The sequence below is a fragment of the Ixodes scapularis genome, unplaced genomic scaffold (assembly GCF_016920785.2).
Source record: "Ixodes scapularis isolate PalLabHiFi unplaced genomic scaffold, ASM1692078v2 PGA_scaffold12__126_contigs__length_90152505, whole genome shotgun sequence".
NCBI classification, from domain to species: domain Eukaryota; kingdom Metazoa; phylum Arthropoda; class Arachnida; order Ixodida; family Ixodidae; genus Ixodes; species Ixodes scapularis.
This window is the reverse complement of record NW_024609838.1, coordinates 15,421,082-15,493,170: the sequence shown is the minus strand read 5'-3', so window position 1 is coordinate 15,493,170 and position 72,089 is coordinate 15,421,082. Positions and strand designations below refer to the sequence as shown.

The 72,089-nt window shown below is 45.8% G+C and overlaps 2 protein-coding genes across 2 annotated transcripts in view; both read left to right on the top strand.

Annotated features, from left to right (window-relative positions):
- The window catches only part of LOC121835305 (nucleoredoxin-like protein 2), a 7,028-nt gene extending 3,042 nt beyond the window's left edge, over positions 1-3,986 (top strand). The window contains exon 3 of the mRNA XM_042289328.1: positions 3,787-3,986. Within this exon, the coding sequence (XP_042145262.1) occupies positions 3,787-3,931 (145 nt within the window). The 3' untranslated portion in view covers positions 3,932-3,986. The remainder of the gene's footprint in view (positions 1-3,786) is intronic.
- A 39,263-nt stretch (positions 3,987-43,249) lies between these two features.
- LOC8035005 (nucleoredoxin-like protein 2) lies at positions 43,250-55,199 on the top strand. The gene is made up of 3 exons (XM_042289440.1): positions 43,250-43,427; positions 50,998-51,293; positions 53,976-55,199. Exons 2-3 carry the CDS (start codon positions 51,001-51,003, stop codon positions 54,118-54,120), a joined length of 438 nt encoding a protein of 145 aa, XP_042145374.1. The 5' UTR covers positions 43,250-43,427; positions 50,998-51,000; the 3' UTR covers positions 54,121-55,199.
- The last annotated feature ends 16,890 nt before the right edge of the window (positions 55,200-72,089 follow it).

The following is a 72,089-nucleotide window of genomic DNA, read 5'->3' as shown; positions in this document are numbered from 1 at the left end:
ACACCTTCCTGGCATTTAAAAAACATTGCGGTGGCTTAGCTCGGCTATGCCAGGATATACGTAGCGTGAGCTTGTGTGCACAAAATGAGAGGCGCTATCAAGCGGCTCCCGTGCAGCGTCAGACTTGGCTACGGCGCAACGGAGGCGCACAGCTGGGCACGCGGCGGCGCCAGTGCGTCTGCCGCGGCTGTGACGTCACTCCTCTGGAATGCGCAGACCGGCGAGGTGCGCGCGGCGGCGGCGGCGGCTCCGGCGTCCCGGCTGTTGGCAGTGTGACGTCACTGCTCCTCGCGCATGCGCAGCACGGCTCTTTGGGAGCCACGCGAAACTGCTCAACCTCGGCCAGTGTAGCTTACGCTACAAAAAGTAAGGCTTTAATGTTGCTCGTATAAAGCAAGACTAGAATTCCTTACGCGTCGCAGACCCCGCCTCGTACTGCTGTTCTACGACGATCATCCAGATGACAGCCATTTTGATAGGAACCAGTGCGCCCCCTATGGGTCGTGATAGTTGCGAATATACGGACCTTAGTACTAAGTACCTAGATCGAATCTACCCTAATGTAGCGCGTACCCAATTGAATATTTTAGGCGTAGCTTGGCGTTTGAGGATTGTTCTGGACAAGAAGCCGGTCAATACAATTTACAAATAAGCATCGCCCCTGATAATAGGGGATTTTTTGTTAAATAGAGCAAAGTAGCATTTTAGGCTCTACTCGACACTCCAGCTATTTAGTTGGACACTTTTAGACGGTCTGCGTGCGCAATCGTCATAGTTCCGCCAAGCATTCCTGTGTACTTTCTTTTTGTCCAACCCACAGACACATAAAATTGGTGTTCATCTCATAAAAGAGGTAATAACAGTCATTTACTTGTTTGAGAAGTTAAATATGTTTGAGAAGTTAAATATGTGTCAGAAACACAGAAACACTTAGTTACTAAAATCGGCTTCAAAATCATAAATTTGCTTAATGCTCGCCCAAAATCACTTACACACATCTATAGAGGATAAAAACTTGGTCCTTTATAAGTTTGAGAAGTTAGACATGTGTCCAGAAAGACATAGTTACTTAAATCAGCTTCAAAATCATAAATTTGCTTAATGAAGATTTGCAGAGCATATTTGATATAATTTTGGGTGCACCTACTTATGATGTATGTATTTAAGGTGGTCGGCCCTTTATTTTATGCTTACAAACCTTCGGTCATTAATTAAATATGTTTTTATTATCATATATAAATTTGACTATATGGAGGACGACACTCGAAAATACGCCAGCAGTAACATGGATTTTTTCCCCCGCTGTTTCGCCGTGTGAACGCCGGGTCGCGAAGTGTGCCAAAAAGAACCGTGTGCTCACATAACAGATCTGAAGGCAAATAAACGAAATATGCAGAAAGCGAAATAATAAATGGTATTCTTTAAAATAATCCCATACACAACTTCTCAGTGCAGATATGAAATACATAGAGTTGAATGCAATGATATTCCTGATTACACATAAATAACGCGAAGGACAGACAACATATTTATAGTATTATCCCATTTAGACATCGGCTTGCAGAAGCTCGAAGCTTCGCAAAATACTGTCTCGGGAGGCTAATGTTATATTCGGTTTTACGTGCACTTGTTTAGGGCCCTCACTTTACAAGTCTGATTTAAGAGTCATACGCGCTATAACATTTCATTAGGCTGCCGCATATCATCGCGACACTGCTGCATGCTGCAGAACTTTACAATTGGGACATCCACTTTTGCTAGTGTTAAGAACAACGCGTTTCACCAGAAGACTGAACTATTTAACATGGTTTGCACGTAACGTCACTGCACTATATGCTGGCGGTCAATGCGATTTGTTCTTGCTGAGAAAATCAAATCTGGTGGTGCGAAATGCAAGCTGCTGAAGGTTCACGCTCAGTGCATCAATGCATTTGAAAGAAACAAATTATTCTTGCTTGGTGCGGCGTCGTGATGAACGGCGCGAGCAACTGGCACCCCGAAAATGCTCTTTCTGGCAGCAGTGTTTCTGCCAACAAAGTAGTGTCCGGGACCACGCTTCCTTGTTTGTGCCGAAGATGCGGAGCAGAGGAACTTTTACAACAAAGCATGTTTTAACTCCCCCCCCCCCCCCCCCTTTTCCCTGTTTTTTTTTTTTTTTTTTTTTTTTTTTTTCTCTTTTTTTTATGCTCCTCCAGAGAATGCTTTTTTATAACTGAAGGACTCGCCCCTTCGTTTGGGGGTGTTAATTTGACAATTATATTTGTCTCATCTGTTAACACTGTTAACAGATGACACAAATATAATTGTCAATATAATTCAATATTGTCACTATAATAATTCAATAATATAATAATTCAATAATTGTCAATATAATTCCAAGTGTTTATCGCGGCGGGTTACCCCATTGAGTGTGCTTCTTACCAAGCACCGGTGCGCTGCGGAGAAGCAACACCCGCGGAGCTCGCTTCCGCGGGTATTGCTTCTCCACAGCGCACTGGTGCTTGGTGAGAAGCGCACTCAACGGGGCTAACCCGCCGCAAACAACACTTTGAAAAACGCGAATAGTGCAGTTCTTCTCGAAGCGAATATCGAATAGTGTATTATTCGGAACTACTATTCGAAATTTCGAATATTCGCACGACCCTAGTTAACAGTAATCCTCCCTCTTTTTTTTTTTTTTTTTTTTTTTTGCACTTAAAAATTGTGAAGTTTTAACAAAATATGGAAATGGTAAAAGCTTGGGGAAGAAGTTGAGAGCGACACTTCCGTGAGATTTAGAGCGGCTACACTGTTCGGTGCAAGCAGCGTCTATGAGCAGTTCCGTAACTGAGCTAATCTGATAACTTTTTGCTACATTACTATGTGACGTAATTTTTGCACCTTTGTTAGTTCTGAATGGTGGAGGAGAAGGATTGCGTGCAGTCTGTCTGCGGCTGAGTATGCAGCGGCTGTGCGGTCGCCTCGGTTCATTTGTAGGATAAAAAAAAAGCCGGCATTATCTTTATGCTAGAGTCGATCCAAAGAAATGTCGACACAATACTCTGGACAGCTGCCGCCATCTATGAGCGACGCCGGGAAGCCAAGTATCTGGTTGCCGCCGTCGCTCATAGATGGCGGCAGCCTTTCCACTCTGGCAGAGCCGTATATGGGGAGAGTTTGGTCAGTCTATGATCTCGCCGCCGTAACGCTCTCCTACCAAGTGAGCCAATCAGCACGCGGCGCAGAGCGAGAGGCATGAGCGCATGCGCGTGAACTCCCGGCTGCTCCCATCTGAGTGGGGAGGGCCGCCATCTTCGATCATTCTCCCGGCGGAATGCGTGGGATCGGCGTCTAAATCTTGATTATTGCCTTTTATATCGCTGGCTCTGGCAAGAAAATGACATTCTGTTACTCCTCAGTGGGTTAAGAAGCTAATAAATGAAGATTTTTCGGCGTATGGCCAAAAACTTTTATTCAAGCGAAAAAGAAGTCGGCCCGTAGCAGACGACGCGTAGCCTCAGCAGTGCTCTTCTCCGACAGCGTTGCTCAAAAATGGCGGTCGTCTCCTCTCTGCTTCCTTCTTTCTCTCTCGCTCCTTCGGCGCTCTCCTCCCTTTCATTTACTTTTCTCCTCTCCGGCGCCTTCGTCGCCACACCCACTGGCCAAACTCTCCCAATATACGGCTCTGCACTCTGGCTTGCCGACTTCCGGCCGGCCATTACTTCCCATTGTACAGCTCCGCTGGTCTTCCTTCACCAGAGTGAAAAGGCTGAAAGTATTTTTTTTCCGTCTTTCTTTTTCGGTCAGGTTGCTCAAAGATCGCTTCAAAGTTGCCGGCATTCCATCGTTGGTCGTGTGCAAGGCGGACGCCACGGTGATTTCCGCGAACGGCAGACCGGATATCCAGTCCAAGGGCCCCCAAGCCTTTCGCGACTGGCTGTCAGCACTTTAGCCCCTCAACCGACTGTACGATCCCTAAATGGGATAGAAACGTATCTATGAATAAAGCGGTGCTCGACCCCTGTTCTTTCTGCCTGTCGTCAGCCGATGCCGACTAGAAACCAGACTTTTGCCTATGTTAAATACTCTACTCAAGATACTGTACTTCAAATACTTTGGGTAGCATTTCGGTATCATGCAGATACATTTCGTCTAGAGTATTTGCTACTTTGTCATAATTACATTTCTCACTATCTTGAACTAAGTATCTCGAATACATTTTTCAACCTTCGAAAATATTTGTCGCCGGAACAATCTACGGAACCAGGCATTGTCAGATTCAAGTACAAAGCTGAACCGATTGCAGGCATGGAGGCAACCGACCAAACACAGGATAGGGAACAAGGCACGAGCAAAACGCAGTCTCCGAATACCAACAAAAGACCAAATGGATTGCCCCAAGTACGACCGCCTTTATGTGTCGTCTTGCCCAGTTTTTTTTAGGTTGTTTTTTAATGGCACGTTGCGCTTGGAGCAAGCTGTGTTATTCGTCGTTCCTAACTCAGAGCTCCCGGCAGCTTCTTTTCAGAACGCCATGTTTATTTACAAAGCTTCGGCTTCCTCCTCTACCATCAAGGCCCAACAGCACATCTCCGCCTTTTAAAAGTGTGGTTCTCCTTTGGGCCACTGCCTTTGGGAGTACCACGTACGTTCGCGGCGAGACGCTCTACCGCGAAGCGGGTTCGCACTCGCGTGGCGTGCTGCTCGTTGAGCGCAAACAGACACTGCAGTCACGTTGTTAACGGGGATAAACTCTGTTTATTTACAAAGAAACAAATAACAACAAAACAGCGGCTATAAGCTGGTGAACGCCGTCGGTGTGGAGATCGCCCACGGCCGAACGGTTGTTCACAAAGGTACAAAGGACGGAGTAAACGCTCGCCGGTGCGCCGGACGGTTCCCCGTTGTCGCCGCCGCCGAATCCCAGGAAGAAGAGACCAGCAATACTGCTGTCCGCTGGTTTTAAGATAACGGCGGGGGCGAAGTGGCCAATCAAGGAGCGAGACGTCGATCTCCTTTGTGCGGGGGTTCGTTACGGAAATCGCCCCAAAGGAGGAGAGGAGGAAGCCACTCACAGTGGTAAGCAGCGCCACCTCTCGCTACGCCAGCGCGGCCGCCACGGCGCGCCAAAACGCTGACGCGACAGAATGTTGAGGGATCACAATCCCCACAAAAGTTAAGTCTATGTACAGGTGTACGCAGCTGATCCGATGTCAGGTACCGAAGTTTCTTTCATGACTTCAGTCTGTGGCATAGGCGTGAGATGGAAGCTGTTTCCTTGAAGTGCAGTTGTGTCGGTGTCCACTAAGTACGATCTCGAACTCTCAGTTAAGCGCCTCTTTTTCGTTGATCGGTAACCCAGACAACGTCACCTCTTCTCAGTGGTTTGCGCTGTCCTACACCACGTCGTCTGTCATAGTTGGCCTTCTGTCCCATCTATTCTTCTCTTCTTTCATTTTTCCAGCCGTTGGGTATCCGCAAATCTCGGTTCCAAACTAGAAGAAACCGTTGGCAGTGACGTTCTCAACTTGCGGCCCATAAGCAACTCGGCGGGACTACATCCATTGCCTTATGGTGTTGCACGATAAGACTGCAACGCGATGTAGTTGCAGTCTTGGACTGCAACTACATCGCGAAACCAAATCCGTTTCTCTGCAGATACCTTGGACTGGACGTTTTATGTTCGAAACCCCATTTTTGGGAAAACTGGTAAAACTCACTTCCGACAATTCTCTGAAATTGTGGTCCGTTGTCGCTGAAGAAAACTTCAGGAGTTCCATGTCGTGCAAAAATGGACTTTAGGTGTGTTATGACACACATCGCAGTCATGCTGGTGAGAAGTGCAATTTCTGGATATCTCGAGTAATAATCCGTCACCAGAAGGTAATTTTTTCCTGATCGGTAGAACAGATCCATTGCAACTTTCTGCCACGGACGCTCCGGGAACTTTGATGGCATCAAAGGTTAATGACGGTTGGATGTTTCCTTGATGCATTCAGGACACCTGCGTACCATGCTCTCGATGGCCACTGAAATTCCTGGCCGTGCTCAAGCTCTGCATTTGGTTATTCCTTGGTGTCCTTGGATCCTTTGTGGGATATCGGAGCGCATGAAACTTAGGATAACTAACCTTGATCCTCTCATGAGTAGTCCATCTTGAACTGCAATCTCTGACCGGTGTTGGCAGTACCCTTTACAGTTCGTAAGGGCTCCTTTCCGATTGGGCCAGCCCTCTTTGCTGTACCATACCAACTGGTTACATGTGGTGTCCTCGGCCTGTTTTTCTCTGATCTCTTGTATAATCTCTTTTCAGTCGCTGGAAGATCAGCAGTCACCCTCTTGACGTATGCAGCCACTTCTTGTTCTAGGTCTTCGTCTCATGTTTCTTTCAGTGGCTGTCGAGACAATGTGTCAGCTGCGATCATCGCCTTTCCTGGGATGTGTTCCATCACATAGGAGAAGTGCATCATTCTCACCTTCATTTTTTAAAGTTTAGGAGTGATGCCGGCCAGGTTCTTCGACGCGAAGATTCGGACTTCTGGTTCCATTATGGAACCAGAGTGCCTCTGGTTCCATAATAAAATAAAATAAAGTGTTCAATTTATGAAAGTTCATGTGACTATACTTCGTTTCAGTTTCGGTCCGAGCGCGGCCGATGTTATGAGCCGAAGGGCCAATCAAACAGCGCAAAAAGCGCAGCGTCATGGCGTGCTCCATGCGCGTGATAAGGCTAGCCGGCGGAGGAGCACGCACAGAGAGACGGCAAATACCGGCTGGTCCTATCAACTGCAGAGAGCACGCCATGACGTTGTGCCTCCTTCGGCTGATAACATCGGCTGCGCTCGGACCGAAGCTGAAACGAAGTATAGGTGGCGCAAGTCACCGCCAAATTTACAAGGAACAGCCGCCACGCATTTATATATTCAAGCATCAAGACTAGCCAAAGACATCCAAATCCGATGGTCACTCGTTTTTTGACCGGCGACTAGAGAGAACTTCGGCGCGCACTTTATTGGATGAAATTTGGTGACGTCACGACCAATAGGAGCACGGAAACAGACGCGGTCTCCTCCACTAGAGTTCCTGTATATGCTACCTTCGGTAGCAGAGTTGCGCATTCAGCCTCGGCGCGTGGCCGTAGCGCCGGCTTTCCCGCACGAGCTGGATGCTTTGCTCCTCACGTGACTAAATTTGGCGAATAGCGGCGCCGCGCATGGAAAACAGGAGAGGAGGAAAAGGAGGCGGAAAGCAGGGAAACATACGCTGGGGCAAGAGAAACGTCGGCGGAGCGACCGTAAAGGTGGCTTTCTTGCACGCCACCGGATGCTTTGCTCCTCACGTGATGGATCTCGGCGAATAGCTGCGTGGCGGCGCGGGGAAAACAAATGCGCAACTCTGGCTCCCGTAGGGAGCCTATACAGGAACTCTATCCTCCACGTCTCCTCAACGCCCGGAGAAACATCGGAAACATCGTGCCGATCGTGCCTTACGAACCGTCGTCGAACGAAAGGTGAGTGGTTTGAGTTTTCGTGTGATCTGATCTCTATGTGTGTTCGTTCCACGCGTCCGAGCTGTTTCTTCGTTTCAGATCTATTTGGCGCCGCTGCCTACATTGTTTGAGCCTGCGTTCACGATTAAAACAACCATCGCAGAAAGCTGAAAGCCCGCCGAAGAACGGCTGACTTGCGAGCTAAACCTAAATTCAACAAAACCATTTGATCCGACAGAATAATGTGCTTGATCTTACATTTCATGTCAACAAAGAACTGCGTTGTCTGTCTCCGTCCCTACATGTTTTATTCTTTCGTGTTTTTCAAATCTTTACCTACCCGCGTCCAATCGAATGCCCCGATCACAACAAATAGTTGGTCGTGCTCCGATGGCCCTTATCATCAGCCGGTAAGGCAGTTACGTTTTTCGTTTCTATATTTTGACCCAAGTAACGTCATATTCCCAAACTGTGAAATTCTATCACCACCTCTAGTTTCACATTCTGGTGCACCGTGCACTTGCAGCTTCCTGCACCCCTGCGAGGTTTCCTGCGATCGTACCCTGTATATATATTATGGATTTCTCTAACCGAGCCGTTCTCGTTTTCGTTTTGCATATTACTGTGAAAGAAGTGTCATTGTTGTTTTCTTCTCAAACAAAACTCGCACGGTAGACAAAAGCAAACAGATAGGAGTCTGCACATTCACACCCTTTTCTCCCTTGTGCGACAGGTTATTGCTGGTCGCGATTCAACACCGTTTCTTTTGAAGCTGATGGGCACCACAAGGCGTGAAAGAGGTGACTTGCAGCTTTGCCAAGGCAGCAGCAAGACACTACAAGCCTTCGCATTAACTGGCTAGCCAGTGCCGCTCTGTTCTGAACAGCACTGCGTGCCATGCAGAGGGTTTGTGCAAGCTCGCTGGGTGGCGACGCTAGCCACGGTAAGTGCATCCTATGCAGCTTTCTTTTAGGGATATATGCGGCTTGCAGGCCATGTCGTGCATGTGCCACCCGAGGGACAGCAGTGCCAGTGCCAAGGCTGTGCTGATGGTAATCACCACTGCACTGTGTTTTCATTTAATAACTACTGAAAAGGAACCAAGTACTTCTGAGAGATTCTCGGTTGTGCTTTGATGAACTCCGGCTCGATTATGAACTGGCGGATGGCACAGCTGGCCTTTCCTAATGGACTTGATGTCTGTGTTAACAATACAACGAGACTTCTTTTGAGTTTGGGGCGTTGTTTCTGCTGCGGATGACTAGCGTTGCAGTAGAGAAATATGCAAAATAGTGTAATGCTTGCATTAGTTACCTAAATCAATGGCGGGAATAACTGACCTACATTTCCACCGACTGCATTTCTCAGAGGAATAGCCTGGACTAGATAGCTCGCTGCACTATGTCCTTCCTCCTTAGCCTGTACAACTCGGAGTCTTTTCCTGATTGTCTTATGTGGCTGCTTCTGTGTTCGCCTAGGCACTCGGTTGAAATAGTGAAAGCTGTCTGCACCGCACATAACTGCCATGAAAGCCAGTGTGGACGTAGCTGGGGTAGCCCCCAATATGGCTTCTCTAGCTCGACACAAGTAATGTTCCTACCACTGTCGTGTATGATGCCAATCCAAGATTGAAATATACTTGTGCTTTTCATTGCCGTGACGTCACGCAGGCACATAGCCAGGATTTTGTTTTGGGGGGCGGCAGCGGCGGGGCGGGCCGGGCCGGACTCCATGAACCCCCTCTAGTTACGTGCTTGCGTCACAGGATGACAGGCTCACGGTTCGAGCGGCTGTGTAGAAATGAACTATGCCGAGCATTTGTTTCGTGCTGCTGGGTGGGATTTGTGGCAACCTTCCAAAGCATTCTTTTGACACCATGAAACTGTTTGTGATCAATTGTGAACAAAGTCTACAGCCCTAAGAGTGAACCTTTGCCTTCCCATGACGTCTCAATTTCAATGTTGCCAGTACAGCTTTTCACTTTGAAAAACACAATGATGACCAAAATTGTAAATTCTGTAACTTTGCAAAAAAAATCTATTTCCGTTACTATTTCAGCGATGTTTGTTGATGTGTTTAGCAAGTTTTTAGGCAAATCGGGGACAATGAAGAAAATGCCGGAGTACCCCTTTAAAACATGGAGCGCACGTAGTACACAATGGAGAAGTTGCTCGCCAATCATTCACTTAGAAGTGTGAGTTGAGCCCCTTCGAAGCAGTTTACTGCCGCAGCGTGCACTTGAATCCGCCCGAGAAGAGGAAACGAGATGAATGACGAGTAGGATATCTTTGTTCCAAGGCTTCTTGAGACAGGAAAGGCTAGGGAACCAGTATTGTTGCTTCTTACTACCCGGTACGAGACTCAAACCCGACATGCAAGGAAGTCGAAAGGCCTCTTCATGTGCCCTCTTTCTGCTTCCTTGTGCCTTGAGTTTTAGCTGTGTCTACAATTCACGCTCGCCTGCATGCCTACTCTTTTGGTCTCTTTTTTGTTCACTGTGTTACTGAAGTTTTCTGTCGTTGCTGTCCCAGAAATGCTTTGTGGATGCACAGAAATACAAGGTGCTCGACGCCTGCGGCTCATTGGTATTGCTTTTCCCGGTACCACGACATGAAGGAGCTGGCCTCTCTCCCTTTCAAGCAGCTGCGATATACTACAAGCACTGGGTTACAACTGCAGCTAGCCCATGGGTACCGTTCTGCATCCTGCACTGCATGTAGTTCCGAGAGCCATGTGAAAAGGCAGGTGTGACCTTTTTAGGCACTGTCACTTTGTTTTGTGCATTTTCTGCCGCTTTTTCGGGGCAACTTCTTTTTAAGATTCAAATATTAGAAAACGGACTCAAGTGAGAGAGGGGGTTTTCCGAAAAGACTGGCTTCTTTGCTAAACCATTGGGACTGGTATTATATCTATAGAGTTCATGTACACCTTACGTTGTGTACTTTTTCTTTAGTTTTATTTTACTTGGTACTTATACTTCGATGTTACACGACAGCCACTAAAAATTAAGAAAAAACAAAAAAATGTTGACTTGTCGGTTTTTTTGTTTTGTTTTTTTGCACTATGTTGGAAGAGTCAATGATGTGGTCGGTCATTCATGTTATTTTTCCTACACGCACTCTTGACCTCTCCGGTTTCACCTTACGAAGTCGTGACGGTGTCTGCTTTTGTTTGCGGTATTTCCCATGTGTCGACGTGAGAAGGCAGCGGTTCTATCGCCAAGGAAGTAGCAATCAATCTGTGCATTTGCTCCAGCGGCACAGTGTTACAAACAGGACTCTTTCACCAAGGGCAAAGTCTAATGACTGGCCCTACAGTTGCCAGCATCGTGCAGCCGTGAATGCGTAACTTGTCCGAACGCTTTTATGCTTTCGTCTGTGTACAGTGACAAAATGACTCGCTGAATGCAAAATGCTGTACAGCAAACTACAGTGGAGTCTCATTAATTCAAACTCCAGGAAGTCACAGATTTTAGTTTGAATTATCAGAAATTCATCTAAATATGATACTGGACAGCATTATGATTTGTTACATGGATAGCTACTCATACAAAGCAGATTTTTGCCAGTTTCCTCTACATAGGCCTAATTATAAGCAAGTACAGGCATAACACATTAGTGAAAGAGCTGTGACATTGAGTTTATTCATCCGGCAAAAAATTTGTCGATTGTGGACTGTTTAGTCAGCACATACAATCTCAAAATAAAATTTTCAATACCAGCCAACGCAAGTAGCTCTTTACAAGGCTGTTCCTTTGCAAACAGAAACTTCCGGAGCTGAGCGATGTGCTCAAAGCTATGGCTGTGACAGTTGGTAGCAAGTCATCCCTTTCTTCATCGTCATCTTCACTCTCACTGCTGCACTGTGCTGGCATTACTTCCTGTACTATGTCCTCTAATGAGTCATCACGACAAACACACACATCATCCTCAAGACTAGCATATTCCGCCTGCTCGACGTTCACATTATGTGCTTCAAGGCCAGAAAGCATGATGCCAGTGAGCTGGTCCTCATCCTCAATGTCGTCTTGGTCATCATTGCTAGTCTTGAAGCACATAATGTGAACGCTGTTTTCCGCTAATGTGTGCCCGCTTGAGCCCCGTTGAGTGTGCTTCTTTATGAGCACCGGTGCACTGCGGAGAAACAACTCGTGAAAGCACGCTCCGCAGGTATTGCTTCTCTGCGGAGCACCGGTGCTCGGAAAGAAGCGCACTCAACGGGGCCGCGAGAACAAAAAAAAGATATGAATTGAGCGTAAACGCCATTCGCCTATTGTATCAATCACTTTCTGTAGCAACTTTGCGCTTAAAATCGCAATAAAGTGATTTTTACGCTAAATTCATTTTTTCGGACTGCTCGATTATTTCGAGTTTTGCGCTATCCCCATCGAGTCCGAAATATTGATCGGTGACTATCAAACTTAAACACAATGGTTACACACCACAGGTCCCGAGGACCATGACATCAATGAGCTGGCTTTCACCTTGTTCAAGGCAGCAGCGGAACACTAGGGGCGGGACCCTGGGTCGACGCACCGGCCGGCTCATGGATGCCGTCCTGTACCTTGCACGGCACTGCGTGTGGCTTAACTGGCCAAGCAGAGGGTCATCGCATGACTTTTATGAGGCGTCGCTAGCCATTGTAAGTATATTTTTTGACACTCATGTCTGGTGATGTACTTTGGTGCTGTACAACAGAACACATTTGGTGGCAGTTCAGTCTTGCCAATTGGGCCATTTTGAAACGGAACACATTTAGTGGTGGCTGGGTTAGGTTTCCTGGCGCGGCAATCTTGCAGCAGTGTCTAGACTCGGCACAAACCTTTTTTTACTTCACTCTCAGCGCTAGTGTAATCTCTGCAATGCTGTCAAAGCAACTTCTGCACGCGAACAAGATGCAAGACGAAGCCACATGCTCGTGCTCAGTGTACGACTACATGTATACATGGGCACTCGTGCCCATGCGTACCTACTCGCAATGTGGAGCGAGTTTGTTTTGGCTGACACTCCATGCGTTGATATTTGCGTAGTATATATATATTTTTTTTGTTATAAATGGCAGGTCTTGGCTGTTGATGCCATGGAGCACGTTGCCACTTGAAGCAATAGACCCTTTGCAAAACTCCCAAAAGGCTGCGCACACCGCGCGATGAATAATGGGAGCCCTCGGTACACTCCTCCCGCTACCACGTGATTACATGGCATACGCGAGCAGGTGCAGGTTACCACGGCAACAACTTTTGAACAGCCGGGTCGGGCGAGCGACAAGCCAACGGCTGCCCCTTTCTCATTTCTCTCCTTTGTACCAACGCTTCGTCGAAACCTGCCACAGTTGCGGCGCTCCATCACTCAATTTTTGCGGACTATATTACGTTATGGACAGCACAAGGAAACCCCGGACAAATCGAAGAAACTCTTCAACGGGGCTGTGATGCGGTCGAAGTCTACACCTCCACAATAGGACTCACCTTATCTCCCTCCAAAACTCAAGTACTGGTCACATCCTCCAAAAGAGGACCTGACCCCGACCGAAAACTCCGACCGAAAACTCATCAAAATCAAGCTACAGGACAAGGGAATTCAACAAGTTGATCAAATCAAAATTCTAGTAGTAGTATTCCAATTCAACGGTTAACCAGAAGGATCACTCAACCGCCTTCACGCCCAAATCAATCAGATCGCACACCTGATACAACGGACCACAAATCACAGAACCGGACTCAAAGAGCATAATCTACTCCATATCATCGACGCCTTCGTCATATCTCGTCTCCTATACACACTACCGTACCTCACGACAACATGTACCCAAATCAGAAAGCTCGAAGCCAGTCTCCGTAAACTGTATCGACTCGCCTTGGGAGTGCCGCGCTACACGTCCAGCGAACGCCTTCTCAACACGGGAACTTTCAACACCATTACAGAGCGCATACAAATACACAAAGACGGGTAGATATTACGACTCTACCTCAAACCAAGGGCAAACAATTTTGCAGACACTAGATATCAGCACAGACTCACTTCCCCCAGTCCCCATACCTCTCCCTCCGTGGAAAAGCGCCAACCCAAATGTTACAGTGGAACCACTACCGAAAAACATGAACCCCCACAACAACTCTGAGACACGAAAACTCCGCACCAATGCCCACGAAAAGCGAATACGCTACCTACATGAGACGGATTACGATATGTATTTTGCTGATGCCAGTCACCAGGTCACGCATGGCAAAATAGCTTTCGTTAAAGGGCAACTCCGCTCAATTTTGAAAAATTTAGGCTTACATGTGATTCCATTTCACAAAGCACTACTAAACAGCTCTACGTCTTCGGATTCACAAAATGTGGAATATTATTTGTGTAATCCTAATTTAAACAACAGCTGATACCGAAACCGAAGCTTCAGTTGCATCGGGCAACATTGGTCTCACGTCGTCAGAGTCATGGCCACGTCACGTCGAATCACGTGGTCTTGTGACGTTTGGGGTGGCGAGGGACAGGACACGCGACGCGGGCAGGTTGCTTCGCATGGCGTGGACGGTGATGGCCCGGGGGAGAGGGGGAAGGGGAGAAGACGAAAGAGAAGGGGAGCGGAGAAACAGACCGATGAGCACGCAGGGCAACGCAAACTAGCGCATCCACGTTACGGTAATCACGTGGACGCCGTTCAGCCAACACCGGGAGGAGAAACTCATGACGTCATCGTTCAATTTTGCTCTGAGAAGTAAAAACAAACGAAACGTGAGAATGATGTAGTCATGCCTCTGACATAGTGGCTCATTGTCAGCTACTCGAACTCCGTGGCATTGACTGCGCTGATGATTGCGCCTCCCGCCGCATGCTAGAGTTGGCAGATTTCGGCCACTTGGCTCACTTGAAGGTTTGCTGGCCAGTTTAATAAATATATAGACTGAATTAGATCGTAATATTTGACATGGGGTCTTCCTATATGATACTGAAGAGGGCTACATAGTTTTCTAAATATCGAAAATGAAGCGGAGTTGCCCCTTAACACATGCACTAATACACATTACTCCGAAACCTTCACAGAACCCCCAACGATCGACGATTTGGAAGAATACGAAACTACACCGACAACACCTTACACTTAAAACGGATAACCTAGTCTGGGAAATACATGTCCGCTACCCGGACAAAAAGTTCCGCCTCGTATGGACGCCTGGCCACCAAGACGTGGAGGGTAATGAGACAGCCCATCGTCTCACCCTCAAAAACTCCCCGGGTCCCGTCTCGTCATGGCCCTGCGGAAGTCGAGGTTAAAAGAACAATCTGAAGAGCGGACCATTTACCCTCACCCTCCAAAGACCATGTCTAGGCAACAATGCTCCCTCGTCAGGCAAGCCCAGACCAACTCTCTTCCATCGCACTACATCTTCCACCACATCTACAAACGACCCGACTCCCCCACCTGCCCAAAATGCGGAGAATACCCTTTCATCCCTCATACCTACTGGTCTCGTAACCCACCCACCCTTCCCCCAACCCTCTCACACATCATTTCTTGGGAGGAATGGCTGGCTCTACCCATGGGCACCGACATACCCACCGCACTACAAGCACTAATTAATCACTCCAGTCCCCTTGCGGAATCCATCCGCAAGACGTGCGCCGGACAGACCGTCCGGACCAGGACGTAGGCCCTTACACAAAGTAAAGTTTTGCTTGCTTGCTTGCGGTGCAAAATAAGTGGATTCGGTGACACTTCAATTACGACGAATAATGTATTCAAATAAGCTCACCCATCACGATGCCTTTATGCTGTTACAAATACAGTACACCGCCAATGACAAACGACTTGGCGGATGGGCGGGATGGCTGCAACGGCTGCTGGCGGTAGCTGCCAGGACACGTGGGCAGTCGCAAAGGTGCAACGAGAAAGCGCGTGATCTGTACCGAGGGTTCCCGAAATTCCCTGCCGTCGTGGCGCTGTACGTTTTGCAAGGGGTCTATTCTTCCGCTCTTGGCCTCTCCGGTTTTACCTTGCAAAGTCGTGACAGTGTCTGCTTTATTTTTTTGCGGTATTTCCCGTGTGTCGACGTGTGCGGTATTTCCCGTGTGCCGAAATATTTTTTAAACTGACGTTCGCTCAAGTGAGAGTTTACTGTATACTCGACTACTGTGCGTTGCCCCAGAGGCGTAAATGTAAAGAGTTTGGCCGTTCGTTGGAAAGTATAGGAGACAAATGAGGAGGCGCCATTGGCCGAAAGCAGACTGGGCGTGTTCCAGGGCGTCTTCAGAAATTTGAATGTGACCAACCAGAAGCCGGAAATAATACCCTGGCGGTGGTCGCGAGAAACAAACCTGATAACTGCATTGGAGTAACTCTCAATGGCTGAAAATATGGTACATGTGATGTTTCAATCACGTTAATCCAAAATGATGGTGGAAGAGTGCGACTAGCGGAACGATCGACATAATCCTTACGCCAAGCACCCAGGGCCGGGAATCTGCCGTCCGAACGGTCACACTCTGTCCGCGCAAAACAGAGTTGCGCGGCGCATTCGTTTCTTACATCTTTCTGCATGATCATGATCAAAACAACATGTGCACCCTATTTTCAACCTCGTAGAGTTACTACATTTCACTCTTACGCGCTTATTAAAACCATATACGAACATAGACTTTTGATCAGAACTGTTTGCCGCTACCACCGCTAGGGGATTCTTTTCGGCTTCTGGTTGGTCAAGAGAGCATGCCAAACCCTCTTTCCGACTCTGCCGCACGCCCTGACTCTGCCAGCGCCTCCCATTGACCAAACTCTCTACATATACGGCTCTGCGTTGCCCTACATGTTCGGATAACATACTGTTTCTGTTCACCTGGTAGGCAGTTTCATTCTCTACATACACCGTGGGTTGAAAATGCCCTGAATCATAGATCAAGCCTTGCAAGATGGAACTTCTCTTTAGGCCCAGTGCCTGGATCAAGTCTTGTCCCCCATCCCCTCAGGTCTTTCTGTCGTATAAATTGTTGGTATTTCTTAAGACAGTGCGCATCGCCTGCCGACCACATCTTACAGTCGAATCTTGTTAGTTTGAACCCGAGGGGGACCAAAACATTGCACGAGTTTAAATTACCGGAAGTTTCCTTTAGAGAAACATATAGGATGGGACCTGCATGTTAGCTTGAATTATTTGCGAGTTTGAATTAAGAGGGCTTGAACTAATGAGATTCCACTGTACAAAGAGTGTGGTTAATCCAAGGTTCAGATTACTCTGAAATATGTCGGGCGATTACTGAAAGGTTAAGATACAAAAATTTTGGTGGAAAGGAAATGAGTCTCCTCAGTTTTTAATTTTTCTCGCCACTTTAACTGCTAGGCACGCTATGTCTGAAGTTTTTCAGAAGATCATGGCATCGGTCTCCGCCCGTTTACACTTGGAAAGAAATGCTACCAGCAATAAGGGCTACGAAGTTTTCTTTGTGTTTGAAGTTATGTACGCTAGTGTGTATCACTTGTTTCTCTTGTGCTAACTTTGCGCAAGCTTGCCGGCGTGCTTGCCCGGCGAGTGAGGAAGAGCTAAACTCAACTGGACGTGGTGTGCTATCTTTTAGGTGGACACGGGGCATTGACACACATGGTGCCATAGAATGGCTTTAGTTTGGTTGGTTTTTGGTTTCAGCGGGCTCGCAACTGTGTTATGTGCGATAAGAGACAAACCCACCAATCGAAGTCTTGTCTTCTAGTATGTAATTTGTGAAATAAAATTAAATCGTGCAAGAGAATTGGCCTCCAGCAAGCTTGGCTCAGTCAAATGCCAGGTACCCCTTCATGGATTTGTGTAGACAGATGTTATTTGTTTGTAACATGTACTAGTGATTCAAAACTATCAATAAATTGACTATCAATACTATTGATAGTTTTGCACCACTAGAGCAAACACAGATGCCGCACCGCCGCTCACCTCCCTTCCACCTCTTTGCCCAAACTCCCGTCTTCATCATCACTGAAAGTTGAACCAAGTCGGGATGGTAAGTGCTCGGGCTAGTTGGTGTCCCATTTGAAAAAATAAAGTGAGAAAAAGAAGAGAGCGACGCAAACTACTAGTGTCGCAAGACTATCGATAGTAAACCGTTGACAGTACTATCGATAGGTTTATCATGATAGTCGACTATCGATAGTACTATCCATAGCTTTTCGACAGTCGGCTATTGATAGTAGTGTCTAGTTTTTCGATAGTCGACTATCGATAGTTTTTTTGCTGTCATGTCAGATTTCTAGCTACTTTCGCTACTATTGATAGTTTTGCATCACTAACAGGTACGCTCTTTCAGCGGCGTCGAGGGTAAATCCGGCATCGACATCGCTGCTCCCGAGCGATTTCCATGATGATGGTCTCTTTTCAGCGTCGTGCATTATGTGCCTCGGGCACTTTTGCCAGGCACTCAAGTTTTCTTCGACACATTTTTCACCCCGGGAAGCAACCCTGTGTGTCTAAATAAATTATTTGTAGTTTATCTAAATTCATAAATAGATCAAACAAATGTTTCTACTACAATCATGATTCCCCCATATAATCAAAAGTAACTTTTGGATTCGTTATGAAGGCAGAGCACGATGCTTTCAAGAAACAGTGACTACTTGCATTGTCTATATTTGCAGTCTTCTTCAAGATCGTAAATGTGTAAATATACCTTGTGCTTCTTATTGCACAACTAACACAAATTTCCAGTGTCATAAATAATTGGCCTCTCAACCCTTGTCTGACTTGGGGACCTCTCCATACTCTATGTGCGCCAGTGCTAACGCCGATTTTTTTCCCAGACGGTGCATATATAAAATAATGTGCAGAAGTTGCACGCATAATGATGGCATGCAGTTAGGTAGTAAATATAAGTATCAGACAACACTTCACAAAGCAAGACAAAATAAAAAAAATTGGGGCTCCTATTTACTCTGTAAAGACAGCAGTTGGCCAGCGAAGCTGTGGTATCACCTGCAACAATTGCCCACTGCACTATACCAAAACGTTTTTTGTAAAGACCCTTTTCTTTGCAAATGCCACCAGGCGGTGCTCCAGTTTGACGTCCCAGCGAACTTCCGATTCACAGAAAGAATGAACAAAACCCACCTTGACATAGCTGCCTGAAATGTCGATGAAATGTTTAACCACCAATTCTTCAGGTGAACACAAAAAAAAACGAAGAAATGGGAGATGCTGTAAACAACTTATTTTTTGCGGGCTCAATATTTCGCAATTCACGTTAAAACTGAAGTTTTGGAATAATTCGCGGGTTCTAATTTTCGCGATGCGGTGGAATCTCAATATAGATTCCAATATATTTACGTTTTACCAGAATCGTTCACGTGACCTATTTTTTTATAAATGTAGGCGGTTTGCAAAATTTAAGTCCTTTACAGTATGTTAATAAGTTTCGAATATTTTGTAAACAAACTTTCCTCCTCCAAGACATTAAATTGTACAGCCGAATGCCCTCATTAAATCTCCAACCTTGTTGTCCGTGTAGCATTTATCCTTTCTAGCAAGGGTGACATAAGCAAGCTCGACAGACTTGCAAAGACTGTGCAATCAGAAGTCGCTTGGGACGCAAGCAGCAATTCATGTTCGTGAACAGCGAAAGGGCCTATGTGAAAGATTGTATGGTGCCGTTACCAGGGCTGTAAAGTACCTAGGTACAAGTAACTGGAAATCGGTATCTAGGTACTTTTGTTGTACCTGAGGTACAGACCTAGGTACTTCAATTTCTTGGTATCTGTATTTGTATCTTGGGTACATTTTCAAGTAACTTGTAACTAAGTGAAGCTACTTTTTACAGGTACTTTTCTATTCACTTCGTCAAAATGGTAGAAACTATAAATCTTGAAGTATTAACACACGACCATGTGCCGTGATTCACGTTGAGTTCGGTACGGCATTGGACGCACTGACTTGATTGAACGACGTTTTAGCGAACGATGCCCCGCCTATGATGTTTCATCGAACGAGACACTTTAGTGAATGTAGGTGTTCATTTGAGCGAACGGTGAATCAGCGATGCCGTTCTTGCGACACCAATTTATTTAATCGCTTCGGAACTCCGTTTAGGAAAAATAGCGACCTGCTTCCTTCATCTCAAACCAAAATCGACTTCATTGCGTGCTTGAAGCTCCTCTGACTACCATACAGGGGAGAAGATAACGATGTGCGCAGTTTCTGTTGCCCGTATTTTGTCCTGGTGGTGGCACTGCTCTGCCATAAATACAATATAAAATATGATTACAAATAAATGATAATTACAATCGTAAAGCAATGTAACATTGCATATATAATACAGTTTCCACTCAATAAATCGGACTTAAAATTTTGCAGTTATCAAAACTAAGAGAGTTCCGAAAGAAAAAGAAAACCTCAATTTTTCTACTGACTGACGAAAGAAAAAATAAAACGAGGAAGCTTGAAGCCTTTCGCTTGTCGTCGCGAAGGTTAGGGGCATATGCACTCGACTCATGCGTCTCTTCATGCGGCCGACGTCTTCTGGACCCGTCGGCGTCAGCACCGGCTCCGAGGGCAAGAACGTCAATAAGCGAGTTTCTACAGTTTTGGTGTGACATGGTAAACAGTGGAAGCTGTGGCCTCGGTGAACCAATTGAAGCGTGGGGACAAGGCACGTGAGGACTCAACACCGACGTGGACATCGCATCGACACCAATAAAGCACATTTATCGAACTCTTTTTTTGAGTGTATGCTTGGTATAAAAAGCTCTGCTTCCAATATATTTTTACAAATTCGGGGAAGATAAATAAAGACAGTATCTTTAAAGTAACTGTGCCTAGGTACATCTTTAAGCAAGTACCTAGGTGGGTACCCAAGTACCTTCTCGTAGGAGTAACTGTAACTGTATCTTAGGTACATTTTTAAAGTAACTTTTACAACCCTGGCCGTTAACACGGCAACTTATGAAACCGCAATTTTTACCGAGAGACGCATGCGGGGAGCACTATGTGTTTCGCATTGTGCACGCCTAATCTATCATGTGGTTCCGACACTTGTGGTTTTCTTATTGAAAACTACAAGTGTCAAAACTACACGATAGAAGACAAGGAGCGCACAATGCTTTTCTGTCCACTACTGTTTTGTTGACAGACACAAAAGAAAACTTACCAACGAGTCAGATACAGCTTCGCTGTAAAATTGCGGTAAAACTCAACAAAAAAACGAATGCAACGTGTTCGCGAAGGGGAGGGAGGAGCGACGATTTGAAGCCACCTTATGGCGGCTATGTGACGTGATTTCAAGATTGCAGCACCCATGTGACGGGGTGAAAAAAATATAGAATTTTAGAAATAAATTGAAGGAATGCCATAAAACCACTTGCAGGGGGGATTGAATAGCTTGGGAGCCCAAGCTACTGTTGCATTGGTAGGAGACTACATTTGGAAGATGGAGTGGCGGTAGCTGGCTTCAATCGCAGTGTTGGCATGTGCATCTGTTGACATTTGGTGACCATAGCAAGCAGAATTTATTGTCCAGGAGGAGACTGGTGTGGTGAGATCAGGTGCATGCTTGCGCTCTTTTGCAGTGCTTTTCAATAAGGCCGCAGGACATGAACATAGAGTAGAGTTCTCAATAAGGACAATGTGGATGGCTGATATTTTCCAGCACCTAATATTTTGACAAGCCTTGCATGAAAAACATTTTTTTTTTTCTTACCTGGAACATGGTGCTGAAGTATCAAACTGCCTCTGATGTTGTGTATGAAAAAAGATGCCACCAGAACATCTCTGTGCTAATAGTCGCCGACAAGATGAGAAACGCAGGGCATCTCTTAGCTACCAGCCTCCAGCAAGCACTTGTCGCCTTTTCTCATGCTCTGTCTGCGTGTGTGTTCTGGAGGCTCGCAAGATGCCAAAGCATTGCCGAATGTAGGAGGCTCCTCCCTGCAATTCTTGTTGTCCTACATTTAGTCCTCCAGGTCAATACAAAAATATACAAGTCTATTCAACGCCAGAACACGATTTGGGCGATATGTTAGATATAGTCCCTAACGGAATGAGAACGTCTGGGCGTGTCTTACAAATGCCCCGGCTTGAAGCATTGCCAAAAGTAGGAAGCTTCTCCCTACCGTCCTCATCTTGCGAGTTGCTAGAGTTATTAAACCATTTTAAATGTGGCAATGCCATACAATAACGATTTTTACAAAAGCAATTTCTGGTTGATCTTATCAAAAGCTTGCTATAAATCAAAATAAATATCGACTTGCTTCCAAGAAAGAAATGGCACCGTGTATTCAAGTGTGCAGAAACTAATTTCTAAATCTGGGGATATGCATGCTTCAATGATGGGGCAAACAAAATCAGTGCTGTTCTTAACAATAAAAGAAGATAAATCTGGACCCAAAAACAGCCTAGCTATAATTTCTTTATTGCTTTCAACATTTCGGTGTCAACTTCCTTAATTGCTAAAATGTTAGTCAATATTACTGAAAAAAAAAAAAAAAAAAAAGATGTGCCTTTATTGATTAACGTGTGAACGTTGTAAAAACATTTTTAGCAAACAGCAGATCTCCAACAATATCTGGACCCGCTTGGCAATGGTAGCAATGTGTGTACATATGTTCTTAGATCTAGGTCAGTTGACAAGCTTCGGAAAACGCCCGACGCCTTTTTGCGGTGCATCCGCTTAATGGCACCTGCTACACGATTGGCCCGTCATATGGACAGATCCGGTGAAACGTTGGATGCACATTACCTGCGGCGGAAAGTGACTTTATTACAATAACACAATACCTTACAATAAACATAAGGTCTTCACAATACTTAATGCAAAAAGAGTGTCGTTCAAAAAAGGTTCTCTGTTGACCATGGAGGCATTGACGCTGTGGCGCTAGGAATGTTATCTAACTATACCTGCTTGCGTGCCAGCAACAGACAACTGTTTTCGAACGCTGCTTTTCTGTGGAGCTTGTCAACTGATAGATCCAAGAATGTTGGCATGTAGGGCCTGAGTGGAGGCACCTATTTTCTCAAGCACCAGTTTAGAAACCCCCATTTTATTGAATCCTTTCAAAAAGACACACAGTTTAGAGAAAATGGCAACAAACTTGCCTTTCGCGAATTCAGGAAAACGCAATTCACCGAACTCGACTGTTTGCTCTGCCTTGGCCGACGGTAAGGCCGAGCCAGTCAGCGAATCGCTCGCTTGGGCGGCCAGCACATTCAGAATATGATAGACATGTTTTGTGCATGTCACAACCCTGCCGTTTTTGCAATTACATTCTGCCTGGTTTACAGCCCAAGAGAGAAGAGCGAGTGCTCGAAGCATAGGCAAACACGCCTCAGTGAATCGCGCTAGCATTTAGGGGCTTCCAGATTTGCTTATGCCAATTGAATAGATTCACTAAATGGCCATCCTTTTTCAATAACTGATGTTGCTGTAAACTGAGCTTCGATAAAATGGTCCCGTTCTCGAAAACATGCTTCTATGGAATTGTGTTCGGTCAACTATCGTAGACCTCAGTGATCTGCTAGGTATCACCTCAGTGATGCCTAGCAGACCACCAAGCAAATAAATATTTAACACGGGGTACTATTCTGTTTCATATCTCCAACATTACCGTCCCGCTTCGGCTCGTCACTATACTTCGTTTCAGCTTCGGTCCAAACGCAGCCAAAGCTACAAGCGCGAGCTCCGGGCTTTCAGCATCCCTGCCAAGCACGCGCGCTCGTGCAGTGCAAGCACTGTTCTGGGCCACATGCTCGCGCTTGTAGCATCGGCTGCGTCTGGATCGAAGCTGAAACGAAGTATAGATTGTTGACAGCTGCCCCGCAAGGGTGCTTTCCGGACATGCGAAAACATCTCAACACAAGCGCTATCCACCCCTGCTTAACCAAATGTTCTTTACGAACATAACTCGGCTTCCTAGCGATATTCTAGAACGCCATAAGTTAAAGCCTATCTTGCAATTGCGCAACATAAACAGAACAGTGCAGGTAGAGCTGCATGGGCACTTTCTACTTGTCCGGATTCATACAAAATATGATTGTCGTTAGCAAACTTTTAGGTAATGAAAAGAGGAAAATGAACAAGAGTGTGTGATGGGTTTGTAAGGGACAGAAACGTGGACAAAAGGCAAACACAAGCAATTTAGAACAGACGAGACGACCCACCGTGCTAATGCTGGAGATGAAACGACCCACCGAGCTAATGCTCTGTACGAACAATCTCAACCTTAAATACTACTTTCTGTACAAATACAAGATACCCACGATATTGCGCGATAAACAGCCACCAAAATTAACGTACCGATTGGGCAGTGCTGCTCGTAAATCAAGTAAATCGCCGAAATCACAGAACGTTCACGAAACAAAACGGCCATCTTGGAAAAATAAAAATAGTGATGGTGATAGCGATGTGTGTTCTGTAAAAACTCCGAGGATAAATGTAGTCAATGTTTTTTCTTTAAATTTATGTATGGCACCTGCAAATGCTCTGGAAAACATACTTTACCTAGCAAAACTTCATTAAAATCATGGTGAGAAAATAGTCTAAAGTTTAGGCATTTAGACGTGTTGAAATACACTTGGCAATGTCTATGTGGAGTGCAAGTTCATCCGTTTCTTTTGCAGGGGTTGTGGCGATGTCAGAATGCAGAGCTCTGATTGAAGGATAGCGGGTAGACCTGAAGGCAGCTAACATTGTGTACCCACCATCCTTCAATCAGAGCTTGGCATTTCAACGTCACTACAACCCCTGCAAAAAAAAGCAGAGAAGAACCTGCACTCCGCATAAACCTTTTCTCAGTAATTAAATGCAAACAGAACAGACCTGAGAACCCTTCTTGCTGATAGCCTTTCCTTGAAAGTGTGAATGGTCAAAAGTCAATGGCATGATAAGCTGAAATACTTCGGACATAGCATGCTAAGGTGGCAAGAAAAATTAAACGGGGATAGCTATCTTCTTTTCATCAAACTTGTCGGAGCTTCATCTTTTGTATAATTACTGTCGCATAAAGAAGACAAAGTCTGGCGGCATGTGAGACGGTGAGCTGGCTGGGCCACGCGTGAGGGTCCGAGATGCGCATGACTGGCAGATATGCTTAAGGTTCGATAAAGGACTCACGGGTATTGGTTTGTGGCCCCGGGCTTTGACCTTTCTCTCGCCTCGGAACACGACATGGTGGCAGCAGTGGGATACTGAATAATCCTCCATCGTTTCTCGGGACCTGAGAAGCCGCACCAAACTCTGCAGTTCGACCGAACGGCCAGCAAAGAAGATTCGAGCCGCTGCTAGATCTACGCCATGACTAGCAACGCAGGCGGTTCGGGGGCTTCAATCTCCCAGGCCAGCAGAGGACCTTCCTTCTTCAACCCCTTTGCGGTCGAGCTACCGGAGAAGCTGGATTTCAGGAATCCGAGCGACTGGAAGCGATGGATCATTCAGTGGGACCGCTACCGGATCATCTCGGGGCTTCATCTCTGTGACGCTTCAACTCAGGTGAAAACCTTCATCTAAGCGATGGGCAGAGGATGTCCTTTCTTCGCTCGAGATGACACAAGAGGAGCTGAACGACTACGACATAGTCAAAGCTAAGTTCGACACACACTTCATTCCGCGGGTGGACGTCATCTTTGAGAGAGCGAAGTTTAATTCTAGAAAGCAAGAGCTGGACGAGCCTGTGGAGGTCTTTATCACGGCATTGCACAGATTGGCGGATACCTGTGACTACGGCCCTTTACGGGACGAGCTCATATAGGGCCGCATTGTCGTCGGACTCCTGGACAGAAAACTAAGCGAGAAACTCCAGCTCGATGCTAAGCTTACACTGCAGCGCGCGACTACGGCAGCTTGATCATCAAACAATAAAGCGCCAACAGACTGAGCTACGCAGCACAAAAACAGACGGCGACGTTCTTGAAGAACTCAGAAGACAGCCGAAAACAAAAAGCGAGAACAAGGACTTTCGACGTCCGAACATGTTGCCTCTTTAAGCCCTGTCTAATAATTCGCCATGGACGTGCCGATGGTGTGGCAGTTCACGGAAACACGCCAAGTCTCAATGTGCCGCAAAAGACAAGAAGTGCAACGCCTGCAAAAAGCTAGGCCACTTTGAGAGAGTCTGTTTTTCCAAACACACTCGAGAAAATTTCAGTATACAAGAGCACAGACAAGGACTGAATGAAGTCTTCCTCGGCGAGTTGGTAGACTCAAGCAACGGGCAATGTACCAGGGGAAGTCTGGTACATTACAGCCAAAGTAAACAACCAAGACATCACATTCAAGGTGGACACGGGGGCGGACGTCACAGCTATCCCTCCCAATATGTGCGACGCGACAACGTTTGCAACTTTGCAGACAACAGGGACGGATCTTTATGGAGCAGGCCACACTCCGCTGAACATGCTAGGCAAGTTCACGGCGACGGTAACGTGGAATGGGCGCACTACTAGAGAAATCATCTATGTGTCCGACCAGCTAAAACACCCACTGCTGGGGTGGCCTGCAACTGAAGCCCTTCAGGTGCTACCTAGCTTGAACGAAGTCAAAGCCGAAAGCAAGCAGGAGTATGACCACCTCCGTAAAAAATACCCCTTGTTTTTCCAAGGACTGGGGAAAATGAATGTGGAGTACAAGACCGGGCTTCAACCTGATGCGAGACCATTCGCAATCACATACCCGAGACGGGTACCTCTACCTCTGCTACCCAGCACTCAACAGGAATTGCAACGGATGCAAGACATGGACGTTATTGAGAGTCGACCATGCCGCAGCACGGTGCGCACCCATGGTGGTGGCTAAAAAGCAAGACAGTTCTCTTCGTATCTGGGTGGACTATACACAGCTAAACCCGCAACTGGTGCCGGAGCGGACCATCATGCCAACCGTAGAGGAGAGCTTGGCAAGACTCGCCGGGGCGACGGTATTCAGCAAACTAGATGCCAATGCCGACTACTGGCAAGCACCACTAGCTCCAGAGTCAAAGGGACTGACAACTTTTATCACACCAGTGGGACGGTTTCAATTCAAAAGACTCCCGTTTGGCATTGCGACAGCGCCCGAAGCCTTTCAGCGGGAGATGCTAAGGATCCTAGAGGGAATCCCAGGACAAGTATGTCATATGGATGACATCTTAGTTCTCAGTCGTGACAAAAGGGAACACAACAAAAATCTTGAGCTGGTACTCCGCCGCCTCCACGACTCCGGAGTGACCCTGAACACCTCAAAGTGTGAGTTCTCCAGGAAGAGCATCAGGTTTCTGGGCCACCTTCTGGACAGCAGGGGCATTGCGGCAGACCCCAAGAAAACTGAAGCGATCGTCCAGATGTCGGCACCTGGAAGCTTGGCAGACCTGCGATCATTCTTGGGGATGGTCAACCACCTTGGGAAATTTCTTCCCGATATAGCCGAGAAAACTAAGCCACTTTGAGATCTGCTACACGAGGATGCTAGCTGGCTCTGGAGCGAGCCTCAGGAAGAAGCATTCCTTAACATCAAAGATCTCCTATGCAAGACTCCTGTGCTCACACTCTATAAACCGGATGCACAACTTACATTGTCGGCGGATGCGTCTTCGTTTGCACCGGGGGCGGTTCTGCTCCAAGAGGAAAACGGCTAAAGACGCCCAGTGGTATACGCATCGAGAGCCACGACACAAATGAAGCAGAGATACGCCCAAGTTGAAAAGGAGGCTTTGGCCATCGTATGGGCCTGTGAATATTTCCGGACCTACTTGGTAGGAAAGGGATTCCACATCGAAACAGACCACAAGCCTCTGGTGCCACTGTTCACAACGAAACGTCTTGACGAAATGACACCAAGGCTACAGCGTCTGAGGATGCGCATCTTTGAGTATGACTTTGCGATATCCCACGTACCGGGCAAAGAGATGTTCACTGCGGATGTCTTCTCCAGGAAACCCCTACCGACCACACGCCAGTCTACAGACTCAAGGCACACCGTGGAGATCAGTGAAACGTTGGTTCACGAGCATGAAATGCTAACAGTGGAGCTCCTTCCAGCCTCTACCTCATTTTTGTCCAGACTGAAGGCAGAGCTTTCCAAAGACCCAACCACATCAAGGGTTATGGAATACTGCGAAAAACAATGGCCGGCAAGGAACAAACTTCCTCCGAACTTAAGCAAATTCGCGAGTCTCGCCGCAGACCTTTCGGTTGTGCAGGGATTACTAATGCGTAACGACCGGCTGGTGATCCCGCCTAGTCTGCAAGGAGAAGTCTTGGAGCGATTGCACAGCGGCCATCAGGGTGTTGTCCGATGCCGGGCAAGAGCCATAGACTCCGTCTGGTGACGTGGCTTAAGCACGAAAATACATGACTATGTGAGTTGCCGTCCTACCTGTCAGCAATATAGACGACCACATACAGAACCCCTTCTTCAGACTCCACTACCCGATCGTCCCTGGCAGGAAATTGGAACGGACCTTTTCCAGTTCAGGGAAAAGAAGTATATAGTCATCGTCGACTACTACTCGAAGTTCTTCAAACTTGAAGAAATACCTCGAACAACCACAGAGGACATTATCAAGGTTTTCAGCCAGAACTTCGCTAGACACAGTTGCCCAGAAGTCATCCGTTCCAACAACGGTCCCCAGTTTGGCTCAACCAAGTTCCGGTGATTCGCCAGAGAGTGGGGAGTCGAACTGGTTGCTTCAAGCCCGTATTATCCCCAGAGTAACGGAGAAGCGGAGAGAGCGGTGCAGACTGCGAAGAAAACCTCGAATTCAGCACAAGCTCTTCTGGCCCACCGAACCATCCCTGGGCCCAAAGGGTTTTCCCCTGCCGAACTTCTGATGGGCAGAAGTTACGCTCCACACTTCCAACGGCGCCCAGTACCTCTCTGGCAACACTCCAGGAGGTATCAGCAATGATACAGGAAACGGAAGACCAGACAGGACAGGGCATAAGAGTGAAGTCTTGCAAGGCTTGGTCCATGATTCAGGACGGTTTGAAACCTATGATGAATGAAGAGAACAAAGGAGTCCATCAGGTCAACAGGAACAATATCTGACCTAAACATGGCGGGCAATGAAGAGCAGGGGCGAATTTATAGGTCAGGCTGGGTGGGGTGGAGAGGGGAGAAGGGCGAGTTTGCAAGGAGATACTTATTTCACGGGCAAAATGCAGCCCAGATGTGTTTTGTTGACTTAATATTTGTTATGTCACCAAAAACTAATAATTTCTCCCTAAGAAAAGCTGGGGTATGTTGATTTTTCATTAAGAAAAAGTTAACCTGAAAAAAAAAAACTCGCCCTCCTTTAAAAAAAAAAAAAAATCTGCTAATGATGCAGAGCATTTGAGTATGCACCAAAACACTGAAGGAGGGGGGAGACGAGAATGTGTGTGGACGTCAGAACACAGAGCTCTGGTTGGAATGACTAGTGGGTAGACCTAAAGGTAGCATACGGCTAGCAGTTCAAGAGGAGGAAAAGAAAGAACTCCCCTTTTGCTCACAGTGCTTGGACCCTTATTTTTGTACCCGCACATCACCATTCTTCCCTTGGAAAATTAGCCCCTTAATGCTCTTCGCTCAACATTCGGACGGAATTTGCCAATCCCCCCCCACTCCGGCCTGTGGCTTCTACAGTACTACGCACAAATGTCCTCCGTGCACCCCTAAACTGACAGTGCTGTGGAAACTATGTGCTCCTTGGGCATGTCGCACTTGAGAATCTTTTGCCACATGATCACGCTCCCTCGCTTATAGCCACATTCGCAGAATGGGGTCAGGTGATGGACAGGGGGGCGGGCGAGGTTTGTCAACTAACGTCCCAACTTTTCACCCCCGCACGGATTGCGACAAATCTCGCGGTAGCTGACGTTTGTTCTGAACCTATCTTTATCCGCTGATGTAATTCAACGTCTGTCTGGCAACAAAATGACTAAAAACTTGCAAATGAAGCACAGGTTGTCGATTGCTTGCTTCACGGAATGAACAGCACAGCTCTCGTCCGATTTTGTTGCCCGTGGGACGTGCTTTTTTTTTTTTTTTTACATTCTCCCGTCTCTTATGGCCGAAAAACCCCAGTTGTCTGCTCTCGTTCCTCTCCTGAGTGCTGCATGACGGGAGTGCTTTGTGGTGCACACTTGACTCTCAAGGTGCAGCGAGTGCATGGACGCGTGGAGCGGCAACGCCAAAATGAACTCGTGAAGTACACTGGGCACAAGCACTGGGCACAAGCATGTGGCTTCGTCTTGCATCTTGTTCGCGTGCAGAAGTTGCTTTGACAGTATTGCAGAAATTACACTATCCCTGACAATGAAGTACAAAAAGGTTTGTGTCGAGTCTAGACACTGCTGCAAGATTGCCAAGCCAGGAAACCTAAACCGAGCCACCACTAAATGTGTTCCGTTTCAAAATGGCCTAATTGGCAAGACTGAGCTGCCACCAAATGTGTTCCGTTGTACAGCACCAAAGTACATCACCAGACATGAGTGTCAAAAAATATACTTACAATTATAGCAACGCCTCATAAAAGTCATGCGATGACCCTCTGCTTGGCCAGTTAAGCCACACGCAGTGCCGTGCAAGGTACAGGACGGCATCCATGAGCCGGCCGGTGCGTCGACCCAGGGTCCCGCCCATAGTGTTCCGCTGCTGCCTTGAACAAGGTGAAAGCCAGCTCATTGATGTCATGGTCCTCGGGACCTGTGGTGTGTAACCATTGTGTTTAAGTTTGATAGTCACCGATCAATATTTCATACTCGATGGGGATAGCGCAAAACTAAGAATAATCGAGCAGTCCGAAAAAAGGAATTTAGCCTAAAAATCATTGTATTGCGATTTTAAGCGCAAAGTTGCTACAGAAAGTGATTGATACAATAGGCTCACAATAATTGAAGCTTGGATATTTTGTACTTCCGCACAATTCAAACAGATTCAAACAGAACGGAAATAAACGGAATTAAGGAAAGGCTTGTCGTGGTCGAATCTTCCTTGCACGAAGTTCAAAGAGAAGTCTGTCACTCGCATGATAAAATAGACGCCCTTGACGCTGGTATCGACGACCTCAACAACAGAATGAGGCGGAACAACTTGTTATTTAGGGGCATCCCAGAGAAACAAAAGGAGACGTGGGAAGAAACGGCTTGCCTCATAAAAGAATTCGTTAATAACCATCTGGGTATAGAGACTGGGGAGATAGAACGTGCACATCGCGTCGGCCAAAAGCGCGGGGTAACTGCTCGACCGATTGTAGTGCGCTTCTTAGACTACAGGAATAGACAAAACATGCTGAATAACGCCAGTAAACTGAAGCATTTAACTTCATTGAAGGTGTCTATCTCGGAGGACTTTACTGCTAGGGTTTGCCTCCACCGGAGCAAATTGTGGCACTTTAGTAAGCAGTTCAGAGAAAAAAACATTAAAGTGAAACTCGTGAACGACAAACTTTATGCTGATGGCAAGCAATATTCATACTGTTCCGACAGTGACGAGATTATTTTGCTTAACAACTTCCAAACCACAAATTTGGCGACTACTTGACAACCTGATAAAACATCTAGACATGAGTGTGTTGATCTCGGAGTGCTCGTGGCGAATTTTCGTAGTTTTTTACCTAAACAAGATATTTTTTTGTCAACTGTGAATGACACGGACGCAAAAATTGTTATCGGGACAGAAACGTGGCTATATCCGGAGATAAACGATGGCGAATTATTTTTTAATCAATCATTTCATCTATTTCGAAAAGACCGCACACATTCCCGTGGTGGCGGCATTCTTATCGCTATCAGCAAAATGATGGATGCTTCCCTTATATCTTTAGATAGTGAACTAGAAATTTTGTGGGTACGCTTGAGTCACCCTTCGTTGCCCATCATTGTTGGCGCCTGCTATCGCCCTCCAGGCCGAGATAGTACTTTTGTTACGAAGCTGCACGCTTGCATGGAGCAAATTTTTTCTTTATTTCCCAGTAGTACTGTTATTTTTGGCGGCGATTTTAATTACCCCGGGGTCAACTGGAAAGAGGAAGAAATAAACTCTTGGGTGGCCCATTCAGAAGTGTCCAGTTTTGTTGACTTGATGAATAGCTACGGTTTAACTCAAACTGTATTGGAACCCACAAGAAATAATTCTGTTTTGGATCTTGTTTTTACCTCGAGTGCAGAAAATGTAAAATCGGTTCGTATTCTTGAGAAAATCAGCGACCATAACACAGTCCTAGTAGAAATGTCTCTGCCAGTAATAGGTAAAAAAATAACCCCTAAAACCATAAACGTCTACAGTAGAGTTAATGAAAACGCTCTAAACGAGTCCTTTGAGCTGTTTGCTTCGGAATACGAGCTGCATTTTAGCGAAAGAACAGTCGAGCGCAACTGGGAAATGCTCAAAAATGAATTTAGGCGTATAAAGTCTGATTTTGTACCTCAGATGGTTTTAAGGACGAGTGCTGATCAACCATGGTTTACAAATATCCTTAGGAAAATAAATAACAAAAAGAAACGTCTTTATGTCAAAGCAAAAATTACAAACCTTGCGTCTGACTTCACTAAGTATAATGACTGCTGTAAAGAGTTTAAAAGTAACATCAAGAAGGCAAGGGATAAATATTACAAGCAAGACCTACTTAACTTATTAATAAACAATCCCCAAAAATTTTGGAAAAGTATATGTCCGAGAAAAGATGATTCGCTTCCTAAATTGTGCAACGAACACAACGAAGTGCTAACGAACCTTGAATCAGCTACCGTCTTTAATAACTACTTTGCATCCGTATTTACCTTAGAACAATTACCTGTACCCAGTGATCAAATATGTAAACCAATTAACGTCTACTGTGAACCTATCACTTTTAACCCCTATGGCATTTTGAGTGCGATAGAAAGGCTCTCCCGAAGTTCAGGTCCTGGTGATGACGAAATCTGTCCTAAACTTCTCAAATTAACAAAGAACATATCCTGTCGCCTTTTGTGTCGCTTGTTCCAACAATCGCTCGACTTAACTTCCCTTCCCGCAGACTGGAGATTCGGGAGAGTTACCCATTTTTAAGACCGGCAATAAAAACGACTCATCAAATTATAGACCCATATCACTAACTAGTGTGCCTTGCAAGATTATGGAACATGTCATCTACTCCCACATTATGAACTATATGTCAGAACATCAATTAATATGTAATAGTCAGCATGGCTTCAGGAAGGGATATTCATGCGAATCCCAACTTTTTGAGTTCGTTACTGATCTACATAACAACTTCCACTCGTCTCACCCTACTGACGCCATCTTCATTGATTTCTCAAAAGCATTCGACACGGTTCCTCACCAACGTCTCCTATATAAACTTTCAAAACTAAACATTCACCCTTCTATTATCCACTGGATCGCTCAATTCTTAAGTAACCGTAACCAGGCTGTCCACCTGGGGCAGGACAAATCACCTAGCCTTCCCGTAATATCAGGTGTTCCGCAGGGCAGCGTTTTGGGTCCGCTTTTATTTCTTATCTATATTAATGACCTTCCTCTCTATATAACATCTTCCATAAGGCTTTTCGCAGATGATTGTGTTATTTATCGTCGTATTACTAAACCTGAAGAGTCTTTAATATTGCAGCAGGATTTAAATATGTTTTCACTATGGTGTAACACATGGCAGATGAAAGTTAATGTCACCAAGAGTAAACGATTAACATTCACTGGCCAACGAACGCCTGCAATACGAAATTATACATTACAAACTCTGCCTCTCGAAAAAGTGTCCAGCTACAAATATTTAGGTGTAACATTTTCAGACGACCTAACCTGGAATACCCACATTAACACTGTAGTTTCTAGCGCTTGTAAATCTCTAGGATATATCAAACGTAACCTTCACAGTACCCCGCATTGTGTTAAACTAACAGCCTATAAATCCTTTGTGAGGGCTAAATTGGACTATGCCAACTTTATTTGGTGGCCGCATCAAGCTTACCTTATTAACAAACTTGAATCAGTTCAGAATAAAGCATCTCGCTTCATATCTCATGACTACTCACGGACATCAAGCGTAACCGCACTTAAAACAAATCTAGACCTTTGCCCACTGGCCGAAAGAACTAAACTTGCTCGTCTTGTCATGTTCCACAAAATCTACTATTCCTCTTCCTCATTCCGAAACCATTACTGCCAACCTCCATCTCACATCTCCTTACGTCGTGACCACAGCCAGAAAATAAACCCTCTATTTGCGAGAACTAATAAATTTCAAAATTCCCCGCTCTCTCTAGCCATCAATAACTGGAATTCTCTTCCTGAGGCTATTGCTCTCGAAAATAATCCAGCTAAATTCCGCGATCTTTGCAAGGCACACCTCAAAAGTGTTTTTCGTTAGTCTAAATGTTTATGTCGGTAGCTAGTCATTAATTTTTTTTTTTTTTTTTTTTTTTTTATTATTATGATTTGCATCCTGATGCGATTTAACCCTAGCCATTTTTCGGCAAATATTACTATTTGTATTTGTTTGTGAATCTACTTTTGCTTTTGTTTGTTTTTATGTGAGTTTGTATTCTTATCCCCCCTCATGTAATGCACTTCGGTAGAAGTGCCTTTGAGGTATAATAAAATGAAATGAAATGAAAATGAAATTTGAAAACTTTGGTTGTCCCGCTATGTTTTTAATGTATTTATAAGCCGCTTAATACGAATGGCGTTTACGCTTAATTCATATCTTTTTTTTTGCTCTCGCGGCCCCGTTGAGTGTGCTTCTGTCCGAGCACCGGTGCACCGCAGAGAAGCGATACCTGCAAAGCGTGCTTTCACAAGTGTTGTTTCTCCGCAGTGCACCGGTGCTCATAAAGAAGCACACTCAACGGGGCTCAAGCGGGCACACATTAGCGGAAAACAGCGTTCATATTATGTGCTTTAAGACTAGCAATGATGACCAAGACGACATCGAGGATGAGGACCAGCTCACTGGCATGATGCTTTCTGGCCTTGAAGCACATAATGTGAACGCCGAGCAGGCGGAATATGCTAGTCTTGACAATGATGTGTATGTTTGTCGTGATGACTCATTAGAGGACATAGTACAGGAAGTAATGCCAGCACAGTGCAGCAGTGAGAGTGAAGATGACGATGAAGAAAGGGATGACTTGCTACCAACTGTCACAGCCATAGCTTTGAGCACATCGCTCAGCTCCGGAAGTTTCTGTCTGCAAAGGAAGAGTCCCGCAAAGAGCTACTTGCGTTGGCTGGTATTGAAAATTTTATTTTGAGATTGTATGTGCTGACTAAACAGTCCACAATCGACAAATTTTTCGCCGGATGAATAAACTCAATGTCACAGCTCTTTCACTAATGTGTTATGCCTGTACTTGCTTATAATTAGCCCTATGTAGAGGAAACTGGCAAAAATCTGCTTTGTATGAGCAGCTATCCATGTAACAAATCATAATGCCGTCTAGTATCATATTTAGATGAATTTCTGATAATTCAAACTAAAATCTGTGACTTCCTAGAGTTTGAATTAATGAGACTCTACTGTAGTTTGCAGTACGGCATTTCGCATTCAGCGAGTCATTTTGTCACTGTACACAGACGAAAGCATAAAAGCGGTCGGACAAGTTACGCATTCACGGCTGCACGATGCTGGCAACTGTAGGGCCAGTCGTTGGACTTTGCCCTTGGTAAAAGAGTCCTGTTTGTAACACTGTGCCGCTGGAGCAAATGCACAGATTGATTGCTACTTCCTTGGCAATACAACCGCTGCCTTCTCACGTCGACACATGGGAAATACCGCAAACAAAAGACGACACCGTCACGACTTCGCAAGGTGAAACCGGAGAGGTCAAGAGCGGAAGAATTCCTTGAGTGTTGACGTGCTATGTGGCATCAACAGCAGAGGCCTGCCATTAAAAAAAATAAAAATACTACTTCGTGAATTAATAACCAACATGCTCAACCATTTACAAAAATACTAGTTTGCAGTTTCTTTGCTGGATGTGACGTCACGACAACTGACGGCAGCGATTGGCTGGCAGAGTGATGTAGATTCTTTTGGGGGGAATTTGCCACTGAATTCATAACCTACCTGACATCAAATGTAGTTTCTAAACATGGCAGATGTAATCAGGCCAGTTTCCGTCCACAATGCTGCCGCCTAGTCTGTCGCACAGATTATTTCCGTTGCTAAGGGGCAGTTGGGGCTTTATGTAAACATAGGCTGGACGTGCGTGTAGGAAAAATAACATGAATGACCGACCACATCATTGACTCTTCCAACATATTGCAAAAAAACAAAAGAAAAAAACCGACAAGTCAACATTTTTTTGTTTTTTCCTCATTTTTAGTGGCTGTCGTGTAACATCGAAGTATAAGTACCAAGTAAAATAAAACTAAAGAAAAAGTACGTAACGTAAGGTGTACATGAACTCTATAGATATAATACCAGTCCCAATGGTTTAGCAAAGAAGCCAGTCTTTTCAGAAAACCCCCTCTCTCACTTGAGTCCGTTTTCTAATATTTGAATCTTAAAAAGAAGTTGCCCCGAAAAAGCGGCAGAAAATGCACAAAACAAAGTGACAGTGCCTAAAAAGTTCACACCTGCCTTTTCACATGGCTCTCGGAACTACATGTAGTGCAGGATGCAGAACAGTACCCATGGGCTAGCTGCAGTTGTAACCCAGTGCTTATAGTATATCGCAGCTGCTTGGAAGGGAGAGAGGCCACCTCCTTCATGCCGTGGTACCGGGAAAAGCAATACCAATTAGCCGCAGGCGTCGAGCACATTGTATTTCTGTGCATCCACAAAGCAATTCTGGGACAGCAACGACAGAAAACTTCAGTAACACGGTGAACAAAAAAGAGACCAAAAGAACTGCAGTAGGGTGGAAAGTTGGGCTAGTTGGTAGTTATTCATCTTGGTTTTAAAAGTGCACAAAAGACGAGGACAGAGTAAGAAACACAAATACAAACGAAAGCGCTCGTCCGTCGTTTGTGTTTCTTACTCCGTCCTTGTCTTTTGTGCGCTTTTAAAACCAAGAGACCAAAAGAGTAGGCATGCAGGCGAGCGTGAATTGTAGACACAGCTAAAACTCAAGGCACAAAGAAGCAGAAAGAGGGCACTTCAAGAGGCCTTTCGACTTCCCTGCTTGTCGGATTTGAGTCTCGTACCGGGTAGTAAGAAGCAACAATACTGGTTCCCTAGCCTTTCCAGCCTCAAGAAGCCTTGGAACAAAGAAATCCTACTAGTCATTCATTTTGTTTTCTCTTCTTGGGGGGATTACAGAGCACGCTGCGGCAGCAAACTGCCTCGAAGGGGCTCGACTCACACTTCTAAGTGAATGATTGGCGAGCAACTTCTCCATTATGTACTATGTGCACTCCATGTTTTAAAGGGGATAACTCCGTCGATTTTTTGGTAGACTTCGATTTGGCTGGAAATTTGCAGACCGAATCATTAAGCCTTTTTTAACTGATAACCAAAATATTAAAAAAAATATATATATATTTCCGTGAAGTTATCGAACTTTCAAGTTATGCCGGCCGGGAAGGTTCCAGGAGGCGACACTCTACTGGCATCAATGAAAAATCCCTACTTTTCCCTACCCACGTACGTCACGGATGTGCAGGCGGACGAGCGACTCGGGCAGCTGCCAAGTGACTTTCCGAACGCCAGCGATCGAGGTAATTTTTTCGCAGCTTCAAGGTTGAAAGTTCCTTTGCAATCTGTGTTCCACTATAGATTATAGAAACAGTGCCGGGAAAAAGCTTCTATTTTGCCCTTGTTTTCGTGGGAGAAAAAAAAAAAGTGTTCCCCGGCAGCAATGGAGGCCAGCCATGTCAAGGAGCTTTTGCGCGAGCTGTGTGGCGAGAGAACTAGTGTCACATGAAACATTTTCACTTTTGCTCGAAATACTTTATAGCCGCGTGCTGCGAGTTGAGTATCCTTCAGCAGCTGGAACAGCTTCAAGAGTGGCAAGCGCAAACTCAAGCCGGCTGTGACCATTACGACATCCGTCCAAAGAGGAGCGCTAAGAACCGAGAAAAATAGTACAGAATCTAGCACTACAGTCAACATTTTGCAAAGTCACAGTTGTTATTCACAATTAGTTCAGAGATGTGTTTTTTTTTTTTTTTTTATTTTTTAGAAACACTATATTTGTTTGGGACGTCGAATCTGGCTCGGGTGACTCTAGGAGTTTTACTCACGCAGCCGATATGTTGAAAACGAGAAGAGAAACGTATAAACGAAGTTCAAGTCTGAGTTTAGACATGACTTTTGACATATTGCTATTCCTGTCTGCTATTACAGAAGTCCATGGATCAGGTGTTGAGCTTCATTAAGGGGGTAGGAAAACGAAATTCCAGCGCTCATTTTCTAGCTTGCACCCTAACCTCAAAAACACCAGTCTTCCGTTGAAAGGCACAAGAAAACTAATTTTCAAGCTAAATAAACAATCTTTCAATGTGCACCTGGTGGATGCATGCGGAGCCTATTTGGGAGGTAATCTAGCAACGTTGGGAAACTTGCTACGTAGTCGTGACATAGCAGATTCTTTCGAAGCAGCGCCGCTCTTTGGCATTTCGTTTTCCTTCTAGCTTTCCTCCTAGCTCAACTCACAAATCGTGCATTGTACCAAACAATCCAAGAAGACTGAAAGGAAGGACTCCCCTCTTTTTCGGACCCTCGTTCGTGCAGCCGGACATATCCATTGTCCCCCTAGAAGATTAGCCCGTCGCTCAAAACTCGAACAAAAGTTGCTTTCCCCACAACGTTCAGCCCTAAGCTGACAGTGTTGTGGAAGCTATGTGCTCCTTGGGCAAGCCACATGCTCGTCGCTCCACGGGTACTTCGAACGGCTTGGTTGTTATGCGCTGACACTACTAACACCACCATAACGCTGACAACGCCACAAAGGGCAAAGCTCATAACCACGCCAGCCTTGCTACGTCACCAATGCGGGGAATCTTTTCTTTCTGTTTTTGTTTGCGTTGGATATCCCACGAAGCATCGCGCTATCCGTTCATTTCTCTTTGAGCGCTTGCTCGAGTGCACAGTTTGGAACAAAAAATATAGCCAGTCGTTCAAAATACAAACGTGCGATTATCATTTATGGTTATTATCTGTCATGCTTGACTCATTTCCGAACGAAATTTGAATATTTCGATTTTTGTTTTTGTACCTCTTTAATATACGATAGATCCTTGCCTGGTTTGTCAAATGGTTGGCGTGCAATATTCGCTGCAGAAGAAGTGATGAAAATGTTTAATTTATTATATTGCGAAGAAATTTTATCTAGAGCTGAAAAGTTTTTTTTGTTTTTTTTTAATTATAAAAATATTAATGTTGTTAAGGGGAGGCATGCAAATTTACAACTGATGAAAACTGTGCCAAATGAACTTAACTTAAAAAAAATTTACATAGAATTACCCCCTTCCCTCTTTTGAATTAAAAGATTTATAATGTCTTTCTGTACCTCACACACTATTGTATCTTCAAGCAAATATTCTTTATTTGGAGATGAACAGTGTATTTGTGTATTTTATATGCATTCCCCTGCACCTTGATGTTTGGCTTGGTGGTTGCGAAGTTCTTTTAATCGTCATTTTTAACACAATCGTCATGACCAGTAACCTGCCATCTGATCTACACGAACGCAGTTCATTCCATTCTATACTTTTCATTGTTTAAGATAATCACAGTCTATATGTCTTAGGTCCCAGCCCAGCATGCACATGTTCATCGCTTTGGAAGGCAAGCAGTGTATGTGCCACACGCATGAACGCTGAAAATGGCATCGACCAGAAGCGCTTTTCAGAAATGCTTTACAGATCTTTTGCTAAATTACTTAAGCACCAAGGAGCATATTCATGCCACAAGAGTAGTCACACGTGCTGACGCCTGCAACAGTAACTTTTCAAAAGAAAATCTAAAACAAATGGCACATTCCTTCAGGTCATATGAGCGTGTGGGGCATCTGTACCCACATTCCGAGCAATTTCCGCGGTGCTTTGCAATTCACAAAAAATTTATTGCGTGACTCTTCGACCTTTCTTCACCAGCCATCTTCTAATAAAAAAAGAATCGATTTACCAGCAATATCACGAAACTAGCGAGGCGCGGCTTGAGCGTAGCGAGTTGCAAAAATGTTTTTATGAAATTCCAATTGCTCCCGTTTTTTTTTTACTTTCTTATAGTTATGCACATAGACCATGGCCATACTTTGTGCAAATATATATAATTATCAACTTTAAACAGCACGAACGCCCAGATTTTTTTGCTGTTAGACGCGAGAAAGGCGGGCGCGAGTGTACCCGATTGCCGGCCGCACGCCTTGCTGCACAAAGTGACGTGACGCTTGGGCGGCGGGGAAAACTGGGGAAAAACTAGGGAGAATGATGTTTCGGGTAACTAGAGTGAGTCTGGGAGAATGCGATAGCATTTCGGAATCAGGAAGCCATCCGCATTCAGATTATGCCCTTGAATTAGGTAGCTCGAAAAGTCGGAGTTCTCCTTTAAAGGGGTACCCGGCATTTTCTTCATTGTCCCCGATTTGCCTAAAACCTTGCTTAACACACCAACGAACATCGCTAAAATAGTAACCCAAATATTTGGCCAAAATAACTTTTTTTCGCGAAGTTACAGAAGTTACAATTAGGGTCATCATTGTGTTTTTCAAAGTGAAAAGCTCTCCTGGCAACATTGAAATAGTGACATCATGGGAAGGCAGGGGTTCATTCACTCTTTGGGCTGTAGACTTTGCTCTCAACTGACCACAAACAGTTTCATGGCGTTAAAAGAATGTTTTGGAAGGTTGCTCCAGCTCCCACGCAGCACGAAACAAATGCTCGGCATAGTTCATTTCTAGACAGCCCGCTCGAACCGCAAGCCTGCCATCCCGTGACGCAGGCACGTAGGCAGGGGGGGGGCCATGGGACCTGGGCCCCACCCCGAAATCTTCCATTTTGCTGGGACCTCCTCTCCCCCCTCCCCCTCATACAGCACTTTGTCATAAACAGGCCCCACCCCCCCCTCGAAACAAAATCCTGGTTATGTGCCTGCCATGATGTCACGGCAATGAAAAGCGCAAGTATACCGTAAAATACCGCGCACATCCGCCCATTCCACATTAAGCGCCCATTACCAAATTTGTGAGATCTAAGGAAATACGTACAGTACATTTATATGTAAAATTGATGACCGGACAAGCGCCCATCCCCCATTTTTTTGCGATTATCTCCAAAGTTTGAGTAGGCGCTTGCCCAGTATTTTACGGTATTTGAATCTTGGTATTGGCGTCATTTTCATTTGCCGACTTCATAATAAATATTTTGAGTTTCGTGATAGTAAATAGCATACCGGAAAGAGTAAAAGATGGCGATTTTGAAAATGTGGTTAGGTGGGGTTGCCCAAAAAATCGCTGGATTTTTTAAGCAGGTCTTTTTTCTGCGAACACGACAGTGGTAGGAACATTACTTGTGTCGAGCTAGGGAAGCCATATTGGGGGCTACCCCAGCTACGTCCACACTGGCTTTCATGGCAGTTATGTGCAATGCAGACAGCTTTCACTATTTCAACCGAGTGCCTAGGCAAACACAGAAGCAGCCACATAAGACAATCAGGAAAAGACGCCGAGTTGTTCAGGCTAAGGAGGAAGGACATAGTGCAGCGAGCTATCTAGTCCAGGCTATTCCTCTGAGAAATGCTGTCGGTGGAAATGTAGGTCAGTTATTCCCGCCATTGATTTAGGTAACTAATGCAAGCATTACACTATTTTGCATATTTCTCTACTGCAACGCTAGTCATCCGCAGCAGAAACAACGCCCCAAACTCAAAAGAAGTCTCGTTGTATTGTTAACACAGACATCAAGTCCATTAGGAAAGGCCAGCAGTGCCATCCACCTGTTCATAAGCGAGCTGGAGTTCATCAAAGCACAACCGAGAATCTCTCGGAAGTACTTGGTTCCTTTTCAGTAGTTATTGAATGAAAACACAGTGCAGTGGTGATTACCATCAGCACAGCCTTGCCACTGCTGTCCCTCGGGTGGCACATGCACGACATGGCCTGCAAGCCACATATATTCCTAAAAGAAAGCTGCATAGGATACACTTACCGTGGCTAGCGTCGCCACCCAGCGAGCTTGCACAAACCCTCTGCACGGCGCGCAGTGCTGTTCAGAACAGAGCGGCACTGGCTAGCCAGTTAATGCGAAGGCTTGTAGTGTCTTGCTGCTGCCTTGGCAAAGCTGCAAGTCACCTCTTTCACGCCTTGTGGTGCCCATCAGCTTCAAAAGAAACGGTGTTGAACCGCGACCAGCTATAACCTGTCGCACAAGGGAAAAAAGGGTGTGAATGTGCAGACTCCTATCTGTTTGCTTTTGTCTAGCGTGTGAGTTTTGTTTGAGAAGAAAACAACAATGACACTTCTTTCACAGTAATATGCAAAACAAAAACGAGAACGGCTCGGTTATTAATAAGTTGTGTGCAGCAGAGGCACGGGTGCGAGGGCGTAGCTCCGCAGAATGTTCTTTTTGCACGGCTGCTCGTGCAAAAAGGGCGCTTTTGTGCTCGGGCCTGTGCCTTTTCTGCACACAACCTATGTTACAGAGTGTATAGCACGCCTTCGAGAGCACTCGCGTGCGGCGAGAAATCCATAATATACAGGGTACGATCGCAGGAAACCTCGCAGGGGTGCAGGAAGCTGCAAGTGCACGGTGCACCAGAATGTGAAACTAGAGGTGGTGATAGAATTTCAGTTCAAGAATATGACGTTACTGGGGTCAAAATATAGAAACGAAAAACGTAACTGCCTTACCGGCTGATGATAAGGGCCATCGGAGCACGACCAACTATTTGTCGTGATCGGGGCATTCGATTGGACGCGGGTTGGTAAAGATTTGAAAAACACGAAAGAATAAAACATGTAGGGACGAAGACAGACAGCGCAGTTCTTTGTTGACATGAAATGTAAGATCAAGCACATTATTCTGTCGGATCAAATGGTTTTGTTGAATTAGGTTTAGCTCGCAAGTCAGCCGTTCTTCGGCGGGCTTTCAGCTTTCTGCGATGGTTGTTTTAATCGTGAACGCAGGCTCAAACAATGTAGGCAGCGGCGCCAAATAGATCTGAAACGAAGAAACAGGTCGGACGCGTGGAACGAACACACATAGAGATCACATCACAGGAAAACTCAAACCACTCACCTTTCGTTCGACGACAGTTCGTCAGGCACGATGTTTCCGATGTTTCTCCGGGTGTTGAGGAGACCGCGTCTGTTTCCGTGCTCCTATTGGTCGTGACGTCACCAAATTTCATCCAATAAAGTACGCGCCGAAGTTCTCTCTAGTCGCCGGTGTTTTTTGTAGGGGTGTCGCGAACTTCTGTCGAACCAGATTTTTTGGTCGAACTTTCGGGGTTCGACTGGATCGAACCGGTTCGACGACCCTTCGAACTTTTCATTAAGGGGTATTCACACGAGGGAGAAATCCCGGGGATTTCTCCCCGGCACGCGCGCATCACGAGATGAAAACGCGAGGCTTTTGCACATCGCAAAGCTTGACGTTTTCGTCGTGGAATGCGCGTGCCGGGGAGAAATCCCCGGGATTTCTCCCTCGTGTGAATACCCCTTTAGATTCGACCGGTTCGACCTTGTGAACGGTGTGGCCAGACCTTGATACAAGTATGTCTAAGTTTGGAAACAAAAATTTTTATGCAAAGGGTTATTTTATATTGTGAGCAACTGCAATTAAAAGAAACTAATTCTAATCACTGTAGAAGTTAATAACTTAATTTTGGTACTGTATTAACTGAAATAGTCCATCAGCGCTGCACTTAATTAATCTCTTAGCCATTATCATCCAATCCGAAGCCAACTGGCCAGCTTGTCGCGCATGCGCACACGAGTCGAACCTAAATAAGAGGTTCGTCGAACTTTCCACTAAAAGGTCGAAAAGTCGAACCTGGTCGAACTCGAACCGCGGCCGATTCGCGACACCCCTAGTTTTTTGTTTTCGCGTACACGCCCTTGCTTGTATTTCCTCACGAAAACAAACTCCCCCCAACAACTGTAAGTACGCTTAATATTTCGTCCCCATTTAAGTGTGTGTTTCGTGTACTACAACCTTTTACGTAATTTACTTGCCTACTTTATTTCAAAAGCTGTTCCGTGCGAATGCCTTGATGCGCGGAGCTAAAATCTGTGGAATGCCTACGTGTTATAAGGGCCTGAAGTTACTGAACCGCAAACGTCCCGTCGGAGATGCCCTAAGGAACCTCGTATTTATCGATGTAAATTGTCATATATATATATACTGCGTTGTGTCTGCCGTCAAGTGCCCACGTTCCTTTACTTTGGGAATACTTTGGTGATGGTTCGTTCGGTGAATGGCCATGGATGAAATTGGCCTCGTGTGAAAAAACATGGCAGGCGGGACCAAGCTCTACTCCACCGCTTTCGCTCGACTATTCGCATAATCTGTTTTTTTCCGTGTTATAATAACTATTGTGCGTGGTTATCATGAACAGCTTCGCGGAACACCGCGGCATCGGGAGCAGGACTTCTCAAAAACGTGTCCACCTCTTTCGTAACACTGTCTTGCCCGCCGGTGTGCAATATCGGGCATCACTTCCTTCTCTGGTCTTTACAGGCATGGTCACCGGCGTCGCTCATGCTAAGGGTGCCGCAAAAAGCGGTAGACCGTGGACGCGGTGTATTCTCCTGGATTCAGTAGTTTTATTTTCTCCAAAAAGATGGTACACAAACTGGCTGGTGGGGTTTAAACATCCGTTAAAGGGGTACGGAAACGAAATTTTAGGGCTCATTTTATTGCTTAGATATATACCACGACGCATCAGCTCCTGAGAAACAGCAGTATCTCGTTTTTAAACGAAAAAAAAAAAAAAAAAGAAGTAATTTTTAAATCAATAAAAAAATGTTTACACTTGCACCTGGTAATTGGAGGGTCGAAGCTGTTTGGGGGTCGTGACGTGTTGCTCCTCCCGCCTTGGCGCCACCCTCGGCAGCACACCATACTATTCCCAAACGTAGTTCCGTCTTATGCCTCAGGTGCAAACCGATCACCTGCATGGTGACAACCTTGGCAATGAGAAATATGAAAGGTGACCCACTGTCCTCAGGACTCCGGGTCTTCCTACCGAAAATTCACAACTTTCAGCGATGGGGGTACCGCGGTGTGAGAATCGCGCTCCCTAGCTCCTGGATGATTGGCCTGGGCTTGCCTACACCTTCCTGGCGTGAACAAATAACGAAAGGCTCTAATACTGTGTGTATGTAGCAAAACTAGAATCTTTTACGCGTCTCACACCCAGCCTCCTACCGCTGTTCTACGACGATTCTCCAGATGAAAGCCATTTTTATAGGCACCAGCGCCCCTATAGGTTGTGAAAGTTGCGAATATTAGTTTGCTACGAAAGGTTGTGCCGACTATTTTCCAAAAAAAAGAAAACCCGGAGAGCTTAGCGAACCGCATGAAAAGCGAAGCAAACTTGCTAGTGAGTACGCTATTAATAAAGCACCTAATGACACATACCTCCAAGTTGGCCAATCATTATTAAATACGAGGCATTTCTTTGCGACCGCGGCCTCCTTCAGATTTTGTCGGGCGGACGGTCTTTCTGTCGAATGGTTCATACAATTCTAGCCCGAATCGCCTGTCCGTCACCATGTGCAAGAGTGACTGTTCGTCCTTGCTGACGTCTTCAGAGTCCCCTTGGTAGTCTAAATCCTCATCCTCTCAAGTTCATAGATCATGGCGGAATGCTCCGTGGACTACAAGGGCCGAAATGAATGCGTCACGACGGTCGTTGCGCAGCTGTGCAGTCCTCAGCCACTCCGAAACACGAGGAGACTAACATGCAAAAGCCACCGCTTGGCGGCGCTCATAATGACGCCAGCTTTTGGCTGTGCTAAGGAGCCTGATGTCATGCTTGCGACGGAGTTCGAAAAACTCATTGCAAGCTTTGATGACCGATTTCGAAGCGCTTGCTAGAATCGGACGCTTCAAACAAAAAATATAACCGTCTGCTCGAAATACGAACGTGCGATTGTCATTTGCAGATATCGTAAGTCATATTTCACCCATTTTAGAAAAGTTTTCATATATTTTGATTTTCGTTTCTGTACCTCTTTAAGACAAAACCCCGAGACTCTGGTTGAAAACGAACGACACAACAATAGGGGTTTTATAATAAACGCTAGAGGTTCAACTGGCTCTAGTGTGCTGTCGAAAGTTGAAACGGACAGCGGCCAGTCGGAATTTGAATTACGGTAATGCATTTCTATGGGAAAAGTGAGTGCATTCTCTATCTGCACACAATTATAATTAGGGTTCTGCGTTTTCTGTGTTTGTTTTTTTTTCTCGAAATTGAGGATATTTTTTTTTTTCTGGGTTTAATTTTCTCCTACAGATTTGGTGTTTTTTGTGTAAATTAGTTAAGTCATAACCAATTTACACAAAGAACACCGATTCTGTGGGAAAAAATTAAACCTCGACAAAAAATAACCCCATTTTGAGAAAAATGAATAAAAATGCAGAACCCTAATTATAAGTAAGATTACGTGTTTTCTGACTTTATTTTTCACCAAATTTGGAGGATGGATGATCATAGCTGAAACAATACATCAAAGCGATGCTGCATACTCCACTAAAACCGATTTTAAAAATGCGACCAGCTGCTCTTTAACGGGCTGCAAGCAGGTTAGTTCTTAGTCAAGGAACACTAGCACAGCACCCTTGTGACATCACGTCACGGCGGAGTTGCAGTTGATTGGTTGTACCGCGTACCGCAGCACCACGGTGATGTCACGTTGCGGCCGTGCTGCTGATGATCAGTGTTGCCAATGCCATTCCTCTAGATAGTTCCGGTTTTGCCCTAGACACCCAATAGTCGCGGTTTTGCCGTAGACGCTTGAAACCAAACTTTGAGCCGTGATATTTACAAAACTGCACGCAGTATCGAGAGGTAAAATGTATACCTTTTAATTCAGAGACACTGCTTTAGCTGAAAACAGTAGTAATCTCAAATTTGAAAATATTGACCGGAGTATCCCTTTAAAATCAATAAACTACTGGAGGTAGTCGCTAGGAAACTCGTATGCATCCCATCCTATCCATCAACCTACCCCGCGGCTGCGATGGGTAGAGTGGTAAAAAGCGTAGTATAGGGGCTTCAACTGCCTGCCCCCTCTTCCCCCTCCTATAGACCTTTCCAGCGGCACTCTCAAACGAAGCGATTTACAGCGCGTGTCCCTGGTTTTGAGAGTGTACGTCAGTGTTGCCCGACTGCGCTGAGCTGTGGAGTTTCTCGTCAGTGGGCTCTGGCAGCCTGCGTAGGCGCAATTTCAGACGCTGGTGGCGACTGAATTGCCGCGTTTTATTTTTTATCTTGTGTTCTGTGGCAAACATGATTTATAGAGGTCTTTAAGAAAGTAGTGCTCTATTTTTGGGAACAAAAACAAAGAAATGAAAGCTGTTTTGGTAAGTCGGTGCGCTACAGAACAAATGCAACTAGAATGTTTGTTTCATTTTATGTTCCTTGTTTTACGGCACCGCACACTCAGCCCTGGCAATCTATAAAGGTCAAAATGTTTGACCACACAGGATATCCGTAATCCATGAATATTCCCCGCCCACAACATGAAATTCAACGAGTCTCATCAATCGAACAAAAAATATATTGTACATACCCCACGGTGCCGCGTTATCCGAACAGGATTTGAGAAAGGTCTCAACACAGCATATCCAAAATACAATGTCGACGATAGTCACTTCACGACGATCGGGTGTAATCCGGCGTGTTTTGGGGAGCGTGTAGAAGAGAGCTCCTTTTTTTGCACAGCTTCATAGCGAATGAACGAACGTGCTTATTCTGTCGCCACACCCCGGACCCGACCCTATCAGCTAGTTTTTGCGAAGACCCAGAACACAGCCTGGAAGGCTTTCTGGAGATTATCTCGACGGAAATAATCTTCCAAGGACGTCGAACCGCCTGCGGCGCGGGCTGCTTGACGCTCGCTCTCTTCGTTCGTTTCCTGCGAAGGCCGAGCGGGCTACGAGCCCTGGTATTCCCTGGTTCTCACAGTGGAAGATAACATACAAAGGGTAAGCATCCTAAACAGGCAAATAAAATAAAAACTTCCAAGAAAAGCCGCCGAACTCCGAATGCACAATGCAGGTGGGGAGTCACGCTGACCGGGTTGCCACAGCTCAGGCGGGTGCCAGAAATTTCTGGCTGGTAAAGGTCGCTCGATTCGCAAAATGGCGGCAGCTAGAGCGCTCTTATTGCAAAGGTCTGTAGAATGTCTACAGTTCACAGCTTTCAGTGCTACGAGAGCACAACCCCTTGTTCCTCTTAGGAGGACAGTGGCCTAAACTGAAAAAGTTTAGGCCACTTTTGTCGTGACCCGAATGACCCGTTGTCCCGCTGAACCTCGACGAGATAAGCGGCAAGATTCCTTTGGTCCATAATATGTGGTTTGTAAGAAAACTGGGGTGCCATTTTCTCAAGACCATTGACCCTGTGCGTTGTCCGAACTTGCCATAGAATGCCGCGCTTGTAGACCATTCCAGACTAAATGCCCATTCCCAAATTTGTAAGATCTGAGAAAATATGCACCGTACATTTATATGTCGAGTTGAGGAACCGGACAAGTGCCCATCCCCCAGTTTTCTGCGATTATCTTTAAATTTTGAGTGGGTGCTTGCCCGGTATTTTACAGTAGTAAAATACCGACTTTTCTTTTTATATTGGGGGGAAGTTACATTGGTACATTGAAATTCTGTGTTTATCGGATGAATCCGAATTGATGAAAATTTTACTGCCGAGCGTTTTTCTGAGCTTCCAGAATTTATCAGAAAACCCAAAACCCTAGTTATAAGAGCAGATATCACGAATAATTTGTACGTACTAAGTATATTGGACCATCTCTGCAGATGAAATAATTGGTTAGTTACGGAATTTTTATTTCAAATTCATGGCATTTCAAACGGTGATAAAACTGCTTCACACATGTATATATGTGCACCGTTCGGACACTGTTAGTGCAAACACTGCGTCAGCACTTTCCAGCGTGGGGAATATACGTGCCAAACGAACGAAGGACATGTCGAAAACCAAGAGAGACGGCAATAACTATGCAGTAACACTGGATAAGTAACTCCCTGTGCATTTACGATCAAACTAAATGGAAGGTCACGTAATGTAGTCCGATTTGCAATAAATAAGTACTGCTTTATTCTTTCTGCTCATGAATATGCGCAAAGATGCTCATTTTGCGTTCAACGTATTACCCGCACGCTCAAAATCTTTGAAAATCGGGAGAAGCCAGAGAGCAGGTGCCCGATAAAAGCTGCTCGGCATAAGAAATAATAAAGACACCTTTCATATTCCACATAATTTATTCTTTACGTTTTGAATGTTTTTAACTGCTCGCAAAGATGCACAACAGGGTCATTTTTATATAGTGACAGGACCCACGCTACCAGCAATATATTGAACACATTTCTACATTTGTTTCAATCATTATTTTGCTTAGGATGGTCGCTTGTTTTTACACACCTGATGTGGAACACAGGTTTGGGCCTGAAATACAGTGAAGTTTAACATTGCTCACTGGTAAAGAAAACTGCTGTAATTGTATCAATTACTCTTTTGCAATGTTAATAAAGGTGCATACTATTTGGTACAATCCAAATAACAAAAGTGTTCCACATTATTTTTCCGCAGACAAAATGCATGCGCGTTTTCCCATTGGAATGCACAGGAGCATCGCAGAAGTAGACTCGTTGCTGTCTGCTTCACTTTGCTTCCCGGAAGTCTCATAGACATTAGCGCCAGTTGAACCTCTAGCGTACGTTATAATAACTCTATGGACACATAAACACAGTCATCTTTCGTTTTTTGTTTGTTTTCGTCTCAAATTTTTTTATAAAATTATTTTTGACTTTTTTTTTTAGCTTATTTATGTTTACTTTTTGGTGTAATTTCTTTCCCACACTGCTAGCACATTCTGATTTAGAAATAAAGTTTTCATGATATGTTTGCTGGAAGTACTCAAAGGCAGGGATGAGTACTAACCACATTTCAATAGACCATTCGCCAAATCCCCCAAGCACCCCTGTCCACACTCGAGGAATTATGGGAACGGTGTTCCTTCTGTTCGCTAGTCATTGATACTTTTGACGAATTCAATGCTTACACATTTTTTACTGTAATCTGTAGTCGTCCTGTATATGCGTCGTGTAGATTGCACAAACCTGTCATATAATTTTTAAGATTTCTCGTCAGTGTCAGCATTTATCACACTGTATATGCAATCCACCCTTCAACCTAGCTGAGTTGAAGAAATCTCTTACAATATTATCAGTCTTGTGATTGCTGTTTTAGCAGCAGTTGCTTGAAAAGCCAAGAATTCATAACAACCAAAACCAGGACTTAGCTCGGAGTCAGCGGGCCCATTTATAGCATTTTTAGCATATCCAAGTTAATATCGGAGTCTTTGAAGCTGTACGAGAATGATAATAATGTAAAAGATTTCTGGCAGCTCAGCCAGGTTGAAGGGCGGGCTGCATGCACAGTATCAGCCTGCGGAACTCCATTCCCGTGATTTCTCGAGTGCATGCCGGGGCACTTGGGGGATTTAGCTAGTGGTCTACTTGTCTAGCTTTAGTGCTACTAGCTACATGAGAAATGTGTAGTGAAAGTTGCCAGTTGACCACATCACGGCAAACAAGTTATAACTACTTCCATAAATGGATAGAAAAAGTCCTCTAGTTTCTCTTGTCACTTCAGGACTGGTTGATGAGGTCCTACCTTAAACAACTTGCAGCACGACTGTGACAGTGGCTTTATTGCAGGGGTGTGGTAAGTTGTACAAGTTCACCTGCTCCTTGCACACCCGCATGCTTTTGTTTACCCCCTATCTAAGCCAATGATGAGGTGTGCTCGACTCCCTTTTCATCACACATTCCCTGGGACATTCTCTGTATTGCCCTTTAATTGCAGTGCATTCCGATGCACCAAAAACACTTTGGAACACTTCACCATATAAAAAAATGTGAGGCAAATATGTGAACCCTACTCAAGTTGTTTCTGATTAACCTCGAATCTACATATTGTGCATTGTTTTTAGAGAGTATTGGTAGGTTGTTCTGGTAACTCCAGTAACGGTAGCCAATATCCTGCCGGCGCCTTCAGATACGCATCATATCGTTATCCGGTATCGGTGTCAAAGTATCGAATTTTGGTTTTGATGTGGAGAGAAGAACAATATTAAAAAGTAAAGTAACCCATGTCTGCTCCTACTGTTAGGGCTGCATACGTAAAGCCAACTTAAAATAAATGAACAAGGGAAGTGTACCAACTAAGAAAAAATAATTCTTTTCCTTTTTAATGCCAATTAAAAGAGCAAAAATGTAGCTAATGAGACTTCAGCCACAGAACATGCCTGGTCATTGGTTGTTGTTACCTTTAAAAAAAAATTTGTTTTCCTCCGGTTGTTTCGAGCTTGTCTTCGTACACAACGATCTCCTAACTCTCCCTGTTACGGCATTAGCCGAGCACGCGAAATAAATCGACGCGTGACCGAAGAAAGGTAACATCATGGCCGTCCTTCGCAGGCCATGGAGCTGTTCAAGGGCAAGACGCTGGTGAAGAAGGACGGCAGCGAGGTGCCTGCGGAGCAGGTGCTGTCCGGCAAGAAGGTGGTGGGCCTGTACTTCTCGGCCCACTGGTGCCCCCCGTGCCGCATGTTCACGCCCATCCTGGCCGAGGCCTACGAGGAGGCCCAGGAGGGGGACGAACCCTTCGAGATTGTCTTCGTGTCCTCCGACCGGGCCGCCTCCGAGATGCTCAACTACATGAAGGAGAGCCACGGCAACTGGTGCGGCCTCAAGCACGGAGACCCCCTCGTGCAGTGAGTGCAGGCCGCTTTCTCTCTCCAGGTGCATGAGCGTTTACCGAAGTCCTCGTCGCAACGCTATGGCGACACTGCGGAAGAAAGGACCATTTAAAAAAACATCCGAAGCCAAAAATTTTTTCTTTTTACACGCACGTTAATGAATTGATAGTGACAAACAATCTGATGGTTATGAGGAAAGGAATGTTGTCGGCGTGGAATCGAGAACGCAACAGCCGCAGTGCCCGTAACATGTCTCCGAGCAACGCGTTTACCGTGTCCTCGTTCGTAGTCCCCCGATTTTCGCCTGACGACGTCGCGCTTGTGTCGTGTTGTTGCCCGTCGTGATGCCGGCGAGGGCTCGGAGGTGGGTGTGGCAGGCAGCCCTTCCGCTATAGGTTCCTTTCCAGCTTGACAGTGCACTGAAGCAACCTACAGCAGAAAAGGCATTTGCCATATCCACCTCCGCCGCTGTTCCAGCGCCACGATCCTGGAAGGCAACAGCCTGACAAAAGCGCAATGTCATTGACCAGAAATCTGAAGGGTCGCGAGTGAAGGCACAGTAAACAAATCAGTCGGAGGTACAGTCCATGAACTGCAGTACCGCCTTCTCGACGCATCCAGTCTTTTTGGTGTTGGCGACAAGACGCCGGTAAATTACTGGTGAGTGTACCGAGTATGACTGAGAAAACGCAACCAGGTTTTTCGGCCTGCATAAATAAACTATGCATCGCAGAAAGCTGAAACTCTGTGAGAAAGTGACGCTAGCAGTGTTGATAAAATGCGAAAGTTTGAGCATATTACGTTAGCTGGGAAAATCAAATGCTCTATGAGCCGACTCCACCTGAGCCTAATTTGCGTCGTACCGATATTTGCGATTGTGGGCGCCTGTAAATTTCATTTCAGTGAAGACTTGTCATTAAAAAATACAGTATTTACTTCCTTAATGACAAGTTTATTCACTGACATGGTTGCTACACATGCCCCCAATCTCAAATTTAAATTTGACGATTATGCTGGACCTCGGCTCATGGGGAATTTTTGTTTTTCTTTTGTTTCTTTTGATCCAGGTAGTGTCATGTGCTCCAACTTTCACATTTTATAACCACCGCTAGCGTCACATTCTCGCAGAGTTTCAGCTTCCTGAGACGTGCAAGTTAATTTGTGCGGTCCGAAAAACCCGGTTTTATTTTCTCGATCGCACCCAGTATTTACACCAGTTTCGTGTAACAAAGTGGATACCTCAAAGCCGCATCAGTTTCGTGATTGCTAGAGCGAGCGGGCAAGGGCGATCATGGACCGCGAGTTTTGCAGATGGATGTTCTTCCTTGTCAAGGTACACATTCCTAGCAGTTGAGGGGGCCACTTGCAGAAGTTGGATATCTGCTCTAAATACTCCTTCCTGGTTGCTGCTGCAAAAATGGATTTACTACTTATGTACTCGAAAGGGTGAGGGGCAGGTTTGTTACCAGGGGAAACAACTCCCTGCAGAGGACAATAGTCAATGACAGGGTGTTATCAAAAGCAAAAAGCTTGCACTTAAAGGGACAATGAAGACGATTTTAATTAAATATTTTATGTGGTTTTTTTAGGCTTCTTGGGAACCTAGCGCACTGCCCAATCTTTTATAGACATTTTTACTGCGTATTTCTCTGCTTACGAAATAACTGAAGGAACCGAAACTGAACTATCTCCATTCTCATTTTTGGGCTTCCGAAGACTGAGGTGACGTAGGGAGTGACTTCAGGTGTGAATAGTCGGTATCGGTAACATTTAGAAGATTGAGACTGGTTACCGCGGTGGGTTATAGCAGCGTGGTGGCGCAGTCGGTCCCAAGGTAAACACGACACCGACATCTGAAACCAAGACCAAACGTCGGCCGCGTGTTCCGCGCTGTGTTCTTTTTTATTTTGTTTGCCCATAGTTACTCGTTGCCTGTTTCGCGTCCAGCGTAGCAAAGAAAAAAAATTATTGTGCTGTTTTGTTTACGGTTTAAGAAATATTTCCGGTCCGATTTAGACTTTTCATGGCTATTCAAGTGAAAAATGGAACAGTTTTCATGCAAATCGCGAACCAAAACGTAATTGAGGGCACTTTTCTCGTTTCGACCAATCGCTGACGTGTCTCTTGTGACGTCGCGCTCCTGGGCCCTGCAACGTCACACGAACTCCGTTTTTCCTGGCTTCTCCCGCAACTCTCGAGGCATCACCGCAATCAATCCCAGTATGATTATTATCGCGACTGTTTAATTGATTTGCGCGGCACACAAGCGCCGTTTTCCTGCTGAAATTTGGGCAGCGCTGTTAGGGACGTGCCTGGAAACCAGTTCAATCACCAAAAAAATATCCAAAAAATTGCCTTCATTGTCCCTTTAAGGTGAAGGATCTGCTGGGTTCTTATTGTGCTACTGGGCTTCATGAATGTTAGATTTGGAACGTGACTACTGTCCTCTTTGGTCTCATTCGCAGCAGGAGGGACATAAGGGGATAGGTACAAAAGGAATGCTTCCAAACGATTGTTCTGCAAAGTATTGCATATATTTCAACGATATTTGTATAAATTATTGGTAGTCTTTATAAGCATCTAGCCATTCTTTAATATCAATATTTGCACTTTTCTCGCTACCACAAGTGAGACACTTCGTTTCACTAACGTTACAAATTTGTTTTTGGTGTCTTCTTCTTTTTTTTCTCGACTCAGGGAATTAAAGCAGAGGTTTGGCATCTCGGGGATCCCTACGCTGATCGTGGTGAATGAGTCCGGCCTGGTGATCACTTCGGACGGGAGGTCCGACATTTCCAGCGAGGGGCCTAGGGCCTTCGCCAAGTGGCTTGAGGCCGCTTGAGGCGACCTCTTAGCAAGCCGCATCCGTAGCCACGAGCCAGCTCTGCTCCGTGCAGGAGTGCTTTTAACATTTCTGCCGGGTGGGTTCTTTTTTGTTAATGCACGGATGCCACTAAAATTCCAAGAAATGCAAGATTCCACACTACAGAAAGTGCATGGTTCAAAGCAATGCATCTTTGCAAGCAATAGGTTGTGCTTTCTTTCTGCTGGAGAAGTGCAGCTGCTGAGACCAAATGCTCTTTTACCTCTATATTTGAAAGTCCTCACTTGGCAGTGTGTCTTCAAATCCTTGGACCTGCCTCTGATATTTCATGAGATCACATGTTTCCCGGTGTTTTTCTTCTTTTTTAGAGCTTCACTTGTTTTTTGACGATGTACTTAAATTGTTTTTATTTGTGTCTTTTCGATTCACTTGGATCAACGTGCAATGCCACCTGGAAGATCCTCACGATTGGAGACCAAAGCTTGCATTTTCTTTCCAACACTTCTTTTTTTCATTTTTTTTTTCAGAGGGGACATTTGCTCACCGTTGGTCAATGTTGCACATTTAGCAGCTTCTTCCAATCTATGCAGTTGTAATAACTCTGCTACAAACATCCTTGGGCTCTGACATTTTCAGGTTTTATTATCAGTTCCTATACAAGACAAATGTTAGTTCCTTTCTTTCCCCCGGTGTATTTCAATCAAATGATGTCCTTTCTAAAGCCCAAACATTTTGAATGTGCCCATGTATTTACATTTCTGCAGTTGATTTCTGTTGTTCAATTATGCTTTTTTTTTTCTTTTGTGAAGAAATATGGATTTAGTGGCTTAATTCTCTTACCAACCCATTTCATTACAAATGTAACTTGTGAGCCAAAGCCCTTTTTACCACGAAAGACATGGTACCTCAACTTGCTACTGTTTTTGCCATGAAATGTGTTCTTACCAAGAAAAGTTTTAACGTTGCGAATGCAGTTTCGCTCAGGGCCAAGGTTGTCTTCCACAGAGCTAGGTATTTTAGCTGCCGTTTCCTGTAAACTGCGCCGGTGTTTTGCTGAAGTCTAATAAAGCTATATTCCGCAGTTCCCAACGTGCAAATTGAGCATGCATTCTCTGGGCCTCAATGCCAACGTGTCGCGGTGTTGAAAGACCACAGGTTATCTCAATGCCTTCTCTAATCCTGACAAGCAGCTGAGAGATCGCACAAAAGAACTATCCACAATCACACCTCTGTGCTTGATGGCAGATATTTTTACAGATTGGTGTTGGACTGGTGGCGGCTGGTGAAACTAAACTGAGATGTTGATTTGGGAGCATATGTATGTTTGGGAAGAGTATGGTACGTACACTACCCAGGGATAGGCTGGAGAAGGAATCACAATGTGCTAGTTGCTTGTGAATATCCCTTTTGTGACGAGATGGGGTCACAAGAACAACTAATGTTCATTTCATCATTTATGAAAAAAAAACCTTATATCTGAATTAATCTTTTTCTCAAAAATTTAGAAAGTGTGAAACAAAGAGCTGTGTGTGCCAGGAGAAGAAAGATAAAAATAAACTTGGTCCCTTCTGTGAGCACAGAGACTACAGCACATCTCTTGCACGCACAAATGTGCCCGGTGCAACCTCGCTGTCAGTTTCACTAGCATCTAAGTTCCAAAGAGCCAGGCTGCCCTCGAGACGAACATGCTGCAGACAGGTCCGTACAAAACGTTGCAAGAAGCTTCTGTCGCAAGCTACGTTCGTTAATTACTACACGGAGACACAGCATAAAATGTATTATGTAACCTTTGACGAGAAGCTTCACTGCAAAAGAAGACTTTGGTGCCTCTTCATCTGGTTCGAGCTGACAGTTATCTCGCTATCGGCCAAAATCTTGCACACTTCCCGTTTTCCTACCGTTTAATCCTCTTTGTGTTTCGTTTTCGAAAAGGTTCCGAACAACATAGAGAGCTCACATTTTCAGCGAAGGTGTATTTTAATCCTGGATGCATTCCTGTGAAGTTTCTAGGCGTAGCTCTGTTCTTGTAAAAAGTTATGACAAACAATCTTGAAAATTTCAAAAAAGCGTCCGCTCCGCCATATAGACAGAGCTTACCACCGGTGGATGCGTTCGTCAGCATTTAATTACAGTGAAGCTGAAAAAAAAAAAGCTCGATAACATGAATTAATTTTTTGATTGGGCTAATTGGTTCATATTTAGGAGACACCAGCTGAACAACCCAAGCACACAAATGTAAGAAGGACGAGAGAGACGCATTCAACCGCTGGACTACCAACTGAAATTTAATGAAACACTTCATCTTCATCGACAAGCTAGGATCAATCATACCTAGCTTGCTTCACTTCTTCCTCTTTTTCCTCATTATTAAACTAAGGCATCCTCCTCGTCTGTCTACTTGTGGGCGGTACTTCCCCTCGCAAGAACGTTCTCTCTTCTCTGGTTAAGGTCACAGAGGGTGAACTAACACACATGTCCCCTTTCTCTTGTATGTTTAAAGCTTCTAAAACCTCGCGTGCAAACCGGTTTCGATGGTGCCCCATGACGGTAACTTTGTCTAGGTTCGCCTTGCACTTGCAGTCGCGGCAATGTAGGGCTAAGTGACCTGCTGCCGTCAAGGTCTTCAAGCTATTGTCATGTTCCCGAGTCCTATCATTTATACACCGCCCGGTCTGGCCGATGTAACAGCGGCCGCATGTCAGGGGTATGTGGTATATAACCTCCTTGTCGCACTGGGCATAAACCGTCCTGTGATTGGTGCCACAAACCTTGCTGTTGCTGGTTTGCCCTTGATTAACCCTGCGGCACAACGAATAGGCCTTATTGGGCGCCGAACACAGCACTTGTACCTCATGTCGATTGGCCATCTTTTTTAACCTATGCGTAATCCCATGAATATATGGAACAACCACAAACGGTCTACTTTTCTTTTTTTGCTGTGTGGAAGGGTCGTTGCATCCGCAAGTCTTCTTGATGGTGCGGCAAATTCTTTCGCACACGGAGGCAATTACATGTCGCGGGTAGCCCGCGTCTTCGAGTCTGGATATTTGCAACTCAAAGCTTCGGGAGAGCTGATGCTCACAGGATTTCTTCAGGCTAGAAAACAGGGCTGTGAAAGCTACCGCCTGCTTAACAGTTTTTGAATGCTGCGACGAGAAGGGGAGAAACCCTTTGCCTGAACGGGCTTGGTATCTCCAGCAAACATGTTCTGCTCTGAACTCCAAGACCAAATCTAGAAACTTGATGATTTTCCTCTTTGGAAGCTCATGCGTGAAAGTGAGCCCCATACATGAGTGCTGAAAACTCCTCAGGATGTTGTTGAGGCACCCGTCGATATGATCGTCAACTTCTGTAGTGCATAAAATGAGGAAATCATCGACATACCTAAATATCGCCGCGATTCTTGGATCTTTAATACTTTCTTGGATGGCACGCCCGCACGCTCCGAGAAAAACTTCACACAGATGTGGGGCCACTTTGGATCCTATGCATACGCCGCTTCTCTGCACGTAGTGGCGATCTTGGTAGGCTACCACCGTGGCTGATAGGTAATAGCCCAAAAGTTCTAAGAAGGTATCTACTTGCATCCCTGCCGCATTCTGGAATGACGTGAGGCCTTGATCTTCTATGTTTGACTGAAGAACTTGTAGTAGACGTGCATGCGGGATGGAGTAGTACATATCTTGAACGTCCACGGAAAACCCAGAAACGATGATGTTCCCTTTTTCTTTAAGAAAAGAAACCACATTTTCAGAATTGGAAATCCGGAAAGGGTCTTGCATCGAAACAAGGTTTATCTTTTCGGTGAGAAATTTGGACACGCAAGCTTGCCACGTGTTCCTCTCCGAAATAATTGCCCGGAACGGACTTCCCTCTTTGTGCGTTTTGACGGAGAAGAACACCGTTAACTGGTCAATCTTGGCTGCCTTGATCTTGGAGCACAAACCCCCTTGATGATTTTTCCCTAGTATCGTGAGAATGGCTCTTTTTGTTACTTTAGTTCTATTGACATCCACCGGAACGAAATTCTTGTCCATGGCTTGAAGAGCTTTCTCTCCAAAAGCCCCTGAGTCAAGAACCACAAATCCTCCTTCCTTATCGGAAAGGCAAAGTTTAAGATCTTTGCCTCTCAGTTCTTGTATGGTCGGTCCGAAGCTCAGACGTGGGAGGGCTTGATGCTTAAGGTTTGAAAAAACCTGAATTCCTTCATCAATGACCTGCGGGCTTCTTTCATGTGCTGCTTTGGCAGCTATGTTCCTTACAAGCGCTACTTGGTCAACGGCTTCAAGCTTAGGCGCAATGGCATATTTTGGTCCGTGCCCCAAAACATGTTTAGCCCGCGCAGTTAGATCAAAATCCCCAATTAAATGGGGTGGAGACAATTTTGGATTCGCTTGGTTTTGGCGATGTAAGGACAGATGACGACGCCATATCGGAAGAAAGCGTGAAACCCAAAGGAAGTTTGTAGTATCGGTGGTCGTCCTCAGGTAATAGGAAAAGGCAGAGTGATTTGGGCATTTGACACGTAAAACGTCAGTAAGAAGACGCACCTGCCGCCATTTTTCAGACCTGAGTATCTTCGAAACCCGCTGGGCGTGTCCCTGCGATGGCTGAACCGCTCCGAAGAAAGCCTGCACATCCTCCAGTATGATTTTCTTTTGTATGCAGCGTGTGAGCAATCTGGCTTGGCAGATGTTGGTTGCAATGAGGAGGCTTAGTCCCGCCGAATCGATGAGGTGAAAATTGAACATGAAAGAGCTCAGGTAACTAGAAAGGAAACTAACCACCGGAAAGAGTTGAGCACGTTGGTTACACATATTTAGGAGACACCAGCTGAACAACCCAAGCACACAAATGTAAGAAGGACGAGAGAGACGCATTCAACCGCTGGACTACCAACTGGAATTTAATGAAACACTTGTTTCATTAAATTGAAACACAACATTAAATTGAAACACAACAGAACACAAAACACAACAACAATAATCAAGGGCAAACCAGCAACAGCAAGGTTTGTGGCACCAATCACAGGACGGTTTATGCCCAGTGCGACAAGGAGGTTATATACCACATACCCCTGACATGCGGCCGTTGTTACATCGGCCAGACCGGGCGGTGTATAAATGATAGGACTCGGGAACATGACAATAGCTTGAAGACCTTGACGGCAGCAGGTCACTTAGCCCTACATTGCCGCGACTGCAAGTGCAAGGCGAACCTAGACAAAGTTACCGTCATGGGGCACCATCGAAACCGGTTTGCACGCGAGGTTTTAGAAGCTTTAAACATGGGCGTACCAACCGGGGGGGGCAAGGGGGGCACTTGCCCCCCCAGTTCTCAGAGTGGGGGGGCAAGGCATGCGTTTTGCCCCCCCTGAAACGGCCGCCACTGGGCAGAGCAGACACAGGCCGGCGGCGCCCAAGGAATACCAAGGGCACTGCCCCCCGACCCGCGCGGGCATATTTTTAACGCGCAGGCGATACAAACCCTAGCAACGGTGCTCACGCACGCCGGATTGGCTGGTTTGTGGAGCCTTGCCCCACGAACAAGGCTACACGGTAACCTAACGGAATCCATCCGCGAGACATGGCCCGGACGGGCCGTCCAGACCAGGACGTAGGCCCTTACACAAAATAAAGTTTTGCTTGCTTGCTTGAAGATAGGCGCTGCCGCCGTCAACATAGGCAGCGGATGCAATGCGAGTTTCCGAAGAGGTAGCGTAACTTAGTGGTGAGATGTCTGCCTCATACGTGTCAGACCCGGGTTCTATTTAGGGTGTGGGCCGGCTTACTTCTTTTTATTTTTTTTCTCGAACATTTTGTTTTGTCGAGGCATTTGGCGATATTTACATTTCTTTTTTACCATTAACACTAAAAAAACGAATGTTGTTGACGAAACATCGCTAAACTAAATCGTATCGACTCTATTTACGGAAGTGCATGGGGGGCAGCGGGGCTTGGGTTGCCTACCGGACGCCGCAAAGCGGCGTGTACGGGGGGTGGGGGGCTAGGTGGGTTAATAGATTTGTAATTAGCAGCCGCACACCGTCACCGCGAAGCGGCGTGAACGCAGGCGCGGGGGTGGGTTAACGCGCTTCGAGTGATACACGAGCAGTCCATCCGGCGTGAGCGTCGTTGTTAGGGGTTCTATCGCCTGCACCGTAAAAGGAGCAGTGAGTGCACCTCCTGTAGTGGGCAAGAATTCCTACATTGGAGAGAAGCGGGGACAAGCCCTTTCTTTAAATGCGTCAAGTCTCCTTGAGCTTCGGAATACAAAGAAACGCCACTATTCGGAGCTAATCCCACAGTTACTCGACCTCTCTTGCCTCGTGTCTGTTCGCTCCCCGCGCCTCGTAGCAGTGTTGTTGCAGTGGGGGGGCTCGTTAAAATTTTGGGGTTTTTTGGACTATCTAAATCACTTTCTTCCTTCCCATCCCCCCCTTTTCTACTCCGCATGCCTCCCCCTCTGCAAATATCAGCTGACCTTCCGACATCTTTTCTGTGTTGATAGGCAAAACAACCACTAAAATTAGAAAGTAATTTGTAATTTGAGTGGAAGTCACTCGGAAAAGTAGTTAAAGTAAACTACGAATTACTAGAATATAAATGTAATTAAAAGTTACTAAACTACCTAGAAAAGTAGTTAAACTACAGTAACTTGAGTAAAGTAGTTGAACTACGTACAAGTCTGGCCCGGCAGGCGCTCTGCGTAAGGGTTTTCACCTATCTGCCTAGCCCCGCACGCCATCACATGGGCCAAGAAAGGTGTAGTTTTACTGCAGAGGAGAAATCAGCAGGGTCCAAGATGGTGACAATGGAGGATGGGGGACTGTTCCAGTGGCTGATGGCTTGAGAAAGGAATGACCAATTGAAAGCGTTAGTAGAGTCAGAAATGTGCTTGATGGTGCAGACATTGTTGAGGCGAGAAGATGTTCGGTCGGGGGGTAATAACAAAGTGGTTTTGAGGTCGGGAATGTGGTAGTAGATTTTGTGAATAAAGCACAGCTGAGATACTTTTCTGCTAAGCTGCAAAGAGGACATGGTTAGTTCAGTTTTTAGCGCTGAGACACTGAAAAAAAAAGTCATAAGTGGATGAAATGAAGCGAGCAGCTCTGTTCTGAACTGCTTCTACAGGGTATTGATGAGGTACAGTCGATGGGTATTCCAGATGGTTGAAGCATATTCTATTTTTGGTCTGACGTATGTGTCCAAGGTTAGCTTACGAACAAAGGGTGGAGCCCTTTTTAAGTTACGTCTGCTTAGTCCAAGAGTTCCAGATGAATCGGCAGTAATGACTTCAATGTGGTTATTTTAGGGAAGGTCAGATGTTAGTCTTACACCAAGGTATTTATACACAGTAGCGGTCTCAATCAGATCGGAGTACAAGAAGTAACTAAATGACAGTGTTTGTTTTTTTTCTTGGTGAAGTGGATTAGTTTGCGTTTATACTTGTTTAATGACATAATCCACTCTTTGCACCAATTGTTAATTTTCTCTAGATCTTCCTGAAGCTGGTTATTATTTTGCACACAAGTTACTTTGTTATGGATAACGCAGTCGTCGGCGAAAAAGCGGTTTTTTGAAGAAATCCCAATGGGGATGTCATTAATAAATATTAAAAAGAGTAAGGGCCCAAGTACGAACCCCAGGGGAACACCAGGAGATACATTTATTAAGGAAGATTCATGATCACCATGGACGTGACCTGTACACGGGAAAAAAGAAAGTCACGAATCTATGCAAACGGTTATTTGGTCGAGGCAAAAAGATGATAGCTTAGAAAGAAGGCGTTGATAAAAAACACGGCCGAACGCTTTGGAAAAAAAAAAAAACTGCGTCAGTTTTTTCATTTCAAGGTTCAAGGTTCAAGGTTAGTGTGCAAGTCATGGATGAAGTCGCAGAGTTGTGTTTCGCAGGAAGGTACAGTCTCCGGCGATATGAAAGACCCACTGGGAGCGCGTGGCCGAGGCGGTGGCTGGTGGGGGCGCTGCGAGCGCTCCGGGCAGTTCCATTCTGCTTCGAGGGGAGGACGCTCATTCGGCACTCGGCACAAACTGATAAGCGCGTTTCGCTTTATCTGAGCCCGAGTGAGCGTCCTCCCCTCGAAGCAGAATGGAATTGCCCGGAGGGCTCGCAGCGCCCCCGCCAGCCACCGCCTCGGCCACGCGCTCCCAGTGGGTCTTTCATATTGCCGGAGAGTGTACCTTTTTGAAAACCGTGCTGCTGTTTAAAGAAAAGAAATGGGATGATAGGTGCCTCATGATATTGGAGTAGAGGATATGCTCAAGTAGTTTGCAAGAAATTGAAGTCAATGAATTAGGGCGATAATTAGATGCGGAAGAGCGGCTGCCCTGTTTAAAGACTGGGAATTACCCTTCCCACCTTTTGGTCAGATGGAAGGCACCTTTGAGATAAGGACTGAATAAAGATAAGTTTTAAATACTCACTCGAAATAACACTGGTGTTTCTTTTAAATTTTAGAGTTGATGTTATCGGTTCCAGCGGACGAAGTAAGTTTTAGTTTATCAATCAATGTTATAATACCGGCGGAGTTAGGATGCATGCGCTCGTAAAGCTCTTCAGGGAGAGTGGGGACGGAGTCCAAGCACTCGTTAGTAAACACTGATGAAAAATATTCGTTAAACACAGAACTATCATGGTCGACGTTGCACATCCGACCATTCCTAACTCTCCCCATCTTCCTAAACGTCCGTGTGTGTCCGAACACCAGAAACCGGAATTTTAAAGGTTAAAAACGGCACGTTGCGAATATGGAACGCGCACTTTCATGCAAAGCTGACGTCAAGTGACTCAAATCGAAAAACATGCATATTTACAATATTGTTATCTCTTCTGGCGAAGGCTCAGCAACCGTTGCATCCGTTTTCGCGCACGAAACGGCGACTACCAGAGGAAGTAAGAACGCAGTGATTGCCTTTATTTTAACAATGTAAACACACTTGCAGGCGTGCGCTGATGAAGCCTCAAAATCAAAGCTCTCGTAGTGTGATTCGTGACTGTGCCGGCTACTACCCAACCTCGTTGTCACGCCACTTTCTGGAAGCATACACCAAAATTACAAGTAAACACACAAAAGCGACATCGATACAATTATCTTCTAGAATATCACCTTATTTAGTCATAACTCTTTCAATAAGCACTACAAGTTGTATTTATTTTAAGAAGAAGAAGCAAAATTTTTTTCGTGAAAAAAAAACAAAATATCAATGTTAAGTCTGGTAACGTTGTAATTTTGCCGAATCATTGCCAAATCTTTAGAAAAGTTGGACAAAAGTTGCGCCGAATTTTCGATTTGGGGGGGGGGGGGGGGGGAGAGGGTCTGGTTTGCCCCCCCACTCAAAAACAAGTTGGTACGCCACTGGCTTTAAACATACAAGAGAAAGGGGACATGTGTGTTAGTTCACCCTCTGTGACCTTAACCAGAGAAGAGAGAACGTTCTTGCGAGGTGAAGTACCGCCCACAAGTAGACAGACGAGGAGGATGCCTTAGTTTAATAATGAGGAAAAAGAGGAAGAAGTGAAGCAAGCTAGGTATGATTGATCCTAGCTTGTCGATGAAGATGAAGTGTTTCATTAAATTTCAGTTGGTAGTCCAGCGGTTGAATGCGTCTCTCTCGTCCTTCTTACATTTGTGTGCTTGGGTTGTTCAGCTGGTGTCTCCTAAATATGTGTAACCAACGTGCTCAACTCTTTCCGGTGGTTAATTGGTTCATGTTCGTTAAAGGTTTAAAAGCGAAAAAAACACGGCCAAAGAAGTTGAAAGTTAGCGGCCGTCTGTGATCTACCTGTTGCTTTTCGTACGTTTGTTTTATTTTTTTATTTTTTTGCTTTTTTAACATTTTAAAGGAACTCATAACATCTTTGCGCTTTAGATCATTGGCTAGCATCTAGGAGCGTTTTGACAAAACAGATATGTGTATCACACCAACGAGGTTCAACGGAAGACACACTTTGCCGGCCTGTTATAAATATTATCAATTTTAGAGACTGTGCTCAATAAATTGCACAGGATAAACAACATTGAACTCTAAATATGCTCTCTTAATCGATTTGGGCCATATCGGTAACAAAGAAACGACAAAGGCCGCCATTGGTCTCATTATTGGGCTACAACGTTGAAGAACCTACATTAGTTGAATGCGAATTTATGTGCGCGTTAGTGTCGAGGCCTGCAGCCCTCTACAACAATCTTCCTCATAAAAAATGAATGAGCTTTATTATTTTTTTTTTTTTTTGTCGTTTAAGCGGGATAAAACTACGACACACCGAGGCAAACGCGCAACTATTTTTCTACGTTAAGAGAAATGCGGCTTTCTTTAGAACACGTCACAACAATGCGATGCTTTTGGAAATTAAATCGAAAAGCTAGCCGTCTCGGTGGCTCCGAGGCAAAGCGCCGGCTGCCCACCAAAAGCGGTTAGGGGATCTGGCATACTTTACCGGGAGTTCACGTAAGATGTTTCGTAAAGCGCGAAACACATGTACGACGAAACCGTCCGATCCGACGTCCAACCACGCAATACGACGGTCGGAGGCGAGGGTTTTCAACGCTCTCCGATGCTACGAAAACCCTCTCCCCCCAAGGTCATTCCGGCAGTCCGCACGTCGGATCGGACGGTTTCGTCGTACATGTGTTTCGCGCTTTAGCCCTTTGAAGTGACCGCGCAAATTTCACCATGTTGAATTAACCTGAGACTGGGGTAGGGAATAAACATCAAAACAGAGAAGGGACAGAAAATAGACAGGACGATGTCTCAAGACGTCGTCCTGTCTATTTTCTGTCCCTTCACCAGTTCGCCTGAACCCTTGCTAGTTTTTCTATGCGCAAATTTCCTTGTTAACGTGCGTGTTACGATTTACTACAGGGATGCCCGAACGTGGTGTTTTTTTTGTTTTTTTTTTTTTGAAAATGAAGAAATTATTTTTTTAGTAAGGAAAAAAAAACGAAGCAGTTTTTTATCGGTTAATTTTCGCGAAATCTCTTTTTCGGGGAACTATCAAACATTTTTCTGGGAAACTGAGGCGTTTCTTATGACTGAAAAAATGAGTGGAACAAAAATGCAATACAATATTACATAACATAGCCTTCATTTCGCCAGAATTAACGCCACCGTAGCCCGAAATATTATTTGGTGTTCATACGCAAAATAAAAAAATAAGTTTCTTTTTTTTTTGTTTTTTTTTTGCTTAGTGAACTAATTTTATTGAAATTTTACTGATTACTTCCACCATCTAACTACGTCTGTGTGCTAAATACCTTCGCAATATATTACAAAACTGTTTTATGCGGTTATTTCATAGAACAACGGAACAATGTGAACTCCATGCAATGCTGTTTATGCAACCTAAGATTCGACAATTCCCTCTTGCTTTGCTACCCATGCACGCACACAAAATTGAAACAAAACCTACCAGATTTTTTGTAAATTCTGGGTGACTCTTGGTATGATACGGTCCGCTGCTGCCGTGCCGAAGGCTTGGGTATTTCCCTGACAAACTGCCAATTTCTTGGGCCCCCGCAACCAGGCGTCAAGGAGCGTCCTTTTGGTAGCCATAATGATTAAAAGTGTAAAACTTTAAATACTGTGTATTTTTAGCGTTGCACTCGTCAAAAAAAAAAATAAAAACGTACATCCTTTGATGTTGAGATGTCCAAACAAACCGTCCGCGGATTTCACAGTGACAGATCTACAACTGCAGTTTCAGTGAAGTGACAGGACGAGCAGAAGGAAGGCTGGCGAGGAGGAAGCAGATGGACCCTGGGAGACGAGGAAAAAAAGCCGTTTAAAAACTCCCTGTAACGCCGGATTAGAGCGCAATTCTCTTGAGGAGGAGGAGGGAAGGATACTGAGGGATGGGATGGAAGGGTACTGAGGGATGGGATGGAAGGGTACTGAGGGATGGGTGACTCCCTAAGGCCACGTGACCGCGGGGGGTCACGTGACCTCAGGGAGTCACGTGACTTGAGGGGATCACGTGACCTGAGGGGGTCACGTGATCTCAGGGAGGGCCACGTGGCATCAGGGGGTCACGTGACCTGAGGGGGTCACGTGGCCTCAGGTGAGTCACGTGACCTCAGGGGGTAACCCTCATGACCCTCGTAAGGGTAACCCTCGTGGCCCTCGTGAGGGTAACCATCGTGACCCTCGTGAGGGTTACCCTAGTAACCCTTGTGAGGGTAACTCTCGTGACTCTCGTGAGGGTAACTCTCGTGACCCACGTGAGGCTAACTCTCGTGACCCTCGTGAGGGTAACTCTCAACCATCGTGAGGGTAACTCTCATAACCCTCGTGACCCTCGTTTGGGCAACCCTCGTGATGCTCGTGAGGGTAACTAACCCTTGTAGCCCTCGTGATGCTCGTGAGGGTAACCCTCGTGAGAGTAACCCTCGTAACCCTCACGAGGGTTACGAGGGTTGCACGCGGTTACGCCGACGCCGACGGCGACGCCGCTCAAGCCGGAAACGGGCGCCTAAGAGCTGCGCTCTAAAACATCCCTCTCGTTCCAGCACCTTCAGTGGCGATGCCTTTCTTTTTTATTTCAGCATGTTTCCTATTTTTATGGTCGTCTTTGAAAATGCTGAAACCGTCTGGGTGCATAATAGGGCGCCCGCCTGAACATAGCAAGCTGGCTCGCCGAGACCCAAAATTGTGTTTCGGAAACAAAGACGCAGAAATACCGGCGAAGATGCCGCGATTCTTTGATGTCTCCGACGACCACCGTTGTAGCAGCGCTTCAACACAGACTGCAGTGCGATCTCTCCCTTTACAACCTGTGTCGCCCTTCTCTTGCCTTGGGAGTTGGGAAACTTTTCCCCCTCAACTCGCTACATCTGTAGGCGGTGTCCGTTCAAGAAGGGCTTTCTTCTCGTGCAGACCGTCTCCCCGCCTCGCAATCGGCTCTCCACGCAACCCCTCCCCTCCCCCCCCCCCCCCCCCCCAAAAAAAAAAAATAGAATAAATTTTTGTATTTTTGGGGAAACGTTGTTGCTCAAAATAGAAGCAACACGAAGAAGCCGGCTGGCTCTGTGGACAAAAACAGTGTGCTGCGCGTTCTCCTCATGGCCACGGGCCAACCCGCGTGTGGAGTAGGGTAGGGAGCCTTCATGTGCGCACATGAAGGCACCCTAGACTCTCTCACTGTGCTATCTAAGCCCCAGGCGCCGGTTCTTTTTTTTTTTTTTTTTCTCTTTTTTATTTTTTGAAGTTGTCGCGTCGTCCGCGGTTTACTGACACTTCGCTTTACTTCGTAATTTTTTTTTCTTGAATTTTGTGGGCGAGGGGATGTGTTGTCGGTAGGCAATCAGCCGTAACAACAGACAGCCACTTGCTTGCCCTTAGACAAGTCAAGGCATTGTTCAGTACGCCTCCAGCCAAGCGCACGGGGGCTCAGCATATTGCCCAGCACCCCCTGGAAAATGTCAGCGGGTGCTCAAGCCCCCGGAGGAGGGAAGGGCACTGAGGGTCACGTGTTCTCGGCGGAGGGGGGGGGGGGGGGGGTCACGTGACCCCTCCCCTCCCCGAGGTAACCGAAGCTACCCGAGGTCCTCCCGAAGGAACCCGAGGTCCTCTCAAGGTCCTCCCGAAGGAACCCGAGGTCCTCCCGAAGGAACCCGAGATCCTCCCGAGGTCCCCCCGAAGGAACCCGAGGTCCTCCGAGGTCCTCCCGAAGGAGGACCTCGGGCTTCTTTGGGTAAGTTTACCCATAATGCACCGCGCGGGTACGCCGACGGTGACGGCGACGGCGACGGCGAAGCCGCTCAAGCCGGAAACGGGTGCCTAAAACGGAAGCCGCTCTAAAAAAAACAACTCCTGAATCCCGGACAAAAACTCACCGGACAAAAGCTCACCGTACAGAAGCTCACCTATATTGTCATCGACCCGGACAAAAGCTCACCAGGATAAAATTTCATGTTGGTCTTAGCACGAGTGCGGACAATTTAGGTGCATGCGTGTGACACTAAAACAGGGGCGGATCCAAGGGGGGGGGGGGGGGGGGGGGGAGGGGGCGGCCGCTCCCCCCCCCCCCCCCCAAACAAATCTGACTCGCGCCCCTCCTCCCCCCTTCTCGGAGGGCAATTTGACATGGGTGTACCCGCCGGTGCACAGGAAAGAATGGGAGAATAGTATCCTTACAAATTTTCCGCCCCCCCCCCCCCAAAAAAAAAAGCAAAAAAAAAAAACAGTTCTGGATTGGCCCCTGCACTAAAATGCAACGATAACTTAGATCTGACAGGTGGTTTGTTGATTATAGTAGAAGCAAGTTAATTTATCGATTGGTTAGAGGCGAATGCAGTCCCTTATGAGCTTCAGCAGTCTTGGTAGATCTGGGTGTACCTGGAACCCCTCGAAAATATTTTTCAGACGATTCTGCAAGAGCAGAAGTGGTTTTTCACACCCGGTTCACTGGGGGCTCACTCTTCGGGCTTGTGTCAGTGCTGTAGCAACGAGCGCCTGATTTGCCTGTAGGCATTCAATCAGCCTCCTGACGCTTAGATAGGCATGGCCAACAAACTTCTGGAGCCGGGTATTCTATCCTTCGCAGGTGTTCTTCTTCCGGTCTTTATCTTGAAGGGTAGCGTCGTACTTATTTCACCGTTTCGGGGGAAACTCCGGTCGTCGTCGGCGCACAGTCAGCTAAAGGGAAGGATTCGCTCTCGGTGCCGCCGCAGAGGGAGCAGAAGCATAACGGAAGGGGCCGTTGACATATGTGCAATCAAAGTAGTCCAGCAGGTAGCCGATGTCACCGGTAGGCTTTTCCCTGATGTAGGTTAGTCCTTCGGGTACAACCTGTGGTGGAAGGAACGCAGCCTATCCAAATTCCTGCGCAGCTTTCTAAATTGATAATCTGTCTTGTACTTGTCCAAAGGCCCAACTCCCGTTCCTTCAAAAAAAAAAATGTATATATATATATATTTGAAATCGCAATTTAATGGTTTGTGTATTACAGTTTTGCTTCAGTTTCCCTTTCACATCACCCTGAGATAATCGTTGATTTCAAATACATTGACAACGCTCAATGACGGAATAAATTTAGTTTTTCTAGCCATTCACTTGACATATTACCCTAAACCCCAAGAAACCCCATGCATTCGTAATGAAAGAGACATAGTGCCTAACCTTTATGCGCGCGTTTATCGTGACATAAGCACAATGAACAAGCGAGGTCTCCGAAGGGTGACTTCGCTTCTTCGGTCACTCTTCGGGTTCAAAAACTTCGGTTTACGAAGTTTCTTGGGCGTGGCACAAGAGTGCTGCAACTCCGGTCGTCGCACGCATGCACCTTGAGTCAAGCAAATTTTAGCTCATCAGCTCCACTCAGTTTCAGTGACCTAAATTTGGTCGACACATTTCCATGGGATGGGATGCCAGTTCTCCTAAAAATGATGAGATGTCCATCGCGTCCGCACTTTTTCTCAGCCCATGTTTCGCCCAGGTCGCAAAACAAAAAGAGATGAGGTTTTGTTTGGGTTTTTGAAAAAACGGGTGAGCGTTTGTCCGGTGAGCTTCTTTCCGCCGAGCTTTTGTCCGGTGAGCTTTTTCCCGGTTACCTTCGAATGCTGAACTAGAGTAGCTTGCAGGTTCAGAAGGTAGGGCGAGGGAAAAAAAGCTGAGAGAGGAGGAAGAGGATGCCACGCTGGCGGGGGCTTCCTCCTCCCCTCACCAGCGTTGCGTCCATTTCCTCCTCTCCCACCTACCTTTCCCTCGCCCTACCTTCTCGAGTTGTCAACGTCTATATTGGGGACAAGGAGCAAAAAGTAGTACTGGCAGCAGAAACGTTTTTGCATAAAAATATTTCGGAAGCCGTACCTACAAGTACCTGCTGTGCCTCCTGAAACTACAGAAAATAGCGGAGTGGTTCAGTACTAAAGATAATCTTTGCGCGACAAGTGTCGGTACGGAAGAGCAGGGATAAAAGAAAACTATGAAACCGCTTGCCATACCTTCAAAGAGCTTCTTAAAAGTCTCTGGGATTTTGCGTTCATCTATTGGCCGTATCGTTGCTGGTCTGTTGGGAAAAAAAAATTGTGAACCTTCGGTTCCCTCACAAAATTTTCCCAACACCAGTGGCGTAGCTAGTCTATCCGGCACCCGGGGCCCTTAGGTCTTTCGCAGCCAACCCCCCCCTCCCCCTTTTTCCCCCTCATTCACTGGGTGTAACCAGTGTAGCCCAAAACAACCCATTCCCGTCTGAACCCGTCCCGACCCATTCCCGAAACGCCCTTTCCATTTGAACCCGTTCCGTTTTAACCCGTTCCCGAAACGCCCTTCTCATTCCCCCCCCCCCCCCCTCCCCCCTCCCGAACCCGTACTCGAAGCATCCTCTGCGTTTGAACGCGTCCCATTTCAACCCATTTGTACAAAGTACCTCTTCGCAAAAAGCTTCCATCGTTCCGGCCCTGGTCTGCGCACCTTTTCTGCTTAAAAATATGCTCTGAAATAGTTTTGCATGTCAACGTATTCTTAGAATATACAACCCTTTCAGACAAGCTTAAACGTAATATATTCCTACTTCAACCACTTAAAACGTTTTTTTTTTCAAGATGGTCCCCAAAACATGCAAGCGCGAAACGGACTATGTACACTGCGCGACACCGTTACCACCACCACGAAGTCGTTCGCGGTAACAAATGGTATTAGTAGGCACAAAATTTATCACTTAGGTTACTGACACAGATAAGCACTTCCAAAGGCACTAATAGTTTTGATGGCTGCCTTTTGATTCCATGAGTTAAACACTAAAAAAAATGACGATCGCTTGTTCGCGCTAATAGTGTCGCGCTCTGTACAATAAGGGAGTCTTATAACGTTGCAAGCACTTTGGGTAAACTAAAATTAGCGTCGCACTAGGTTTTACATCGCAAGGCTATTTTTAGGGCATTCGAAACGCTTGCGTACGTCTTTCTAAAACTTCCTAATAGCGAAGTAGATATTTTTGAGAACGATATAAATCAGACAGGTTGACAAGCATGATTGCGACTTTATTTTGTTTACAATTTCAAATACTGAACCTTCGCTCGCACAGGAAAAAAAATCATAGACCAGAAAATGCCTTCGCCTTGTTGAGGAAGTCCAATAGGAAAATCGTGCCATCAGAAAGGCGACACTCCAACTCTGATAGTTTGCGGTCCTTGCTGACCCACTTGTGCCCCCTGGCCCGCGCGGCAGTATACCGTTTGCAAGCTGTTGCAAGAATACACTTGTCAAGGCCTCTTCCCGTTTGATCAGATCGATGAAGCTGTAAATGTTCGGGTGACCCACCCCTGACACCGTGTTTCTATCTTAAGGTGCATGCCAGGTCTCTATGTCGTTATTGTTCTGTGGTCCTCGGTTTTCGTGGTGGTCCCTCTGTTGAATGGAAAAATGGCCATTCGTCCGGGTGCCATTAAAATAGTCTAGCGCGAACGAAGTCATCCTGCGCCGGTGTCACAGCGAGAATTGCTATGTTCGTTTGCAGCACTGTAGCCACCACAAACACCAGAAAAGCGTGTAGAAAGTTACTGCTGGTAATCAAATTTCCAAGGTTGTTTCGGGAGCGGGAGCAGTGAGGTCACCAAGGAGGACAGGCATTATTGGACGGTTGGATCGACCCAACAAACGAACAATGGTCGAAGGGGGAAGGTCGTTTCGGGATAAGGCGAAATTGGAAAAGATGCAACGAGAAGGTCGTTTTGAACCGGGTCGAAACGGGAAGCTTGAAATGGTAACAGGTAGAAACGGGAATCAACCCATTCACTCCCCAAGATCGCATCGAGAAGAGGGGGGGGGGGGGGGGGGGGGGGGCTTTTTGGTTACTATGCCACTGCGTTGCATCATCGAACTTTATCTGTTTTATATTCAAGTACATTTTCTTTTCTATTTATATTCTGCAGGTGCAGGCTGAATATTCGAACAACCTAAACCCCAAAAAACTCGACCTTGATGAGTAAACGCTGGTTTGACTTCAGTGCTGTATTCGTGCACCGTG

What these genes read in the sequence shown, in the direction of transcription:
- LOC8035005 (XM_042289440.1), top strand. Translation starts at nt 51,001, where the DNA reads ATGGAGCTGTTCAAGGGCAAGACGCTGGTGAAGAAGGACGGCAGCGAG. An exon ending in CACGGAGACCCCCTCGTGCA is followed by an intron (nt 51,294 to 53,975) that starts GTGAGTGCAGGC and finishes TTCTCGACTCAG; the next exon opens with GGAATTAAAGCAGAGGTTTG.